Source organism: Mustela nigripes, chromosome 15 (genome assembly GCF_022355385.1).
Source record: "Mustela nigripes isolate SB6536 chromosome 15, MUSNIG.SB6536, whole genome shotgun sequence".
NCBI classification, from domain to species: domain Eukaryota; kingdom Metazoa; phylum Chordata; class Mammalia; order Carnivora; family Mustelidae; genus Mustela; species Mustela nigripes.
Genome location: NC_081571.1, coordinates 12,596,837 through 12,657,784, shown reverse-complemented (window position 1 = coordinate 12,657,784; position 60,948 = coordinate 12,596,837). Strand labels below are relative to the sequence as shown.

The 60,948-nt window shown below is 46.3% G+C and overlaps 1 protein-coding gene across 2 annotated transcripts; it reads right to left on the bottom strand.

Moving 5' to 3' along the window:
* Positions 1–2,718: 2,718 nt before the first annotated feature.
* MEDAG (mesenteric estrogen dependent adipogenesis) lies at positions 2,719–20,141 on the bottom strand. Of its 2 annotated transcripts, none has more exons than XM_059377841.1 (5): positions 19,791–20,141; positions 9,124–9,233; positions 6,237–6,349; positions 5,519–5,804; positions 2,719–3,935 (listed from the first exon to the last, which is right to left on the bottom strand). In XM_059377841.1, the coding sequence occupies exons 1-5, from the start codon at positions 19,919–19,921 to the stop codon at positions 3,811–3,813; spliced, it is 765 nt and encodes a 254-aa protein (XP_059233824.1). In that variant the 5' UTR covers positions 19,922–20,141; the 3' UTR covers positions 2,719–3,810. The 2 variants fall into 2 exon arrangements, with proteins under 2 accessions (XP_059233824.1, XP_059233823.1); XM_059377840.1 differs by having other exon boundaries at positions 18,984–19,875.
* Between the last annotated feature and the right edge of the window lie 40,807 nt (positions 20,142–60,948).

Here is a 60,948-nt window from a genome sequence, read left to right as displayed (position 1 = left end):
CAAAGAGCAAGCCAACAAAGGATGTGTAAAAGATTCAGGGACTGCTTCCAAAAGCCTGGGAGAGGTCACAGATGATCTTCAGGTTTACCCAAGTACTTTGGATATGGATATACTGAGTGAAGTTTCTCCAGTTTAGCACATTTCGGTGAAAGTATTTCTATTACTCAGTAATAGGCAATGCTTTTATTCAAGTGTCTTCATATTTATATATATATATATATACATATATATATATATATATATACATATACATATATATACATACATACATATATATGTATATATATATTGATTTTCTCCTTTGTTTTAGCTGATTCATTAATCTGTAAAATATTTTCTCAATTTCTGTGATGGAGTCTGTATTGTCCACGGTTTTCTAGAGAAACAAACCAATGGTGTGTGTATGTGTGTGTGTGTGTGTGTGTAGAAAAAGAGAGAGAGAGAGAGAGACTTATTGCATTTTAACTAATTGGCTCACACCATTGTGCAGTCTGATAAGCCCAAAAGCTGCGAAGGAGGGCAGCAGGTAGGGGTCCCCAGGCGGAGCGGACATTGCAGTTCAAGTTTGAAGGCCACCTGTGCAGAATCTTCTCTTGCTCAAGGGAGGTCAGTCTTTTGTTCTGTTCAGGCCTTCAGTTGATGGGAGAGGGGCACTGATATTGCAGGGGGCAAGTCTGCTTTACCTAAAGCCTGCCAATTTAAATATTAATCTCATCCAAAAATACTCTCCTAGAAGTATCAAGAATAATGTTTGAGCACCATGGCCCAGCCAGACTGACACATAAAATTAGCCATCACAGGTCCAGATCTTTCTGAAGTCATTGAATTCCTATCTGCCGCTCAGAGGGGCTGTTGTTAAGCAGTCAAGAATGTTGGCTATCCTTTTACTGAAAGATCCAGAAAAGAAAATTCTACAATGTTCTCTATTTTGTTAGGACGATCCAATCTAAATTAGGGGCAGATTCTAAGCCCTGCTTCTAATATTCTACTTGCCAAACTTACTCCCATTTTATCCAAATAAAGCCATAGCAGAAAGTCCAGACTGTTGATTTTGTCAAAATCTTGTCAATCCAATATAAACGGCTCCTCCCTCCTGGGCCAGCTCTGCCCTCCCTGGTTCTTGTGTGTTCCTCTTCTCTGAACTCTTGAGAGGTTAAGTGGGCCAGGCCAGCCACAGGGTAATTACTAATGCTTTACACTGCTGGTCCTTTCAAGTGTATTCAAGTAGTGAATATCAAGTGTGAGCACTCCTTTCAAATCTGTTATACCAGCATTTACCCGTCCAAATGAATGTTCTCTTCTTCAAAGTAATAATTTATTCTAATGACACTGCCATTGCTTAAAGCATTTTTGAAATTCTTTAGAAATTCCCTTCAGAACTGGATGCATTTTCTTTTGAATATCTTAAATAGGGGCATAACTTGGCTCTTTGAAGATAGATTGGGGATTTGAAACAGTAAAAAGACATTCACATTCGAGCTGATAATTAAGGTAGGCAATCAAGTGGGGCAATGTTATCCTTTAGCCAAAAATCAAACTATAACCATGAGGTAATGAGAAAAAACCTCCCTTACTCTGTAGATAGTGTCGGGATTTGCATTCTTGTTGGAATAAATTAATAGCCTCCAAGGTGACTCTTGTACTGAGAGCTTCAACAAATCAAGCCCTTGGATAAGTCCGTCCTCACATATTTGTTTTACAACCAAATTTTACAGCTTTAGTCATTAATTTTACCTCCAAAACTGGATCCCCAAGTGTTTCAGAGGTTCTCTTTTTTGAACTTCTCTCATAGCACTCTTTTTAATTGCTCTTCTCAGCTTGCACACCTGTCTTCCAAGACTGGAAGCTCCGTGAAAGCAAGGTCCGTGCTTTAGACATGTTTACGCACCAGCACCCACCTGCGTGTACTGCTTAGAGTAGAGGCTCAGTCCGACCGTAGAATGAATGAATGGCTTGAATGAATGGATGAATTGCTTAGATCATTGCTGTCCTACAGATTTCCACTGACCTTGAACTGTTGAAATATCCGAGTTAGAGCAGATGAAATATCTGAGTTAGGCAGCATTTATACCCAGATGGAAGCCTCCTTTACGCAGAAAGATCTGTCCCAATATACTTTTCACCAATTTTAAAGAATCCCCAATAGCACTTCCTTGTGACACGCAATAACTTACAAATCAGCACAGGGTATCTTGGCTTAGAAGCGGCTCGCAAAACTTTGCTGAGTGAATATTGAATAAGCGAATGTATTCAATGGAAACTGGTTTTAGTTCGAGGAAAAGAAAAGGTTTTTATTATAAAAGAAAACTTCCAGATCTTTAGTCCATTTTGGAGTGATTACTGATGGTTTTTCTCAGTTAAGCTACTTTAAGAAAATCCCTTTTTCAACTTTTGTGAACAGATTCCCTATTTCCTTTGGGAAGTGTTTAATATTTGATATCCACTTAAGGTTTGTTTGCATTGATATAAAACTTATTTTATTGTGAACATTCTTCATTTTGCACTGAGTTGAATAACAAATGTTTAGCCTCTTCTGTTATTAAGGAACTTTTTTCCCTTTTGTGAAAGATCAGTATCAAAGTCTTTTTCATTCTTCCAAATGCTTCAGAGACCTGTTCTTCAAAAAGCTCTTCTTGAGCAAGGAGCTGTGAATACCACAATTCTTATTGGTATATAAAATATACCACCTGCAAAGCACAGAAAAATCACACATACATACACACTTGGTCACAAATTTAATTGATTCCATGTTGAATGCTAAGAAAAGTTTTAATTGCACAAACAGATTACCCAACATATCAATATACACGAAGGGACAATCAGTAGTGCTATCAAAATGGATAATACAGGAAGTTTAAAAAGGATAGAAAAATTATACTCAGGACCCATAAATCTTCCTCATTATAAGCATATGTAGTGATTCTTTCATGCAGGTTTTTATATGTAAATAGAATTTTTTTTCTTTTTGAAGAACTCCATTGTAGCTATGAGATGAAAAATGTATTGATGTAACAATGTATTATGATAATGTTACAGCTTTCTTGTATTTTGCTTTTAGTGTTAGGATAGCTGAAAGTTTATTTAAAGGACCCAACTGACTTAATGAGCTTCCAATAGAGTACGCTGCCCTGTACATTATCCTTCCCCTGTCACTGTTTGACACAACATCACCTGGCCTCTTTCTACAAGGGCCACTTTGATGAGAGAGACCGGCAAGGGAGCTCAAATTTCAGGCAGTGGGTGGCAAGGTTACTGTCCTTTCAAACTGGCCAATCCTCTGTACCCCTTACCTAGAATGTTCCTCCTAAGGATGAGAAACCTCTTTGTCTTCCAGCAAAAGATGTCCTAGGCTTTTTGCCAGCCACGTTTGCAAGATAATAGCATTGCTAACCACCTGCTTGCTGGGTTTGGGTTCAGACAAGTAGGTCCCAAGCAGAGGGACTGAGTAACGTAGCGCAGCGTGGAGAGTTAACACTCAAAGTCCGCCAGGGGAGCTCCCAGGAAGCCGGGACACTAAGCAAAGCATTCAGGGTGGTGGGACTCTGCTGCTCCCTCTGCCCTTTTGGAGAAGTGTTAAAAGGAGAGGACACCCCTTTGGGCCATGGGGCCAAAGCCCTCCTTTTCTGAAGTCAGCTGCATCGGGCCTGCCAAGGCATCACCCAGGAAATGGAAGGCAGAGGCCTTCTGTGGGAGCAGAGGGGTGGAAAAGCAGGTGGAAGTGTCCGCCTCCCATTGCCTCTCGCCTCTCCTCGGCCTTCTGTCCTTGCACGGGCCTGGCAGGTAGCAGCGACCACAACACGTTCAGTCCAGTCAGATAAACTGGTCGGGTGTCTCTTCCGATTCCAAAACGCTCGGAAATGGCAATTCTGCCAAAAGGGCCTCCATCAGCGATGATCTCGGTGACAGATTGCAGTTGAAAACTTCATCTATTGAACCTGAGAAGAGTAATAAGGCACATGACTATCATCACTGGAAAAACAGCAACATTAAAAAACAGCAGTGCCTTAAAACTCACACAGCATTAATGTCACCATTTCTTTCTTTTTTTTTTTTTTTTTAAGATTTTATTTATTTATTTGACAGACAGAGATCACAAATAGGCAGAGAGGCAGCCAGAGAGAGAAAGGGAAGCGGGCCCCCTGCTGAGCAGAGAGCCCGATGCCGGTCTCCATCCCAGGATGCGGGGCTCCATCCCAAGACCCTGGGATCGTGACCCGAGCCGAAGGCAGAGGCTTAACCCACTGAGCCACCCAGGTGCCCCCAACATCACCATTTCAATGGTTAGTGGAGACTCCTGACTTTCTCGGAAAAATTCAGAAAGATGAACAGTTTTTTCTGGCTGTTTGTCTACCAGCTCGTTATGGTCCACGTGCTTTACCGCAGGCCGAAGTAGACATGCAGAGAGTTTGCTCACTTGTGACAAAAGGCCCACAACTAGGGCCTAGTCACCTTGGACCAAGGTCTGTTTTGACCAAGTGGACAGAGCTGGGCTGATTCACCAGGGCAGAGGGTCAGTAGAGGCCAGGGCAACAGATGCATCTGGGCTGGGCCACCCGCGGTGAACAATGAAGGAGGAAGAGGGGGAGAGAGACAGAGGGGGCATGGAGAAGAGGAGAAAGAGGAAGGAGTAGGAGGGTGAGCATGAGCATGCGCTGAATGGGGGGATGGGGCTCCTTCCAAAACAAGAAATACTTAGAAGTAAGCATTTTTGCTATAAACATTGGAAGAAAGCAACTTTCATTAAATGTAATTAATAAAGACTCTGTTTTTTACATCTGAACATTTTTTAAACTGCAGCCTCATAGAGATGGATATGATTTTGCTTGTCTGTGTCTTTTCTCCTTGCATTTAGCCGCAAGAGTCATGGTTCAAGAACGTTGCTTTCCAGCCCAGACTAGTGGGGGACAGGAGAAAGGACTCAGCAGAAGACACATCCAGACAAGACTTGATGGATGTCTTCTGCCTTAGCCGAAAGCAGACTGAAAAGTCTCACCAGCTCCTAGGGAGGAGGCACTGGATTTTCAAATATAGATTAAGATCTGTTATGTTAAGCATTCTCAAGATTTGTTCTTCTGTGGTCTTATAAATTCTGGAGAACCCTTTCAAATATTTTAAAGATAGATATCTTGATCATATACAGATCTCCCCCAGCTGACACCATGTGTTGCCTTGAATGTGCACATCAGGAAAGCATCATTTTTCCCAATATTTAAATTATTGTTCATATTTAAATGAGCAGTACTATATATTCCAATGAATAGTATATTTTAAAATTACATTCTGGGTATGCTGCACACTCTAACTGCTATTTCAGAAAACTTTAAGGAAGCTAAAAAGAAAAGTCATATTTCTTCTTGGTAGTAAATATTTTTCGCTGCTTACTTTCTGAATGATGTGATATTCTGTTACCCCTTTATCAAGAGGCCCTTCTTTTTCATCTAATTGACTCTCCACTCCCATATTATTCTACCCTTTTATTCAACTACCTTCCTCAGGTACTTGAGAATTTTTAACATACCTCTGGAAGTTACACTGAATTTTCGGTCAGAGAAACTGCTCCTTCGGATTAAAGGCTCGCTCATTTTTTCCAGAAATAATTTAATTGTCTCCTTCTTTTCTGGACTTGTACTTGACAGATTCAGAACTTTTCCTTTCACCTTTACAGTGGAATTGCTGAGCCCAAACCAATAGAAGAAATCAAATAATGCATCAGCTTTGAATTCATATACAAAGCTCAAATTTTCTCCGTTAACCACCTCATTTCCTGGAGGGAAAAAATTTTTTACCGCCTCTTGAAAGTCAAACTGAAAGAGAGAGAAGCATTTAATTAATGTCATGGATATAACTATAATGTTATATTACAGAATTATATAGTACTATAGACTTATACCATTGAATTAACAACGGCCCAAATATCCAAGATGCCACACCCCTTTTTTCTTTTTCTTTTTCATTATGACAGATCTATTTAAACGGCTGACTTTCATTTTTTAAAACAGACCTTGGCATTTTCATCCCAGCTAGCCGAAGCCCATGAACTACGTGGTCAGATTGACATTTATTATTTCTAGATCAGTTGCTAGAAACCAAACTCATTTTATTGGTAGTGATAATGAAACAATAGAAAACCTATGAGTCTGGTGATAATTAGGCTCTAGGGACTAGGCCTTGTATGACCTGCACAGACCCCTTTCTATGTAGTTAGCAGCCCTGGGTTCAGACTGACCAAGGCTTACCTGAAGTCGGTAGCTTTCTCCAATCACTGAGGAGATTACCATGTCCATCCCTTGCTCTATCTGTCTTCTTATTTTGGGGTGCCTTGTGTTCACAAGAAATGCATATGTTCTTTCTAGAAATCAGGAAGCAGAATTCAAATAGAAGTGTGCATGGGTGATATAAACATACTTCTTAGCATTCGATGCAGCAGTGATTTCCACCTTATTGGGAGATTTTATTCATTTGTAATTTCCCTCTAAGCTCCCTCAGACCCTCACTGCCAAAGCCTAACCAAGATTTCTACAAATGTTCCTGAGAATTCTGTAGATGTGAAGGAAGCTTTGGGAAACTGTAACAGCCAGTTAGAAAATCAGCTCCCCTAACTGCACTTTGTCTCCCGAATGATCACAGATGAGAACGGAGTCCCAGGGCGTGTGTCCAGCATGGAGGGCTCAAGTCATAACAGCCTTGCCGGACAGTTAAACAGACTTGGCTCTCACCAGCATTTCCTCATGTGCAAAGCAGAACATCAGCCAAGTGCAAAGAAGGAGGCTGCTCCGTGCCTTCTCCTCCCATCACCCATCTCTCCCCATCCTTCCCCAAAGACCTGGCATGCAAGCTAGTCTAGGGTCTGAAGGATCAAGACAATCTGAGACTTGAGTCCCCTCCACGCCCCACCCCAACACAGTCCCCAGCAGAAGTCCTTTCTATTGTTTAAATAATACCAGGTCACTGCCCTAGCAGACAGCTGTTTTGTTGTTGATGGTTGTGTTTTGATTTTCTTTCTTTTTTTTTAATTCCTTATTTCTAATTCTATATGATTCTATACAATCTAAGCAAAGGGAAGGTTGCTTGCTCATGAGGAAAATTTGAAGTATTACAAACTATCGGTTTCTTAACTTTACCAGTCCCCAGAATCAAGCTTCATGGCCTTTATTAGTCAAGCGTTTTTTTCTAGACAGACATCTAACATAAGTGGTCACTCTCTGTCTAAAGGCCGTGGACCAGCTATTATGTGATTTTGAGAACTGAATATTTTGCCTTGGCTTTGAGAACCAGACCTGTGGTCCACCAATAATGAGTCTTACACTCCTGAGGAATATATTTTGAGCTAACTTTTGCATTATTCATCTTGTTTTTTCTACCTCTATTTCCTTTCTCTCAAATTACCATTTGGGGGGGGGGGGGGCTTTAAATATGTCCTCTCTGAGATCAGAGATAAACAAAGCAAGCAAGCTATTTGATACCTCGAATTAACACAATTTCACAAACCAAACTAAGATCTTTAGGTTCATTAGATACTAAGGGCTACCACACTTCACAACTGTACTGGTTGTCAGGCTGTGCATGGCACAACTCGAGAGGATGCCATCGACGTTCTTTGGACGACTATTTGTCTATTTGTATAGTTGTTACAACAAACATCTGCAAAGAATTATTAAATTGTGTTGAGCCACTGGTGGCTTTTTTCTATTTTGCACAAAAGTGCAGTTTAGAAGCAAGCTTAGACATGTTACCTTAACTTGTAATTTTCATAATTTAAACTTGACCATCTTAAGCTTCTGTATCATAGAAGCTCTTTAGTTCATGGCTTTCCTCACAATTACACAACACTGGGTTTCTGTACCTCCTTCCACAAGGGCTGTAATACAACTCTGTACCTTTTGTAGGCCACTCGCATATCCACAAATACCTCCTGTACCATTCCCTGCACTTTCATTAAAATGCTAAAATGGAGAGGTCTCTTAATCTTTCTTAAGATTCCTCCTGCGAAATCCATGCGGGAGGTGTACTTGATATGTCTGTGAATTACATTCCTGGAGAACTCTCGGGGTTTCCGGTCATCATCAAGCCAAAGAACATCAGGGGCTCAGATGCTCTAACAAGCGCGGCTTGTTACCTTGTGTTCTGTTCCCAGCCCCTCCTGCTGAGAGAGCATTGTGACTGAATCATCAAGTGAGCAGAGAATCTGAATGATTCTGAATGAAATGAACAGAGAATCAGCTCCACGAATCTGAATGAGAATGAATGTTTGAGAAAGTCTATTTGGAATTTGTAGATCCTTTCTTATTACCTTGGACTCCGTTTAAGAATGCTATTTAGGAGAATTAAGAAATTCTGCCTCTATCACAAAGCACGATGCCCGTGACTTTCTCCACATAACACTGAGCAGGAAGAAGGGAAAACAGAGATATTTTTATATTGGAGCTAGAGTTAATAGAGATGTTGGCAGTTCATCTGATTTCTTAGAAGAAACAATAAAGAGATAACCCTGAAATTGAAATTTGAAGGCCATAGCATAAAACATAAAAGCATCTACAATTGCTATTTATTTCTTTACTTTAGTTTCCTTATCTATAAAACGGGTATAAGCACCTCATAGGTAGGATGACTAAGCATCCTAGTTCCCCTGGGTCAGTGCCTGTTTATAGGGGTCAGTCCTATGACCTATGCTGGATCAGTCCCAGCATAATTAAAAGTGCCTACTTTCATGCTCAAAAATGTTCCCATTTGGATGAAAGCCCTACAGGGTTGTGTCAATTAGTGACACAAGAGCATGCCTCACATGCGTAAGCATTTGGTATGTGATGCACAATATTACAGATCATCACTATCATCCCAGCCGTTTTTTCAAACCCTGCAGCCTCGGAACCGACAGCACTTCCTGCCTAGACAGGAAGTTAAGACAAATTCTGAGATAGATGGCTTCTGCCCTCAGGTCACTTAGAGGTTCTGCAGTCTAGTACCGTGCTTGAGATGGTCTAACACTCCAGACTGCTTCTCGCTCCAACCCTTGTCACAGCTGACACTCACCTGCTTGGATCATGCACAACTTCTACATCATTAGCGTGACACAGCCCACAGCCCCAAGAGGCAGAACCCAACCAAAAGTATTTACATACCTACCTTTTGAGGTGTCCTTTTTGGTCAGTACATTAACAAAGAACATCATTGGTTTGCTCAGTATAGTTTCCCTGTAATCTTTATAATCGCAGTAGTTGGTCAGTTCCACATATCTATGAAGAAAGCAGAGATCATTGCAAATGTAATATACCCCCTCTGTCTAGGTCAAGAAGAGGATGTCCTGGACAGGCGCCTGTCACATTCACAGATCTCATGAGGGAAGTCCCCTAAAATGTGTCCTGTGGAGGCAGTCATATTTTGTGCCATATAAATAAAACCCCTCCCTCGTGAGATGAGAGATCAAGACACAACCTGAAGGAGGCTGTGGTCTTTGGGGTGGCCTGGCCCCAGTGCTTGGCTCTCAGGGGAAGTCCTCACCAGACGATGGCCAGTACCATCTATCTTTGGGGCTAGAAGAGTTAATTCAAAGCAATAAGAGCTCTGTGTCTCTCCAGATTGAAGAAGAATTACACTCGAGTGAGATAAACTGGGTCTTCAGTCATCTTGCCAAACTGGGGGGTCTGACATTTTCCTTTTCTTCTCCTGCCCTCTCTTCCCTTCTTTAATCCCAAGACAAGATCCCAGCCCCTCCAGAGATTACACAATCAACCAATATTCCTATGAACTAATTCATACCTCCGTAGTCCTGAGCTTTGCACAATGAAGGAAAAAAAAAAAAAAAAGACCACACTAATGTTGGACTTCAGCCCATGACCCTATTCGATTTAGCCTCCTTGGTTTTCATACATTATTCCAGCCTGGGGAGTACTTCTTCGCATTTTGACTCTCGTCCAGCATGCCAGCTTCCTCTCCCTATTCTACGAATTTTCCAAGTAGCCTTTCTACCTGCCTTGTTGATAAGAAGAAACACATCGGCTTCCCTCAAGAAGATGGCTAATTTCCCATCCACACCCAAGCTCACAGAGCACGTGGACGCGGCAGGTGGAGTGGCCTCCAGCAGGCAGGAGGGTGCGCCTGCCACACACAATCCCTCTTCGACACAGACCTGGTTCCCCATTGACAGGCACAGCTGCGTGCATCTGCACAGAGTGAATGGCTGCCCCGGCTGACAGCGCGGGCTGCCTTTGCCGTGCTGCCGTCTGTTAGCTCCTTGCATCTAGTCAAGGGGGGAGACAGCGCGAGTGTTTCTCTCTGGCTTGTTGTCTGTCCGGTGCCTGACAAGAAAATCACAGCCTTGGAGGGATCTCCGCTGCAGGGAGCTGCGACCGTGCGGTCCTCTAAGCCTCCTGCCCCATCCCACTTCCCACAACCCCCTCAGAGGGGCTGGCCCACGAGACCTGGCAGGGCATGGTTTGCGAGCACGTGGGAGAATACCTACCCCCAAGGCAGAAAAACACAGCTTTGGCTTGTCTGTCTCCCAGCTTGGTTTCTTAGAAATCTATATCATTATCTTTTTTCCTGGGATTGTCAGACCTGATTTCGAGAGCTTTTAAAACCTGACCCCTGATGGAGCCTCTGAAACGCTTCCTGCCTTGTATTTCGCCAGGCTTTTAATGTAGTCTCTGTTTCCCATGCCCGAGGCACTGGGGGTGGCCAGGGGGCTCATCCTGGGGTGGAGAAGAGGCTGTGTTCCCAGGGGAGGGAGGGGTGTGCAGGTGTTAACACTCAGGAGTAGGGTGAGGAGGGCTGGAGTCTGGGGTAAGGGGTGGGGATCAGCAGAAATGACAAGATAACAGACTGTGGAAGATAATGCAGACCAGGGATCTTGTATGGTCCTTCTGTGGTTCCGCTCCTGCCCTCATCCTCACCTGAGGCACCTCACCACAGTACCCAGCGAGAATGGGAGAGATGGGGCACCCGAAAGAGAGAGAGGCCCTAGTGTTTCTTATCAGCAGGGAATGTTCCCATTCTTTTGTCCTAATTGGCCAACAGCCAAAAGGCACTAAAGAAAGGAAGGAAAAGAGAAGCAGGGAGAAAGGGGAATTACCATGTGCGGAGTTCATTTGCTCTCATTCTTTCATTCATTCAACAGCATTCGCCAGGCACCGATAATGTGCTGGGCACCAGACAGGCATCGCACGTGCTTTATCACATCAGAGGGGCTCAGGGCCTGTGAGGTGGGGCTGGGATAGCGGGTGGGAGTACAGGGGTTCCCCGCGTCCTCCCAGCCCTTCTGCCATCATCTCTTCAGCTGCCCAGGACCTGCCACGCGCAGGCAAGCGTGGTCTGGCAGAGGCTGCGGAGTCAGTGAGGTCTGTGGTTGCAGGGGTGTAGGGAGAGGCGCCGAGGAGGAGAGGAGGAAGACCACCCTTGGAACCACAGAAGAAGAAAAGGACAAGTCCGACTGGAGTAAACCTCCACAAGGTCTATGCCTGGTGCTGGGGCAGAGGCAGGCAGCCCCTGTGAGCCATCCAAGGCCGATTTGCATTATCTCCTAAATTGTAGACCACAGAGTTAATTTATAGCCACTTAAACAATTCTTATTTTCCTTGGGGTGACTCCTCTGCTCTCTCAGTATTCGCGGTCTGAGTGTCATTCCCTAGGGCATGTACACGGCACGGACATACAGTGTCTGGAAAATCCGCCATCCCAGTTACTATGCTTATGAGGCAAATGACAGCATAGTACTTGCCTCCGCCCTCGAGAGCAGTCAGCATCCAGTTGGAGGGACCATCGATTTTACACTGACGAACCCACAGCTTACATGAAAAGGATGAAAATCTCAATTTAGAATGACCACTGATTGGGAAAATAGTCAGTTTTCCCTAGAATACTGTGGAAGGTTTTGTGGAATGCTTTGGGGCTCTAAGAGCTGTTGTTTCTCATGATCAGAGAAGAGGGACCAGGCCAGGGGAGGTGTGGGGGAGGGCCCTCCAGATAGCCGCACAGAGTTTCATGCATAACCTATACATGAGTCATCCTTTCTGGAGTCTGAATTTAATAAGATGCCCTGAATAATAAAACTATGCTCAACATAATTTAATCTCCCTTTGATGATTTAGAGGCAGTTTTAGGATCTTAACGGGGCTGTAAACATCACCACAGAGCATGTCAGTTATCACGACGCCACAGATGTGTGAAAATGCTGCTATTTATGTGAGAGCTCTGTAACAGAATTTACAGACAAGACTGTAGCAAGATCCCTACTTAATGAACTCTCTATTTAAACTCAGTCAGAAATAAGAAATACCTTCTTAATTCATCATTTCCAGCCTCCCAGTGACGGTACAATTGTTAAACCCCTTCAAAGTCCAGTGAAATTAACAAATGTAAGCATTCCTTTGGAATTCACTGTTACAAAATTTGGATACATAAGTCTCTAAAATACAAAAAAGACCGAGGACTGGTTGTGAAGTCTCCTAGGTATTTAAATATCTGACATTGGATCACTGGCTTTGTTTTAAGATAAACCTTACCAGACTACTTTAGGGACTAGTTATTTCATCTTTAATCATGTGGATTTCCGAATTACTGATGCAAATACTGCTTCTTGGGTGCTGGATGTTTATTATATTTGCCGAAGTTATTAAGGATGAAAAGCAAAGGGTTTGAGGCAGCTCTTTGAAACTCTCATGTCTTCATTGCTTTTACCATGGCCCCAAAATGCTTCTAGGCTGAAACTTCTTATGTCTGGCTTCAATCCAGAGATTGAAAGGCAGACCAATGGGATGCAATGTTTAGTGATTTGAAATAAGAAGATCTAATTCATGCCCCAACTGACTGTATGAACTCAGCTGCAGAACCACAACTCACTGTGACCTTGAATGTATTCACCCACCTGAACCTGTGTCTTCATCTGTAGAAGGGCTATAACAGGATCTCCTTCTGGAGAGGATTCAAGGCAGCACAAGTAATAAAGACATTTGTACTTGGGTCCATAGTAGCTGCTCAACAAACATGGTTAGTGTCTTTAATCCCAGCCAACTCTGCTGGCCATAGGTGAAGTTCTACAGACTTGTGACACACACACAGGGCTGTGTTCATCTGAGTGACCCAGAGAAAGGACAATAGGAGCATCTGAAAAATACACGAGCAAGAATTTCTCCTTCCTTGCTCCAATTTCTTCCTCCCTTTCTCAGTTCGGAAGGCCAACGCAAAGCTTAACGAAGGCAATGTCTGGAAGATGAGATCAAGAAAGAACGCTGTATTTTTGCTTCTAGCAAATCCAGAGTGTCTAAGAGATCAGATCATTCCCCTCTGAGATGCCTACTTTCTCTGGAGGTTCCTCCAGGTTCCACATCACTTCTGGCACAATCTGCAAAGCTGCTCCAAATTTCCCTCGGCTCTGGCAATTTAGTGTGCAGAGGCCAATGAGAATTCAAACCCGTGGCTTCTGTCTGAGGAGGTGTATGTGTGTGTGCACGTGTGTCTCTGGGTGTGTGTTCACTTAAAAAAATATGGAGAGTGGAACCCAGGAAAGGAGGAACGCATGTGGAATAGTCCTTGTGTAGAAGGCCCAGAAATAGCTTATAGCTTTCCTGATCCTTTGCTGTGACACTAAGCAAAAGCACTCAGCCCTTGGGAGCAAGCAGGATGAACCTGCTGTGTTTCCAGTGTTAACATGACAGCTTTATGTGGGGCCTCAGCCTGAGCTGTCTGACGACTCCTTTTCTCTCACTTCCTTCCCTCCTTCTGCCCCAGCTCTACGTTACAGAAGCAAAATTTTCTGATTTATCACTCTACTGTCTGGTGATTTGAATCAAGGACACACACGCTCACCTACTCATTCATTCATTCATTCATTATTGATGCTCAGTACATGCCCCCCCCCATCCTGGGGCAGAAATGATGTATTCATGCTTCCATTTATTCAAGCAATAAACATGAAGCACGTGTGCTGGGGCACTGGGGACACAAAATAACAAAAGGAAATAGCCTGGCTTCCGAGGAGCATCTAGTCTATTAGGAAGACATAAGAAAATGCACCATTTAAATATAAGATGATAGACTGGTAAAACCTTGTTGCTGAAAGCATGATCACTGGGCCATTAGCAGTGGCATCACGGAGGAGCTGAGGAGACTGCGGAGTCCTGGGCCCCTCCCCCCATCTTATTCAACCTACAAACTGTGTTTTGTTTTGTTTTTTTTTAATTTTTTATTTTTTACAAACTGTGTTTTAATAAGCTCCCCAGGAGAACTGTGTGCTTATTTCAAGTTTGAGAAGCACTGATGGAAGACGTGGTCCCTGCCATTAAGAGGCTTACAAACAAGTTAAAGACTCAAACGTACAAATTTCAGAGAAATGCAGAGCTCTCTGCATTTAGGGATCCCAGCGACACTGACTTATGTTCTGGTTATTTAAATAAGGAAAAGCAAAGCAGGAGGGCTTTGGAGTTGAGAGCCATTTCCTGAGCTGAGAGAGACAAGAGTGATGGTTCTTTCAGGCCAAAGGTCCCACGATCGATCGGGTGGGCCAAAGCAGGAGGAAGGCATCCCCAGCAAGAGTCCCGGATTAGCCAAGCCTCGGGGACTGTGGGGTGGCCTCACTTGGGCCTGCAGATGGCCATCTGTCAAGGATCAGGTGAGCTGAGAGTAAGAAGGGGACCAGCATGTGGCTGGAGGTCCAGAGCGAGACTCCTGAGGAAAGAAGGCAGTTAAGGCTCGTGGCTTTTCAATCATCAGATCTGGGTTTGAGTTCTAGCTCTGTGACCCCAGCAAGTTTTGTTTTTTTTTTTTAGCTTTGCTGAGATTAGTTTCCTCACCTGTAAAATCTGGCTAACAAAAGGCACTCCATCAGGAAGCTAACAGATTGGATAATGTGTGTGAGGCACTTGGCTTATGGGACTGCTTAATAATATTACAGGCTAACAGGTGTCCAGCGATCAGTACATGCCAGTAACTGCTTAAAGGACCTTATGAATTTAAATTCTGAATAACACTATAAGACTGTAGGTACTATTATTTCCATCATACACTGAGGAGATGGAGTCACAGAGATTAAGACATCTCCCAAGTCCCCCAGCTGCTAAGCTGCAGAAACAGGATTCAAACTAAGGCAATCTGGTCCTGACCCCCGTGTTCATCCACACCGATTCTAGACGTCATTTCATACAAATCATAGCTCAACACACGATGATTTCATCACTAGCATTATACATCCTAGTGAGGGGCTGTTGGCCCCGGGCAGGTCGCCAAATCTGAGACTCAGACATGGAGATCAAGGCAAAGGAGCAGACACAAGGACACAACGGAGCCCCCGAGGGCTGCACACAGCAAATGGAGTCTCAGTTGCATCTAGGCCTCACGCTTCCAGTCAGGGTTGCCTCAGAGACGTTAGCCTGGGCCCACAGACACAGCCCGCTACTTCCTAGAGCAGGTAGGGGCAAGACCTTCCCAGGCTCCAGCCCTGACTCCTCCCCACCTGGGCCCATGCATCTCCCCACTGCCCCCAGCAGCCCCTGCCCCAGGTAGCTGACCTCCAGATGGGTGTCCCCATCACCATCTAACAGTTGGTCGCCTATGGGCAGGAGCAGTTCACATCTCTGCTTCCAGTGGCCTCCTCAAGGCCACCAGATTTACTTCCCCTTTTTGCCTGATTATGTAAGAGATGTACTGTCTGCTGTAATCCCAGCTATTTATTTGCCAGATCAGGAGACTCTGGAGAAAGCTGCTGCTGTCTCCGGGAAGCCAGAATCCTTTCAGCTTTTCGGGAACTGGCTGAGAGCAGAGGCTTACAGTGGGCCAAGGCGACATGGAAGGCCTGGTTCTAGGACCCATCAGCCCCTGGATTAGGTAAGTTGTTTGATCTCCCCGAGTTCTAATTTCCTCACCTGGAAAAAAAAAGGGGAGACACCAATGGTGCCAACTATGCAAGCTTTTGCGAGGTAAGAGTTGTGAAATACTTTGTGCTGTTCCTGGTGCCCAAGTGACCATCGGCGGCCTCCATTATTACGACACACTTCTGTTTATCACCCAACCAGCCTCGCTCGTGCTCAGGGACCTCTGAAAAGAAGAATGGCCTTCCTCTTTGCCAAACACATGCCGTTAAATCTCACTAAGACACTGCATCACGTTACAGGAAAAAACAAAACAAAACAAAAAAAAAAGTGTGTTAGTGGTTATTTACGCCTGGTAGCCCAAGGAGGTTTTGTTCGCAACACAGATGGAAATTCTGAGCTTGAAAGAAAAAAAAATAATAATAACAAGGAAGATTTTACCATTCATCCCCCCTAATTTAGAACAGATTTTTCAAGAAGGCTCTCAGGAGCTCTATAGCCCCAGTCCTTAAACCTCCCCCTCCACTCCAGCTTCCCGCAGCTGTCTTTAGTGGGCACAAATTTCAAAAAGGTTCAAGTGTCAGAAGACACACCCAAGTAAGTTGAGCCATCCTCTTGTTGTCATCCTTCTATTGTCTGAATGAGTGAATCAGAGGAATGTTAGGGTCAGTAGCCCTAAACGTTTTCCTGAGGAAAGGACCTCATGAAAGACACAGCGCAGGGTTCCAAGGCCTCAGAAAGGAAATGCAAGCTTACACACACACACACACACACACACACACACACACCCCTCCTGGGAGATGATTTACAGAAATTCTCAGGAACTCTATTAGTCTAAAATGATTAAGAATCATTGCTTGCCTTTCTCATTCCCTGGCCATCTTGGCAGCTCTTCTTGGTTGGAGGCCATCCTACACCTAAGGTAGGAATAGGGCAGCCCCAGAAAAGATGAAAAATTACATTGCTGGAGTCCATCAACTCTAGGTCCTGACTGGACATGAAAAGTGGGACGTACGTGCTGGGGTACAAGCCGACTGTGATGGTTGGCAAGGCAAAACTGATTGAAACTGATCATCCTGAACAACACTGCCCGACCTCGAGGAAGTCGGGAAGAGAGTACTATGTCCTGTCGGCCAAAACTGCCGTTCAGCGTGCAGAACAGATGAGTAAGAAGTAAATCATGCAGTTTTTCTTTAGTAAAACTGGTCAAAGCTTATAGAAGGAAGGAAGGAAGGGAGAAGGGGGGAGGGACGGAGGGAATGAATCACTGCTTTGGAGCAATGTTCTGAGAGAGGAAGCTGTATGCTATCCCCAAAGCCAAAGACAACTGGGTAAATTTGGCAGATCTGAGGAGGCAACTTCGATGTCTGCATTCTGACTGTGTGCCCACTTTCTGCTCTATGAAAACAAAACCTCTCACTGCTGCCCACAACCCAGTCTTCCCTCCCTTTCTAGAAGGCTCTCTCCATCTAGATCAGGTTTGTCTTTCAGGATGCACACCCACCTCTAAAAATCTACTTCCCCTGCCAGAGCGTGTCCCCTGAGGGAAACACAGATAGTTCCTTTGATCACCCAAATTATTCTCAGACACTCCTTGCTCTGTCCCAGGGTCCACAGGCCCTCCCTCAACTGCTTGGACAATGAGAACCTTGTTGTTGCAACCTCTCTGCATTCTGGTCTGGTCATTATTTATTTTGGACTCTAAACTGCCAGGAGACCACTGCTGCTTAATAGCCTTTTGTGTAGGAGGTGTTCAAAGCAAGGGTTTAATAACCAGACTTCAACATCATTTTAAATTTTGCCGCACTGCTTGGTAAGACTGAGGGAACTGGCTCTGTCAAAAGTCTAACCTATGGTTTCAATTAATTTTGGACATTTTAATCTTTCATACTCTGTGCTCAAATACAATGGTTACCTTTTTTTTTTTTTTCATCTTTGCAAGTACGATTTCTAACTCAGTTCCTCCCATCATCCCCTGCTTATGGATTAAAATATTCAATTCACTAAGAAAGGGAGAAATTCTTGCTGCAGAACAGTTTTCAGGCATTCAAAGCCCTTACTATCTTTGCGTGGAAAAGCAACGTTTTCCCCAGCAGCTTTGATGAAGGCATTTTAAATACCTCACTTTGTTTGCTTGCCCTTCTGGTTCCATTCCACCCACCAGGTGCCACAGCGCTGCTGTCATTCCCAGTAGTGAAGGCTTTAGATCTTCATAGCTGGCCAGCTTAGGCATCTCTGATTCAAGATCTAGACCGCGTTGTCTGTTTCCCGAAACTCAGTTCCGCAGCACAAGTGGAAGACACCGCCCCCAGCACCCCCCCCCCTCCCATACACGCGCAAGTACAGGATGACCTCTGGAAGGCATGAGACCACGTAGAATCAAGCATGAAGCTCCCTCCTCTATCCCATGACGATCAAAGCCTGTTTCAGATGGACTGCAGCCTGCTGGCTGCAAGTTTGCTAAGAAATGCTTCAGACACTTTGGCCACAACAGCTAAGCATCCTGGGCACTCGCCATCAAATTAAGTTTGGGCCCAACTCTGGGCCAGGATCCTGGAAGCTACACTCATTGCACCGATTTTCCCAGAATCCGCCTACCCACATCACAGCCTACATGGCCCTGGCTTGGACTTCATACCGGGCTTTGTTCCTTTCTCAGCCATGGTTTATTTCTTTTTGAAAACTAAGGCCAAAGATGGAAGACTTTGAACTTTTGCCGGCTTTTCCAGGGGGTCTCCTCCCTGAATGAAGCCAGGAGAACACAGAATTGAGCAGCCTCTCCCCTCCCCACAAATCCAAAGCCAGGGCATGAGTCTCCTCTGCAAATACCCCCTGAAGGGTGTGTCTCCATCTGAGCTCATCTGACCCAGTTAAGGAGCCAGAAAGGGAGAATCACTCGCCAGTTACGAGCTCCCCACCCAGCCCTACACCACGCGCCTGCCCTGATGCCCTCTTCGGCGGCTTCAAGCGGCAGCTGAGAGATGCCAAGGCAAAGGGCAGAAAAGGCCAGGGCTGGGGGAGCTGTGCACCTCCAGGTGACGTTAGAAATGAGGCAAACCTAGAAGTGTCACAGAAGAGGGGAAGAGGAGTCCGGGAAGGGGTACTCAGAGGGAGTGAGGGGTCCCCAGGCTCCCGGGGACGACAGCAGGGTGGAGGCCTCTGCGGGGACCCGGCGAGGCCACCCACCTCTTGATGTAGCTGCTGAGGCGATAGAACTGCCCGTCGAGGCGCACGCGGCCGTCGCCGAAGACGTTGAAGCCCCCGCGCGCCGCCGCGGGTCCCCCGGGGCCAGGCACCACGAGCTGGTCGCCGCGCAGCTGGAAGGCGCTGGGCTGCAGGCGCAGCAGCTGGGCCAGCGGCAGCAGGGCCAGCTCGCAGTCGCACGTCCATAGGCTGCGCAGCTCCCCCGACGAGATGGAGGTCAGGCTCGGCCTAGTGGCCGGCGCGCGCGCCTCCTCAGCCATGACCCTGCCCGCGGTGCCCACACGCCTCGCGCGCCCGGCTACGGCGTCAGGTGCCCGCCCGCGAGCAGCGCGACGCAGGCCCGGCGTGGAGAAAGCAGGACCCGCGCCGCGCCGCCCTTTTATCCGCCCTGGGTGCGGCCGCCCGCCCCTCCCGGGCCTCGGGCACGACCCCGGACGCTGCGGGCCGAGCTCGCGTCGGGCTGGAACTTGGCACGCTCCCGGCCGGCCGCGCCTGCTTGCCGCCGAGAGTTACTCATCCCCCTCGGGTCCGCTGCTCCACACCCGGGGCCGGGCCCGCCCCCGGCCAGGCCGACAACGCGGGGGCCGGGGTGGGGACGCAGGGCCCGGGGGTGCTGGGCCTGGCCCCGGGGGAGAGGGGACCAAACAGCCGCGCGCTGGGACCCCGCGCCTCCCTCTTCCTGGCTCTCCCGGCTGGGGGCAGGGAGGGGGGCCGGGGTCTGCGGGCGGGGCGGGTGCTGACTTCTGACCTCCGCTCCCAGGCCGGCCCGATGTGGAGTCAGTTACCCACCGCGGCCTCCCAGCTTGTTTTCTTAACTTTTCTTCCTTTTTTCCCCCTCCACACCATACTTTGCATTTTCGTTCCTCTCCCTGGATCCTTTCCATGCGGAAATTCCACCGATCATCATGGACCTTTTGCATAAAGCCTTCATGAATCCGCTGTGGATTTCATCTCCTTGCTTCCGCTTGCTCCTCCTGCACGTGGACCACCCGCCTCAGGGCACAGAGTCCTGGGGACCACGGAAAGGATCTGACATTCCTGACTCTTCCCCTGCCTCCGCCTCCGCAGTAGGCTGAGCTCTGGAGGCCCCAGAGGCCCCGGGGTCGGTTTGTTTGTTGAATCAGTCTATAGATGCTGGAGCGCCAGCTGTGTGCTCATTCCGTGGACATACTGAATGTGCTCGGTCGCCTGAGATATGAAAGGACTATTTCCTTCAATGTAGTTAAACAGCTGTTTCCCAAATAACCTTCTAGGAGCGGACTAGGACGGATAAGCACAGCCCCTGTGCTTGGCTACCTTTACAGTGTGGTTGCTAGAGGGTACACCACATTTCAGCAATTGCCGTGCACTGAGTGAAATCCTGCTTATCCTGCTGAGGATAAGCCTGGATTTAGCGGGGGACAAGTCTGCTCAGTTGTGGGGAGCCAGGGAAGCTCTCTGAAGTACAGTAATTCAGGACACAAAATTGGATCCTAAAACTTAACTAGAACTTCAAGGATACTTTCAATTCGTCTTCATGTGCACCCAGCATGGACCCCTGCATAGGTTTAATCAAGTTGAATGAAGAGCCTTTCTGTTGTATCTTGTTGCAGTCCCAGAATTTAAATGCACTCCGTTCACTCCCTTCTCCAGACATGGGCCCCTTTGCCCCAGGATCAGTCTGCATGTGGAGTCAGTTACCCACTGAACAAATCTTTCACCCAAGATGCATGGACCACGACTGAAGGAGTCTTTTGCGGGGAGGATGCCTGTGAAACAAGTACCCAGGGGGCTTGGCTCACAAAGTGAAGCCCGAGGACCACTGCACAGAGGATAGCGGTGAAGTGGCTGAGGCTCTAGGCAATACCCAGAGGCCGGGGCTGTGTTCACAGGGACAGATGTGGCACCAACTGTAGACCCATCACACTCTTACTGGGGCATTCATTCTTGCCCCCAAAGAGATCAAGAGGAGTGCGATAAAAGGTGTATTGACTAAGTACTATGAAAGCAGGGTCAAGGGAGTGGTTGGTTCTACCTGGGAGGCCCCAGGATGGGTTCTCAGAAGAGTGACAAGTGGGCTGGACTTTGAATATAGGATAGGAACTCCCAGGTGAAGGAGTATCATGGATAAGAAGTTGGGAGAGAAGATCCTGGACTAACTTCTGCAAACAGAGAAAGTATGGTCTATTAGGGCAAGAATGGGAATTCTGTATGCCTCGAACAGACAAGGCCTATTTAGGGTAAGAGGAGTGAGTTTTATGAGATGAGGCCAGAATGGGAAGTTGGAGCCAGATTGTGATAGGCTGTCTGAGTTGTCTAAGAATTTAGATTCTCAAGACAATGCAGAGCCTTCTGATGTTTTGAAGGAAAACCTTGATACAATGATGCCTGACCTTGGATAGATACCTTTGGTTATGATCACATAGAAGATGTTTTAAAACAGGAAGATTGAAGGCAAAGAGACTATGTAGGAGTCTGAGCTAGTTCATGCAGCAGCTGTGGGGATGGAGATGACAGGATGAATTTGGGAGATTTCTGAACTAGAATCCAGCAGGATTTTATGAGCAAATACATGGAAAAGGAAAAGAAGGACAAGGGAGTAGAGAGAGAGATGTAGTCTCTCACTGGGGTACTTACGCTGATGGTAGAGATTTTGAGCCACTTACAGAACATCGAAGTGGATAAGTGAAGGAGGCAGTTAATTAGTTGGGTCTAGAGTTTTTGAGAGAAGAGAGGGTTAATAATTGAAATTTGAAACTGATGAACTCAAAGACAGGGGTTAAAAACCAAAGAAATGGATGGGAGCATCTACTGATAAGTGATAGGGTAGGAATTTGAGCCCAAGCCTTTAGTTTACCTCCACAAATGTTTATTGAGCACCTGCTACATTCTACTGCCATCAGTTTGCTGAAGATTAAGGAGGGGGGGGGATTGATAGTGCAAACCTCATTCAAAATGGGATCGGGAAGATTAGAAGGGAGAGCTCTTATGTAGATACCACTCATATCATTCATTACTTTCTATGACCCATCAGTAAGACACTTTCTATACCCGGGAAGAAGGAAAGAAGATTTTCTCCATGCTGGGAAACAAACCCAGCCAATGAGAAGCTGCCACAACTCAGTCAATGAGAAGACACCACAACCCCAAACTCTCACTCTCCTCCGATGAACATTTTTTTATTTCCTCCAATGACCTGTCATTCAAAAACATCCCTCCTAACTCCCTCCTTTCCTTTAGGAAAGCAAGTCCCTCTCCTTTGTTCTCTGTACTTGCCTGTGGTTTGCCATAGTTTGTCCCGAATTGCAACTCTTCTGCTACTCCAGAATAAACTCATCTGCTGCTTGATAACCTTCCTGGTTTAATTTTTATGGTTTACAAGAGACTGGCCCTATCCCCAAGTAACAGGGAAGAATGCAGGAATCAGCACAGCTGGTCTCCTGGCACCACGTCCAGACTTATTGACGAATTCTAGCTATATTTTACTTATAGCATTCTCTGATCTCTGATCTACTCAATAAGAGCAACAGCTACAAAAGTTGCTTTCCTGGTTGGTAACGTCAACAGAAGGTAGGTCCTCTACAGAGTCCCTCCCAGGCCCACATAGACTGAGCTCAACATTGTTAGTTATCCTTAAACCTACACTGTCTGTGTGGATGATTAGGCTTTGTTAAGGGGTGTAATGTAGCGTAAGAGCTTTATGTCACAGTTATATGCAATTTGTTTAAATGAACACTGCAGTTTCTCCCACCAAAACTGTTTCCTTTATGAAGTAAAATATCAACATTTATTATCTAAATAGAAGGATTAAATGAAATTTTTCTTTGCTTCTCCATAGTTCTCTGATTTACAATTTTTCTAAGTTTTCCAAATGAGTGTGTATTGTTTTATACAGAAAAGTGGTGTCAAGCATAATAAAAACATGCTAAAGATTCTTTCCTAGTGTGTTATATAGAGGTTTCATTTGATGCATTTTCAGTAAAACACCTGCATTTCTTTATGGATAATTTATGTACTACCAAAATGGTAGAGAATGGTATGAAAAAGGGAACGGGGGAAAAATGGCATTCATTGTAATGTCAACCATGGCTAATCAGTGGAGAACTATAGAGACTTTTTCCTGTTTAGTATCTTTTTCATTATCAAAGAACCAACCAAGCAAACATAATCACTGCAAGTGAAGATACTTTCAGTCTTTTTTATACTGTTGGCTTATTTATGGTGTGTTCATATTGTAGAATTGTTATTCTGCTTTTCTCACTTAACACTGTATGTATATCAAGTATCAAAAATTGTCTTTGTAAGTGGTATTTGAAGCCACTATGTTATTTTCCATCAAGAGGATTTATTATTTGTGTGGACATGTCTTTACTCGTGACTACTCAAAATGTTTCCAGTTTTTCCTTGTTGTAAACAATGCTGCAATGAACATCTCTGTACATTTGCTTATTTCTGTATCCAAACTCTCAGAAATGGAATTACTGAGAGAAGTGTTTTAAGGTCATTGAAAGTGCGTGATTATTTTCCAAAAGAATTGTACCAAATTGTCTCTTCACCAGCAGGGAGTTTTCATGGCTTTAAATCTTTGGTACTGGGTGTATGGTACCTCCCTGTATTTACATTTGTATGTCTCAGATTATACGTGAAAAAACAGTTTAGCTGAGGTGCTACTGTTCAAATTTGGAGACTATTAATAGCAGAACAATCACCCATTGATGAGTCTGTGGTTATGTCTGCTGTTAAAGCTAGGCAAAGTAAAGACGGGGACCATTCCCCATGTGCCGCTATTGGGGTGACTGTGTGCTTTGGCAACATTACCAGCTTATAGGCTCAGTTTCTCAGTGGAAGTCCAAAGTTAGAGACCTTGATTCAAATTAACCAAACTCACCAAACTGAAAAGCAAAGTTGCATCACCTCGATCCCCTTTCTTGGATTTCCTGTTGGCGTGCAAATATCTGCAGGTTTCACCCTCTTAATCAAAAACGAAGTTTTCAACAGTTTTCCATCCCACTTTTCTTTTTAGCTACTTTCCCATCTCCCTTCTTATCTTGATAGTCAAACTTCCTGAAAGACCAATCTAAATTCCTTGCCTGTCATTCTCTCTTCAAGACTTTACAACCTGACTTCCGCCCCATCACTCCACTAAAACTGACTCCAGTATGGCCAGTTGTAAGACACTTTCTGTTCCACTCGCACTAGATAACACTTACTCCTGCAATTCCCACTTCCCTTAGTATGTAAAGAAGGTGCACAGTATAGCAGAAAGTGCCAACATTTTCATTTAAAACCTGACTCTGACACTTACTACCCATGTCACCTTGAGCAAATTTCTTAACCTCTCTGACCCTTAACTACTTCATCTCTAAAATTAGTGCAGTGTAGGGTGAGGCAGACTAGCTCCACAGTGGGGAGCTTAGACTTGGGGGTCTTATCACCTGGCTCCGAGTTGCAGTCTACTCTGTGATCTCGAGTACATCACTCCTACGTGCTTCAGAGTCCTCATGTATAAATAGCAGGACTTTGTGAGGACTTAATGAGCTACTGCAAGTACTCCAAGGTGGGCCTGGCACATTGTCTATGCTATTTCAGTTTCTGAGCTATGCCTATATCCAGGAACTTCCATACGAGTAGAAAGAGATGCCCCACAGCATCCAGTGCCCCACTGGGCACATAGACCCTCATTAAATCATCGCCTGCTCTCTGTCTTCCCCACACATCTCAAGCCACTCCTTTTTCTGAGTCCCAGAGTTCTGTGCTTGACTTTTTTCCTTTTCCCTGGATGACTTTGTTTAAATCCTTGGCTTCAATGACCTCAGATTTCTAGCTCTGGGCCAGACCTCTTTTTGGATTCTCAGACCCACGGACCCAACTGCCTGCTAACCGCTCCCTGTGATTTTCCACTGGCATCTTTAACTCACTGCCCTCCTCCCACCTCCAGATGTGCTCCCCCTCCCCTGTTCCTCCTTCCAGGGAGGCATCCCCATCCTTCTGTTCAGAATCTGGACGTCATCCTAGACTCACCCTCTCACTTCCTCCCTCCACCCACCCACGGCCTCCCCCAGTGTCCCTCCATCCCAGCCAGCTGGCATCTCTGTGTGCAGGGGTGCCTTTCACAATCCTCAGGGATCTCACACTCTCTTCCCATCCTCACGTCTCTCGTTCACTTTGCCTTCCATCACTTTTCCCCTGGACTATTCCAGCAGCCACCACCATGCCTGCCTCAAACCCCTTGATCCCTCCTCCTCATAGCTTATGGATGAATTAGATCTCCCCCACCCCCCCAGATCACATGTTGAAGCCTTAGTCCCCAGGACCACAGAATGTGACTATGTTTGGAGATAGGACCTTTAAAGAGGGGAATAAGTTAAAATGAAGCCATTAAGGTGGGCCCTAATCCAATCGGACTGATGTTCCTACAATTAGAGGAAGCAACACCAGACATGCTTGCACAAAAGGACCACCATGTGGGGACATGGCTGGAAGACAGCCATCTATAAGCCAAAGGGACAGACTTCAGGAGAAACCTCAACTGCTCACCCCCGATCCTGGGCCTCCAGCCTCCAGAGACATGAGAAAAGAAATTTCTATCTAAGCCTCCTGTCCTCAGTATTCCATTATGGCAGTCCGGGCAGATGGGACCCCTCTTCAACCTCAGATACTTTGCTGTAAGCTTGTGGAATGTGGATCACAGCTCCCTGAAGGTGTGGGCTGACTTTCCTCAAAGCTGTGCTTAAGCTGTCCCTGGCCCACTGGCCCTCATCGCTTCACAGACCCTCACTCACCTTTGAAGATACAGTTTGAACATCTCCTCCTTGGGGGTAAGTTACATGCCCTTCCTCTTAGTCCGCAGGACAAATGATATATGCCGTGCGTGCCCTAATTACAGGCGCTGTGCTATTGATTTACTTGTTTGTTCTCCCACTAAAACCAAGGGGGGAAAAAACTATATCTTGTGCCTTTTTATTCCTAGCACATTGTGGTTCCACAGAATATATCCAATTTATTTTTATTGAAGAATGAATAAATGAACGAGAGGCAGCATCATGTTGTGGTTGTATATAAAGTTTTTAGAATGGTACCTGACACATAATACATACTATTGAGTGTTTGTTAAATAAATGAACAAAAATATACTGAACATGCTTCAGATCATTTTTTCTGCGATTATAGCTGCTGAAGTCTTATGAAAGCTAAAGTAGGAACATATGGGAAAATAAAAGCCCAGATTTGCAAAGAGATTTACCCATGCAAATCAGTTCAAATTCGTCGTTATTGCACTGATTCCTGACAACTTTAGTCATGGCTGAACTAGAATGGAAAATTTTATTTCTTTCCCTCTGTGCTTACCTCATTGGGCTCTGGCTGTGTTACTCTCTGAGTTCACTGCTTCCTGTCTGCCCAAATAAACACTCCGTATTGGTAGCAGGGTTCACATGGAAGCCTCCCTAGGCCAGTCCAGCTACATTCTTTGGCCCTTTGGTTAAATCTTTTTGATTGCTGGCAGGGCCCTGAGGAGAATGTGGGTTAGGATGTTGGAGCAGCTGGAAGGATCTAGCACATGGAGCGTTTAATGCCAATGACTGGAGAAGAGCAAGTCTACTCAGAACCACGTATGAGAATAAAGGTTCGATGCTATTCTCCCAAAGCTAGTTGGATGTTTGCATGGGCTAGGTGCCTGGGATGTGAAGATGTAGAAGACCTGTTCCCCACCTCCAGGGACCTCAAATCAAGCCAGCTACAAGTGTTCACTGACTGTTGGGAGAGAGGACAGAAGAAGACTCAGAGAAGGAAGAAGGAAGACATGGGGACAGCCAGATACAGGGACAACATCAGGATGGAGGATCTTGAGGTCCGGGAAGAGAAGGATTGATTAGACACAGGAGGCAACCAAGGGCATCTCCAGAATTTTGAACAGGGTTGGATGCAGTGGAAATGCTGACTCTGTAATGGTGGCTGGAGTAAGATTCCACCTTAGATGGAAGGTTGCGCCAGAAGGCCTGAGAGCCCACCCAACTCTGAACACTTCTATTTCAAAATGAGCAGATTGGGAGGGCCAGGAGATGGACCCAGTGAACCCCATAATAACTTCCAAATCCCTGTTGCTCCCTGGAAGAAACAAACGTGCCAAGCTGCTGTTAGGATTTCCCATCCGCCTGCATTCCTTACAGCATCAGCCATGACCTTAGCCATCATGATGATGGCTAGCAGTCAGTGAGGACTTTTCTGTTCTACATGCATTCAGTGGATTATCTCAAGCTAGGGAATATTCATACTCCTTATTCGTATTCCACATTCTTTTTTTTTTTTTTTTAAGATTTTATTTATTTGACAGAATGAAAGGGAGAAAGACCACAGAGGGAGAGCTAGAAGCAGACTCACTGCTGAGTGGAGAGCCTGGGGGTTCATCCCAGGACCCTGAGATCATGACCTGAGCCGAAGGCAGACACTTAACCAACTGAACAACCCAGGCACCCTTCCATATGCATATTTCATGGAAGGAGAAAGAGAGACACACAAAGAATTCCAGTTATTTGCCCAAACTTACACAGGTGGTACAACAGAAAAGTACTTATCATAAACCCCATCCTCCTCTAGAAGGCTGAGTTCACATCCTAGATGGAAAAAGGTTCATGTCTCCCACTGACCTTCAGTCCACAAGCCAACTCCTCCCTGCCGCCTATTTCTGTACAGTTGTGATTAAGAATATTTTTTTAAGTAGTTGGAAAAAATCTCAAGACAAGTGATATTTCATGACATATACAAATTATATGAAGGTCAAAGTTGAGTGTCTATAAGTAAAGTTTTATTGAACACAGACCCGACCCACTCATTTGCTGACATACCCCTGCATGTGCGCTATGGCAGCAGAACGGAACAGTTGCCATCGAGACTGTCTGGCCCTCGAACCTAAAATATTTACTGTCTAGCCCTTTACAGAGAAACAGTGCCAGTCCCTGCTCTACAGTGTGGCTGGCATCTAGAGTCAGGGGTTCCTCTCCAATGTGGCAGCCCCTTCTCTAGGCAACACTGGGCCCCTGGACCTCTCCAGAATTTCCAGGACCCTCTGCCCCAGGTACGAGACTCCACATCACAAGCGAATAAAAGCCACACCCAGGCCCTCAATCCCCCAAGACCGTCTCTCAAAAAAAAAAGTAACCACTTAACGACCATTTTCCACATTCTTTGGCAAGATGGTTGTGGTTCTGTTCATGCATTCATTCATCCAGGCATCCATTCATTCCACGAACATTGGGTGAGCCCCGTGGCCTCAATGCTTTCTATGGTGGGTGAGGGAATGGGACGCAAACCCCTCAGCTCACATCGTTAATAGTTCCCTCCAGTCCTAGACCCTGACCTAGATAGTCAAGCACAGACTTTGAACTTGGGCAGACCAGGGTGAAGATCCTAGTCCTTCCACTTCTGAGTTCTGAGGGCCCAGCAGGGTCTAAACCAACTGAACCCTGCAAGAAGTGGGATGCTCTTACCTCCCTCCCGTTCCTGTTAGGCATGGTCTGTAGAATAGTGTGAGCAAAGCCCTCTGTACAGGGGCGGGGCACCCAATCAAACCCAGAGATTGTTTCCACTCTCAGAATCACCGTCCACACCACTGGTGTTATTGGAGGAATCTGATCAGGCCCACCTTCAAGTTGCCAAAGCTGACGCAGGTTTTTAAAAAGCCACCCCTAGTGTGTTCTCTCTTTTTTAAAGCATTAATACCAGGAAACACTGTACTATTTCTAGGCCCCTTGATATTTGTTACAATCTCAAAAGCCAGAATGATTTGAATCAGAAAAAAAAAAAGAGAGAGAGAGAGAGAGAGAGACTTTTCCTTTCACCAAGATCCTCTGGGATTGTGAGAAAACACAGAGCAGAAATAACAAGGATCTTGGCAATGCTGGGCTGACAGCAGTGGGAAGAGGGGCCCAACTCCTGGTCTGAACGTCAGGACTTTGGAATGCTGGGCTCAGTTCAGTAATCCTTTTAGAAGGAAAAAAAAAAAATGACAGGCACAGAATGTTCAGAAAGAAATAAAAATTTTAAAAAATACAAAAAAAAAAATCACATACCACATTTTGTGCCTTTGTGAGGCTTTACAATCAAGGGTTTAGCAGAGATGGGGCTTTAGGAAGCTGAGCTGGTTTTCCTTAATCCTATTTTGGCCTGTAAATTACCAAAGCAGCAGAACAAGGGGGAGAATGAGTATTTCCTCACCCTTTCTGACAACTTTGCAACTTTGAAAACCTCGTAATTCATTACCACCCAGTGATACGCGTGAAGTGCAGAGAAATGCGAATGTATTGGATTTAATTTTTTTTAATTAATAAACAGAAGCTTTTCCCCATAATCCTCCCACCCGGAGATCAACAATGAAAACTGGTCAATGTGCATCTCTGCCTTCACCGCCGCCCCCTTCTCTCACATGTAAAGGGAGCACACAAAGCACACTTATACCCCTACTGTAGCATGGTCTGGAGCCACAGGACCTGGCTTTGAATCCAGGCGCTGCCTTGCCAACTGTGTGACTTTGGGCAAGGGCTTCCCTTCTTCTGCCTTTGTGTCTTCATTTGTGAAATGAGTTCTTTTTTTTCTTTTCCTTTTTTTTTCTTATTTTTTAAGAAGATTTTATGTATGTATTTGACAGAGAGAGAGCGCGCGCGCGCGAGAGAGTACAAGCAGGGGAAGCAACAGGCAGAGGGAAAGGGAGAAGCAGATTCCCCCCTGATCAGGGAGCCTGGTGCGGGACTCGATCCCAGGATCTTGGGATCATGGCCTGAAATGCAGATGCTTAACTGACTGAGCCACCCCGGTGTCCCTTCTTTCCTTTCCTTTTAAAGAGTTACTTATTTATTTGGGAGACAGAGACAGGGCTCAAGCAGGCATGTGCAAGAGTAGAAGGAGAAGCAGAGAGGGACTCTCCAGCAGATTCCCCACTGTGTGCAGAGCCTGGATGCGGGGCTTGATTTCAGAACCTATGAGATCATGACCTGAACCAAAATCACGAGTCAGATACTTAATCGACTGAGTCACTCACACACCCCAGCATATGTGTGTTTTTAAGTACTCAGACCTAACGATATTTTCCATTTTAACTTTTGTCCTGAAAGTCATAAAGTCCTTAAATGATAACAATATTCCTTTTCATTTTCTTCCAAACTATTTGTAATTTCATTTTTTACATCAGATTTATATCAAACTTACTCTGCAATTTGTATCCAATATGTGTGGTTTCACCTCTAGACTCAATGATTCTATAAGCTGATCATTATCTACGTTGGTTAATTTCTTTGAACATCAATATTTTCCCTCCAAAAATGAAAATAAGGAAATTCCTCTGCTTGTTATGTTGTAAAGAAACATATGCTGAAAAGTATTAAATGATATAGAGGTATACCTAATTATTACCAAACTCAGGACGTGGAAGGAGTGAGACACAGAAGGGCAAGGTTGGAGAATTCTCCTACAACCTCGAAGACAGGTGAGATGTCCCACTGTCAGCTTCCCTGATTCTGAGTGGCCAATAAGTTCACTCAAGTTTCCGCAGCTGGGGACAGGAAAACATTTGGCATTGTTCAAACATGTCAATGACACTTTATATATTCCTTTACAATATCACCGAATTGAATTCATGTGCTGTCAAAAGAAAAAAATCTAAATTCAAATTCTAGAACTGAAAAAGTTAGAAGTGGGTAATTATCACACATTTCAGAGGAAAAGAACTCATATTTCCTAAATGGTTTTGATTGTCCGTAAACCTCTTGCCAAATGTATTAGTATCACACAAGACTGCTACTTCTATGGGCAGTATTTGCAAATTTTCATTTTTTATTTTCTCTAATCAGAACAGGGAGGATCAGAACAGGTCAGACGTGGTCAGCCAGGCCGCCCCGCTGCACTTAGGGTTCCGGGCACACCTTCAGTGTGCTCGGAATCTGTCACCCCAGGGGGTGATGGCAAGAACCAACAGCCGCCCACCATTTTGCTTCCTCCTTTGGTCCTTAAGGGGGATAAATCATGCCTTTGACAGCTGCCATGGACTCAACTTCAAAGAAGAGAGACATTACTTAAGGGGAAACAGCACCCAGTTTATGAGTGAACAGTTAAGAAACCGCTTTTAGAGTTTCTGAAAGGATGCCGAGAACCTTCTGAATAATCCACAGTCATCCATCTCTTTTATTGTTCGTTTGCTCAAGGTCCTGCAGGACATTATCAGAAACATGAGACATCTCAAATGGTATTCAAGGATGTGAACTAAAGCCTCCCTCATTCTTTCAGATGAATGTTAGTAAATTTAGCAATGAAAGCTACAAGAGGGCAATGTTCCACCCTCATTATGCAGCCGTGATTGAATTTTGAGTAAGAAATGTTGATTCTCTGGTAAGTACCATGTGTTCTTTCATTTCGTGCTTTTTTTCTTTTCTGTGTTATTGGACACTTTTGAAGATACGTCTTTTTTTTTTTTCCTTTCAAGAAAAGCAAGAAATAAGTGTGACAACACTTTTTTAATGAGTCCAAGTTTGTCCTACTTATATAAAAAGTACAAAATAACAGCTGCTATCCTATGTGACTGGTAGATGCCAGGCGCGCTCTACATGTCTCTAATTGCTCTAACCCCCTGTTAAGGTCAATATTATCACTGCCTTCCCAGTGAAGAAAGGCAACGCAGAAGAATTAAGTAACTTGCTCAAACTGTCAAAGGTGGGATTGGAACCTTGTCCCATCTCAGTCCAGAGCCTTTGCTCTCGCCACTACCCAGGGCTGACCTTCCAAAGCCTGGCCTTCAAAAAACATCCAAGAGGCATTTCTCTCCTTTTCTCTGCTCTCATGCAGGACACGAAGAGGAAACAGACCCTTGCTGAGTTTTAAAATCCTGAAAACATTTTCAGCCATTGATTCTCTGAGTTTAGGTTTCTTTGAGGTTTCTGTGAGATAGAAGGAGTTGTACTCCTTGGTCGCGTCTTCATTCTGCTCCACATTCTGTCTCTGGGGAATTACAATCCAGACTCTTTCCCTGACTACTTGGTTAATGCCTCAGGTGATCTTCCTTCTGCTTTCTTGCTACTCTAAACTCCGACAGGGTCTCAAACCCCTATATCGCCTTTCCCTGCGAAGTATGGATTTTTCATCTACTCTGATACAAACTAAAATAGTAAAATTCAATCTTAATGGTCCCCCAGAGATTTGAATGAGTGGACATCGGAACATGCTGCTAGACAGAGACTTAACATTGAGAAGACAATAATTCAATATTCGTGAGTTATTCAGCTACACCGAGCACTTAAAACTGTTCACATGGCTTTCTACCCAAGAAGTCCATTCTCAAGGTGAATGAGGCAGAAACCGCACCACAACAGAAAAGAGAAAATTTTAAAATTTAAAGATTCTCGGGGCGCCTGGGTGGCTTAGTGGGTTAGGCTGCTGCCTTCGGCTCGGGTCATGATCTCAGGGTCCTGGGATCGAGTCCCGCATCGGGCTCTCTGCTCGGCGGGGAGCCTGCTTCCCTCTCTCTATCTGCCTGCCTCTCCATCTACTTGTGATTTCTCTCTGTCAAATAAATAAATAATAATAATAAAAAATTTAAAGATTCTCCCTCACAATATATATGCTCTCTTAACAGTTGAAAATTTTTAAAAAGCATGACAATATTAAAGACATCAACAATTTTCTTCTTTTTCTCTTTTCCTAGAGGGGCTAGCACAAATACAAATTAAATACAATACGTAATAAGTATTTGGTAAATATTTGTTGGAAAATGAATGAATAATTAAAACAAATAATTAAAACGAAGGCTATTACTTTTTTACTATTTGGTTCTAGCCTTCAATTTATTATTCATTCAACAAACATTACATCCAATTGACAAGTACAGAAAAGACACTGAGAATACAACTTCAAAATGTGTTCATAATTCCTATCCTCCTGTGACTTTCTACTTAACCATCTGTGTAACCTAGGGCAATGCATTCACAGTCTCTTTCTTCAAGTAAAATGAGAGGAATAGAGCCTTTCTGAATATCCCTGTGGAGATGTGAAAATGAAGTAACAATATGATTTGTAAACTGTTAAGTTGTGTACTAATACATCATCTATAAACTATATTAGCAAGTGACAGAAAGCCTCACTCAATATGGTTTAAGCCATTAAGTGAATTTGCTAGCTCAAGTAACTGAAAATGGTGAAGATAAGTAATGAGCTTCAGGCAAGGCTTGACCTAGTAGCTCAACAATGTCACCAAGAATCTCATTTATTTCCAGCTCTTCACTTGTCCTTTTTGGTGTCAAATTCTCAGACTTACTCCCTTAAGGTCCTCTATGGCTTCCAACAGCTCTCATAGTTGGTATTTCCTCATTCTAGTCCAGAAGGGGAGAGAGAGCACCCTTTTCAAGGGAAATCTGAAGATTGATTCTGATTGGGCCTCCTAAGGTCACATGACCACTCTGCAACCAATGTCTACCTCCAGAAAAATGGAAGCTGCTTATTAGCTCAACTTATTCTACAGGCCCTGCTGGTGGAGATGGGGGTGAAATGAGGTCCATTCAACCTCATGGATCCCCAGAAGAAAGTGGTTGGCTGCTGGGTAGAGAATGAGGATGGAGGAGAATAGATGATAAATATGTCGCCAACAAACTATCCAGTGAGCTGAATTTGAAATAAGATTCAAACAGTTATCCTGCCAGAAATCCATTTTATTGTCCCAGGTGAACTGAAAAAATCTCAGTCTTTAGAAAAATCAGAGACATGAGTGGACATACTATGATGTACATAAAGGTTATTTTCATACACATGCTCTGGAAAGTAAGGTAATAAGAAGAATCATTTCCAGAATCCACTATTTTGCCTCAAATCATGACCATATAGTTTAAGGGAATTTTTAACATTTATTAACATTATCAGAAAAAAGTAAGGGTCTGCCTGTCTGATAATAGATACTTCCAAGAATTTTTTTTTTAATTTTCTTGTTTAAACTTCTTATTCAAGTCACTGATTAATCAGATATAGGTGTTTCTCATTTCCTTAGAGAGATAAAATACCTTTCACCTCTGAATAATGTTTCTGGGTAATAATGTATCTGGTTTTGGCACCCCTTGTTCAGCCTTATACAGACACATACCCAAACGAAAAGAAAGTCTAAATTTGCAAAACTTGTGAAGAGATATAAATCTTCATGGAAGATACTGCAAAGGCCCTGAGAATGCCTCCACAGAGTAACACACAAGAAGATGAATGAGGCTTTACACTCAACCATTGCCCACCGTGTGGGCAGCAGACAAACAGTGTCCCTCACCTCCGGTGTCTCTTGCATCTGGGCCATACCCACAGCCAGGAAAGACCCACATCAAGTAACTATTAAAGCATCTCTTCATAGGTGGAACTTAGAGCCATTATAGTCACTACATGCTTGAAATATTTTAGTTTGAAGTAGGAGACCCCCCTACCTTACTAGGTCATCAGAGAGAACTTGGGGCTTACTAAACAGAGCCGAGAATGGCCTAAGAACTTCCTGAGTGCAGAACATATCAGTTCTCTGCAAATGAACAGAGATCACTTCTCTGGGGACCAAAAATAGAAATTTCAAAGAAGGTCCAAAAGGGGTTCCAAGTATCTCAATGGGGAAAAAATGATCTGTTACTACTAGAGGGAACAGGCTATTGGGATCACGGTGCCAACTGTCAAGGCAGCTACCGCTGATGCTAAGCCATGATATAAATGTTGGTAGTGGTTTTCACACCATGCTCCCCAAAGTCCTGGATGTTCCCTGCACCCTCCTTGTAGGCCATTGTGAGAGAGACGGTAAACTGACTTCTGGAGTTTCCCCTCACCACAGTGCCTTGTGTTTATCTTTTAGATCTCAAACTTCTGTCAAGATGTTATCGGAAGCCTTATTTTTTCAAGATGGCGGCCAAAGCAATTACAATAGCCTCTCCTCCAGCATCAGGTTTTCAGAGATGATAGAACATGTATATAATGTAACAATCCTCAGAAAACTATAAGGGGAATTTTTGGTTAACCAGAAATTGTGAAAATCCCTAAAAGACAGAAAGGATCAAATGGAAGGGAGACCGAACAGTCTAAGATGTGTGGGAAGGGTCCTGCCACAGAGTTTCAGGCAGTACCAAGTTTCTGTCATGTCTGGGGGGTGGATGCAAGCAGTCTGGGTAGCTTAGACACTAGCTTAGACACTAGCTTACCCCTCGCTTAGACACTAGGGCATCCTGCTTATATGGGAAAGGAGGACCAGAACCACCCTGGCTGGACTCTTTTCTCCCCACCATTACTGTGAAAGAATAGGGTCCAGTAGGAGGCAGTCACTTCCAGCTCTCCTGTCAGCAGTCTGGGTAGACAGTGTTCAGATGTATCCTTACTGATCAATAAAACCCAGTAGGTGGGCCACATATTCAAATGGATGCAGGGGAATGAGGGAAGAAAACTCCCCAGAAAGCCACACATAGGGATATAGAAATGGAATGTAAGAAAAGAAGAGGAAGAAATACACACTCTAAATTCAGGAGATTTTCAACTCATCTTTTAAGAGTTCCAGAAGGAAAAAAATTGGAAGAAGGGAGCAGAAGTAACATTTAAAGAAATGAGAGAGAAGAATTTCCTAAAACTGAAGTCCTCAAATTGAATGTATCTGGAAGGACAAAAACAAGATACATTTAAAAACGGAATGAAACAAATCCACCCCTATTGACACTGAAGTAAAACGTCAGAATATTAGGAATACAGAAAAATTCCTAGCATCTTCTGGAGAAGAAGCAGTTCATCTATTGCAGACTGTGAAACAGTCTGCTGACATCACACTTCATCTTCAACACCCAGAGCAAGAATACAGTGGGGTAGTAGCTTTCTGAAATGCTGAGGAAAAGTGACTTTGAAGAAAAAGGGATGCGGACAAGCTTCTGCTCTGTCACCTCTGGGTCAATGTCCCTGCTGCCAACTCTGTCCATAAGGTGTGTCTTCACTCATCCTCCAAGGACAGTGGGGGGTGACACAGTGAATTGGAAGTAACTGAATTGGGAGTTGAATCAGGGAGTGAATTGGGAACCATCCCTGACGGCATTATCTGTCCTCTCTGCCATCCACCATGGGGCAGGAGAGATCACCCATCAGATAGGCAGACGGTCATGGGGAAGGGGCCAGACACCCCCTCCTTTGACCCCTTCAAACGAAGCACCTACTGGGAGGGGGTCCCTAATTGGCCCTCACAAACTGCAGCCATGATAAACTCTCCTCCCTAGAGAGCACCTCATTGTCTCCTTTACCCCTAGCTCTGGACTCAACATTTCCCCTGAAGCCCTCTTTTTTCCTCTCTGTTAACTTTTTAGCAACTTTTACAAAATTGCAGTGAAATATACATAACATAAAATTTTCATTTTAACCATTTAAATTTTTTTTTTAGTTTGAGAAAATACACATCACACAAAATTGACCATCTCTACCATGTTTAAGTGTGCAGTCCAGTGGCATTCAGTACGTTCCTACTGTTGGGCAAACATCACCACCATCCATCTTCAGAACTTTCCCACCATCCCAAACTGAAACTCCATTTCCACTAAACACTTCCCCAAACCCCACCAAGTCCCTAGCAACCACTGTTCTGCTTTATGTCCCTATGAATCTGACTGCTCTAGACCCCTCATATGAGTAGAATCCTACAGTATTTGACTTTTTGCATCTGGCGTATTTTACTGGCCTGTGTTTATAAGGTTGATGTATGTTATAGCATATTGCCAGAATTTCCTTCCTTTTTAAGCTTGGATAATATTCCATTGTATGGATAGACCACATTTTATTTATCCATTCATCATTGGGTTTGGGTCATTTGGGTTGGTCCCATCCTTTGAGCTACTGTGAGTCATTCTGCTAAGAACATTAATATCTGAATATTTTTTGGAGTTCTGGGTTTCAATCTTTTTCTGTATATACCCAGAAGTGGAATTGCTGGATTGTGTGGTAATTCTGTTTGACTTTTTGAGGAACTGCCATACCCTTGCCCATAGCATTTGGACTGTTTGACAGCCCCAGAAACAGCACACATGTGTTCCAATTCCTCCATTTCCTCCCCAGCACTTGCTTTCTGGTCTGTTGGGGGCAGAGGTATTTTTTACAATAACCACAGGATTGGGTATGAAGTGGTATCTCTCTGTGATTTGCATTTCCCTAATGAGCACCTTTCATATGCTTGTTAGTCATCCATATATCTTTTTTGGAGAAATGTCTATTCAAGTCTTTTGCCTATTTTTTATCAAGTTTTTTTTTTTTTTTTTCTGTTGCTGTTGAGTTGTAAGAGTTCTTTATATATCCTAGCTATTAATCCTTTGGTGGATATATTATTTGCAAATATTTTCTCTGAGTCTGTGAGTTGCCTTTTCACTCTTTTGATTTTGTCCTTTGATGCACAGGAAACACTCTCTTGTCTGCCTTCCCTACCTGCCAGACATCCCCCAAGGGGTTTAGCTAGAGTATCTTGCCACCTCCCATGGAGGACTCCACTGACTGGTGTTTCAGCTCCATTCACTGATTTCAGCCCCCCAGAGGGGCTGCCCCAGGCCAACTTCCAACACACTTAAAACATCACAATAGCCTACCACCAGGATTTGTTAACAGCTTTTTTAAAATATGGAAATGGTTGTGAATTTATTTTAGGGACACTTTTTTTTTCTTTTTTTAAGAAAAAATAACCTGTATTTTTGAAAATGGAACAACTCTTCTGCCCCAGCCTGAGGGAAAGTGCTCTGCTGAAGAGTGAATGGCAGCAACAGAACAAGATAAAAAGGCAAGTGTCTGAAGCCTGTGAGGGAGACAGTGGGGATGGTGTGAGGTAACCCAGGTCAGGAGACACACCTGTGGGCTCCACTGAAGTCCCCCCCACTCCACCCCCGCCCCCGGCTCTGTCCCCACCCCCAACCCTGGGAAGCCTCTAGTGCTGGCCCAAGGTAGTCTTTGGCCTCCTTTGGGGGAGGCCCCCTGAGGCACAGGAGGGCAGAGGAGTAAGGAAACAGACCATTGTGAGGACCCAGCTTAACTGTCAGGATTTGGGGCTGCACCTTCCTCTCCCTGTACCTCACCTTCCTACAAGGAAAATCAAATCAATAATCGTTATAAATCTCACTCCTTTGTTATATGATACAATTTACACAGTGCTTCGCACACATTATCCAATTTAAGAAAATACTACAGAACGAAGCACTTTGAAAATAATAAAATGCTTAACATATGTGAGAAATTCTTTTCTTTCTTTGAAAACTGCTCTGGGTGGTTCCGCTATTGTTTAGTTAAGAGAATTATACAATTTTGAGACATGGTTCCTTATCTTGTGTAGACGGAAAGGCAATTAAACAATTATTCATGTCAGAATGTGAGGTAAGGAGAAGGCTGCTTCAAAGGGTCCACTTGACAAAGTGAAAAGCAGTTGAGTAGAAACAGAGAGCAGTATATAATTTCCTTCTGGAATATCCACTCCATATGGCCCAGAGCAAGAATTTCAAACTCATCTGTGGGGAGAAAGAGACAGAAATAAAAACATCAACTTTTTTGCTCTGATTTCTCTCAGCCATTTTCTGAATAGCCTATGGAAACCATCCATTCCTGTAAACAGAAACCCACTAAGAGACTGCAAGGATGCTTTTTTCTCTCTGTGGAGGGATTGTTCAGTCATGAATCAGTGTCTTTTTCCAAAGGAAGGTGCCAGCAACAAAAGTTGATCATAGAAAGAACATTAAACTTTAGTATTCTCTTCATTGGCCTCTCCCACTTCCAACTGCCAAGAACAGAGACAACAGAGGACATGGTGACCTGAAAGTATCCCCGCTCCCCGCCACAGCCCTCTGGCCAGGTGACCAGAATCCCAGCGCCCCCGCAGAGGAATATAAAGTTTATGGCAAACGTGTTTGCACAGACACCAAAGCCACCCCTCACAAGCACTATGGCCTGCTCATCCCAAACCCCCATATCTCCCTCAGCCTTTGACTTTTCTCCCATTGGCGCTCTTGTACTCCAGTGCCCAGGGAGTAGAAAACCTGCCCCAGGCTTGCCCTGTTGAGATGAGTGGTCCATCATCTGCTTCCACATATGTTCTTCCGCCAGCCTGGACCTTCAGAGAGCAGCCAAACATACACAGTCCTGTGACCAAGAGGAATTTCAAAATAACTCCCATCTTTGATTAATTTTCTTAAAAACCAGGGGGGACGCCTAGACATCACGCACAGCATATCCTCCCCTGTATACATATGTGCAACCCGCCCCACCATTTCTCACTCCACTACACCCGAAGCTGGCCCAACACCCACCCCCCTGCCTCTCTTCTCTCCTCTCCCTGCACCTGATTCTCTCCTGTTTCTACTCCTGTAGCTTGACCAAGTGTCTACCCCCTTGAGGTTTCTTTGGAAGAGGGCATGGGCAGCAACCGGGCTCGGCTCTGACAGGAGGGTCTGGTGGACTGAGTAGGTGAGTGGGGGCTGGGCACACCGTCCCTGCACAAATGACCCTACTGGCCTTGAGTGTCTTAGTTCCTTGGTCTCCTCTAAGCCACCCATGCTGGAGTGATAACAACTTCAAAGCCTGAGCTCCTGCCTGGACATCTGGGGGCAAATGGCAGCACGAAGTAAAGCTTGCTTTGAAAGATCTGGAGAACACTACAGAAACTTCTCCTTACCCCTTCCCCACCCCCACGGCAGCCCCTCCCCATGCAGCCATTTGGAATCTACTTTTCCCAGCACGAAAATGGAATGTGAACCGGCTTCTGCCAGTGAGGAGTTTATTCTAAGCCCACCCCAAGGTCATGCTTCCCATGGAGCAGAGCCCCACTGGGTGGAAAGCTCTCGGGATGGGACTAAGACTCACCATTGTGTGCACTTGTGAAATCTTTCTCCTTACCTCTGGGAGGTAAAGGGACCAGAACTGAAGAGAGGTGAGGGCAAAGCTGGGACCCCCCCCCCCAACTAAATGTCACCTTGGCTGCAAGGACAGCTGTTACCATTTGAAAGGATGTATCCAGTGAGCATTTGGTGTGCCTAGTAAACCTTGCTGTAATACACAGCTTTTAGCATGAGTCATCTCCCTGCTGGGAAAGAAGTTAGAAGTTCAGAAATAAGGATATTGCAGAATGGGACCGTGTGTTTCACGAAACCGCAGGGGAAAGGGTGGAGAAGCAGCCAGTGCCGGCCTAAAGGTCACAAAGCATTATTTCTGCCTGCTTACTATCCAGAGTCCAAGCGAGGTAAACTGAGAAGGTTAAGATCTAAGTGAAAATTAACAGAGGGTAGCTGTGCCATTCCGACGCTGAGAACACGTGTGCTGTAGGAGAATGCAAACCACCTTTGCTCTCTTTCCATGGGCAGAACTGAAGAAGGAATAGGCATTCGTAAGGGCAGATATAAAGAAAAAAAGATACTGGTACAATATGACAAGCAAAGTTTGTGGAATTCCTTTCCTTGTGGATTCTTGGACCAAGCACAGACGTGTGAGTTAGGTGCTGATGTCCCCTGGAAATGAACAAACTTCTGTTCCCAGGACTGTGAAGGGTGCTGTGCATCAGCCTTAGTACTCACCACGGCTGGGTGAGTCATTCTAGCAATGCAGGATGCCACCGTCAGGTTCATGCCAACCCACTGGCTCCCAGCCCCCACCTGAAGGCCGTCATGGGTGCTCTGACCTCCTTTCTCCTGGCAGAGTCATTGGGAGGTCGTGTCCTCTTCTTGATTATTAATAAAGATTTCTTGTCTCTCTCCAGCCTTTGACTCCATGGCCCTAATTTGCCACCCTTTCCTTGCAGATAGTCACGCTTGTATCTGTATCAACCCAATCATTCTGCCAGCTGTTGAGTTGGCTTTCCTGCACGGGGTGCTCCCAGAGAGGGGGAAAGGGGGTCTCCCCACCAGTGCTTCCATTAAAAGAGGGGCCCCTGCCTTCTCAGTTGGTTGCTGAATTTCCGCCAGTGGAGCTAACCAGAAGCTTCCCGGCAGCTGAAGGAAATTCAAGGGCACCTTCCCCAGGATGCCCAACACAGCTCTCTCAACAGCACTCAACTCCTCCTCCAGGACAGAGGCTATGAACAGGAAACCTGTACCAGGACTTTTTACACACGAGGCTCTATGTTCAGTACTCTACATGTATGAACTTACTGATCTTTGCTTCAGCCCCAAGAGGTGGGCGCTATTACCATTCCTGCTCCACAGAGGAGGACGGAGACGCGCAGAGACCCTCTGACCTCACCCTAAGAAGGCAGGGGCGGCCTGTCTGCTCTTGACGCTCAAGAGAAATTTTCACCATGACGCCATAAGCAGTGCTCATGGTCACCATTCTGCCTGTCAAGTGTCCCTTGGGTCATGAAGGCTGCAGGTTTCCTGGGGATATTGTTTGTGTGCCTGATCTGGAGGTGCGCGTTAGGCCTCACTGCATTACGGCACTCACTGCTTTTTTCCTTTGGTCCTTTCTTTTTCCTTTCCCTTTTCCTTTGGTCACAATGCAAGTCAAAAATGCAAATAAAAGTTCAAGAATGAGAAATGCAGCCTGGAGAACAATAAAAGCCAGGATATCGAGAGTTTCATATTACTGCGCTCTGTTCTGTGAAGACTCAGTCCTCCTAACTCCACTAGCAAGGAGGGACTATTATTGTTAGGAGTGAGTTGGACAGTTAGATAGTGAGGGCCGGGGTCCCCTATAAGAAAATATGGAGTCAGGACAGCTAAGATTAAACAGCACTACCATCCTGCTTTGCAGCTTCGAGAGGAGCGCACTGACAGCGCAAAGTTGCAGACTTTGCCGAAGTGACTTCTGCAAAATAAGACAATTAACCACAAGGCATTGGTCCCCATCACGGGCAAAAGGCAGTTAAGACTGAAGACCCCAGATGTCACCAAAAAAAAGACCATCAGCATGCAAACGTTAACCTAATAGGTAGACAGATACGTGACCAAACAAAGCCCTGATTGGCATGGCACAACACATCCTGATTGCTTCAGATAGTTCCGCAAAAGAGCTCATAAAAACCCCTACACATAGACACTCCCAGGGCAATCTTCTCAGGCTCTCTCCCTCTCTGGGAGCTTTATACTTTCACTCAATAAACTTTGTTTTGCTGCCCACTACTCTTCATCTGGTCTATGTCTTCATTCTTCAAAGCAGCATGACCAAGAATTACAGGCACTAAAGTCAGAGAAGTCCTGCAACATTATTTTCCCTATTTTATAGGCACAGAGAAGTTAGGTAACTTGCACAAGATTGCACAGCTCTTAAATGGAGAGACCAGCATTGAAATCCAGCTATAGTGTGAACCCGTTCCTTGCAAATCCCAAATATAGCAAGGCTCTCGATCTTCTTGTTTCTGATCACACTTCAGAGAAAAATACACCAAAAACATCAGAATTAAAATAAAATGTGAGAAGTAGCTAAAACAAGGGCTCAATCCCAAGGAGTAATGTGGAGGCCAGGCTCTGTGCTTGGTCCCTTCTCTCAGTTCAGCAAGAACATGACACTATACATAAAAGTATAACCAAATACAGAGAGGCGCTTTGAGAAGGACCCACATACAGCCCTGTGGAAGCTTAGGTGACAAAAAGACTCCCCACGCACTCCTTCACAGAAGAGGCACCACTGAAATAGGTCTTGAACAATCACTAGGATCTCCATGGGTGTAAATGGGAAAGAGACAGGAGCATTGGAAGCAGAGAAAGAACTGTGGCAGAAGTGTTCCAGGGTCCCGAAATGGTGAGTTACTGGAATTCCTCCAAGAAGGAAGGAAGGCATGATTCCAGCAAGAAAAGATGCCAAGATTTACAAGAACCATCAGCAGGTGAAGTTAGCCACATTTCCAGCATACACAGGGCCTCCCCAAAGCCCTTGGTAATGGCCCAGGGGGCAGAAGAGCGCCATCTGTCTGGGGAAATCCTAGGTGCCTGTTCGCCATAATGTTCAGGTTTACACCTGTTATCCTGGCATCCCGTCCTGCGAGCACCCCGTCCACCCTCCTGAAGGTCCTTGCATGGGCAGGAGATTATGTGGCTACCCTGTACCTGACAAACTGAAAGAGTCAATGGGTAGGGCCCAACACTTAGGTATATGGAAGGTGCTTAAGAAGTTATGTCTTTAAGCGGCACCTGGGTGGCTCAGTGTCTCTGCCTTTGGCTCAGGTCACGATCCCCGGGTCCTGGGATTGAACCCTGCATCGGACTCTCTGCTCAGCAGGGAGCCTGCTTCTTCCTCTCTCTCTGCCTGCCTCTCTGCCTACTTGTGATCTCTCTCTGTCAAATAAATAAATACTAATTTAAAAGAAGAAAAAGAAGAAGAAGAAGAAGAAGAAGAAGAAGAAGAAGAAGAAGAGGAGGAGGAAGAAGAAGAAGAAAGAAGTAGTTATGTCTTTAAAAGCCTGTATCATGAAGCTCTCTAAGCGTTATAAGGAAGACAGGGTCATTGACATGTGTACTTGTAAGCGATCACACCCCAGTTAACTTCTAATGGACAGAATCAGTTGTTCTTCCCCACCCCGGCCCGCCACCTTATTTTGTCCGGGCGCAATTCTACACGGAATAACCCCAGCCAGTATCTATCATGAAGATATACCAGAGGAGCCGGCGTTTTGATGAATATCCTATCCCGCCACTGCCGGTTAGAGCGAGGAGAATGCGTACCGCAGGCTTAAAACACACTCTGACACACACTGATAATGCTAATTTTTATCCAGGCACACTTTTGAGTTTAAAATAACCGAATTCAAAGAAGTTAATTAAAACCAGATAGAGTTGTCAGGGAGTTTAAAAATCAAACGCAAAGGACTTTGAAACAATGAGGCTGACTGACTCTGTGGTAGAGGAGTGAGCTAAGTCTTTACAGAGGAGCCCGCCTATTTGTATTGGGGCTAAAATACTTTCAGGAAAGAAAGAAAATTGCAAAGTGTTTGCAGAACAGAGAGCACGATGTGGAGGAGGTGCTCCAGCCATCCTTTCAACTTGGAGGTGGAATCTGTCTGCAGGGTGCCCCCAGGGGTGAGTGCAGACTCCTTTAGTGAAGTCTTCTTATTTAGTTGATGGATGCCCTGTTGTTGCTGGATTTTATTACTACGTGAAGTTGAAAGGCCTGATGTGAAAGCATCTTAAACTTCAGGTCTGGCCATGCACGCTCCCATTTAAACTTGCCCGTGTTGGTCAGTCACTCTGCCATGCTTTCTGCTTGGGTGCTTGGGTGTTTTCTGCCATTCCCCGATGTGCCAGGTAATGCTCGGAGCACTGAGAGCGGGGACGGGCTTTCTCTCTGTCTGTCTTCTGATTCTTCTGTTGTTTGTTCATTAGCAAATGAGCAGATAATGATAAAAATTATTAATAAATATCGCCACCACCACCACCACCACCACCAAAGCATTCTATTTAAAACAATGGGGAGTGAAAATAAAGCCACTTGAACTAATTTACACGATGAATAGGGAATAAGGAATTTGGACCTTCCCTAATTTTGGATTCCAGATTCCAAACATTTCATAATAAAATATGACTAACTGCATGAAATTGCAAGGTATGTACCGTGTGAATTATATACACAGGGAGAGGTTGTTTTAAAAAGTTCCTGCTGGCAAAGCCAGACTTCTCATTGCCACTTTTAACCTTGTCAAATAAAATCATTCCAGATAGGGAGGCTGGAGAGACTTCATGGTACATTTTAATATGAAAGCTTAAAATTTGCACTCCAGAGTAGGGGAAAATCTGATTATATTCATTTACTCTCTATTAAGGGCATCACACCCGGCTATATTTTTAAAGAAAGAAAAAACATGTCATTTCCTTGGTACTTTGGAAGTTGATATCAGATGTCAGTAAAATGCCATATGACAGAAATAAGATCACCTATTAAAATATAGGTCTATAAAAATCACACTCTTATTAATGCACTTTTTTAGCCTAATAAATATTATGAAATGTACACATAAAAGGTTAATCTCATAAATAAAATCCAAGTTATTTTCGGATGCTGAGAGTCTGAGAAGACCTTAATTTGGGGAAGAAAAAAAAAAAGCCTTAAAACGTATTTGCTTTATTCCTAGATAACTCCTTCGTACTTGAAATATGGTAAGTTGAAAAAATGGCACAAAATACTGTAACAGAAATCCCTGAGGGAAAGCAAGAAACTATTTATTCTAATTAGCCCGGGAGCTATTTCATAGTCAGGGAAAGCTGAAGACATTGAGTTTATTGCAAACAGCACCTTTATTGGGGATGGAGCCTATAAAGCGCCTGGGGGCAAGGTTCAGCCTCAATTCCTCCAACAGGAGTACAGGAACAGGAACGCTGCCTGAACTCTGTCTGTGTGTCAGGTACTAGTAGCTCCTGAGAGGTAAAAGCAATACTGTAGTGGGCTGAGAGGCGGTCCCCCGGAAGATACATTCACAGCCCAATTCCTGGAAACCGCAAATGTGATCTTACTTGGCAAAAGGGTCTTTGCAGACAAGATTCAGGGAAGAATCTTTTAGATGAGCTCATTCTGGATTAGCTGTGTGGTCCCTAAATTCAATGGCGAGTGTCATCATAAGAGATGCACAGGGAGGAGGATCGAAAAGGTCGATGCAGAGATGGGAGCCGCATGTCAAGGGAACCCCCCAGAAGCTGGAAGAAGCGAGGAAGTCTTCTCCCCTAAAGCCTTCAGAGGGACTCATGATCCTGCTAATGTCTTCACTTTGCACCCCTGGCCTCCAGAACTATGAGAGAATAAACCTCCATTGTTTCTAAGCCCCCGAGTCTGTGTTGACTCGGAGACAAATTCAGACACCACCCCAACATCCAAGAGCATCAAGGCAATATCCAGGGCAGGGTAAAGTTTACTTTTCGATAAAATTTGCTTTCTAAGTAGCTTCTGCACAACAAAGAAAACAATGGGCAGAACGCAATTTTGAAAACTTAACGGTATCAGTGATTTTTTTGAAAATGCAAGCTAGATGGGGACTCGCACCTGTAACTGGTGGGTCCTCCAACCTCAAAGGCTGGAACTCTGGGTCACTCCCAGTTTGGTGACAGATTTGGATGGTAAATACTCTCTCACCCGTGCTTATTCGTATACAGCCTGGGTGGAAGAAGAGAGGTGACCACGACTGTGCACGCTGGGCTATACCCACAGCAGGGCCACTGGGACTGGGTGTGTCCTGCACCACGGCAAGCTGCACTGGACCCCGAGGGGGTAAAGAAAGCAGGTTAAAAAAGTTCCCGTGAGAAAATTCCCTCCTAGTAGGTTCTTAGAGGCCCCGGCATTGGCTTCCAAGGTGCATAAGCTTCAGAGCTTGTCTCTGAAGAGCTAGCCTGACTGTCTGCACTTCTCTGTGAGGTTTTAGGAATTTTATCACCTTTTCCAAAGGCTCTATAACACCCCTCATCCGCGGCCCCAGAAGTTAGGACTTGTATCCTAAGTGATACAGGAAACCAAGGCAGAGGAGAAATTATTAAATTTCCTTACTACTTACAGCCCTTTGACAAGTCCTTGAGAAGGGCAGAGTGATCTTCCTCTAGGAACGGAACTGCCAGGGTGTGGACACCTTGCTAAGGGCAAAGTAGGCTTAGACTGATGTCTGCCCCCCTCAACCCTGGATCCTGTAAGCCTACTTTAACAAACAGAAATTCTTTTAGGAATTTCCTTTATCTCTAAGCTCCCCAATATACATGTCAGCAATCATCCCCCAAGCATATGGCCCACTGATACACATCTGAGGGGTCTCATGACTCGGGTTTTATTAGACCGTAGTAAATGACCCTTTCCTAACAATAACTAGTCCCCTCAAGGTCCTGGAAACCTTATTTCCAGAATTCCTTAGAGACTCAACGCTCTCCCTAACGCTCTTACCTAACTAGGTAAAAATAATTACCACCCCTCACCACCTCACTGCACCTCTTCCTGCCCAAGGGTCCCGTCCCAATGCTTTAACAAAACCACCTTTTTGCACCAAAGACATCTCAAGAATTACTTCTCGGCCTTTGGCTTTGAACCCTACCATTTTTCCTACATCCCTAAGAACCCAGAGGAAGACTCAGTGAGTCTGGCACATTAGGAAAGACTCCAATGTCAGAGGAGGGTGGGTTTTCCAGGTACAAAGATGCAGCTTTTACCCGGGGGGTAAGGCTAGGTCTGAGGTGATGAGAGAAGACAGAAGCAATAATTGAAAGGTTGCTCCACGTGGCCCCAAACAGCCTGGCTTTGGGGGTCCCAGGAGGGACTAACACAGCAGAGAAAGGCATTCTCCATCCCTCCTGGCCAAGGGTTGGCACACTGAGCCTTCAGGAGCTACCGGCAGAGAATGGCTGCACCCCATGGAACAAAGCACCCACGGGATGCCCCCCAGAGACCCCAGAAATCCACAGGTAAGGCTTCAGGAAGCTAAACATCCCGCTGCAGCCTAGGGGTATAATGAAGTCAAGCAGAATTCAGGTTGCAATGTTGTCGGGTTTTTTTTAAAGATTTTATTTTATTTATTTATTTGACAGAGAGAGACACAACGAGAGAGGGAACACAAGCAGGGGGAGTGGGAGAGGGAGAAGCAGGCTTCCCGCTGAGCAGGGAGCCCGACTCTGAGCTCTTTCCCAGGTCCCCGGACCACGACCAGAGCCAAAGGCAGACGCCTAAGGACCGAGCCACCCAGGCGCCTCTCAGTTTGTAATGTTTTATAAACTCATTTCCTCCCACAGACATGGGAGCATGGGTGTGACACATCACAATGACCCAGGATTTGTACCCCCAAAAGATGTGTTTATGTCGATCAATGCTCATTGCGTTGGTGACAAATTTTAACGTTTAGTCTCATTTGGGAAAAAATTCCCTAGATTCCTACTCAGATTCTTGTGACCAACACAGTAATGGTAATGTTCATTCCCTAATGTGCCCAGAGGACTAGACTGTTCCCTGAACGTTACAGAACGAAGACACGCTCTGTGCATGTGGAGGGCACTGGGAGTTGGAAGAACATGCACATCTCCACGGTTCGTGATTACATGGTATTTTCAGAGTTTTTTTTTTTTTTCCTTTAATAAAAAAATTAATCTTTTTAATAACATTAATACTCACTTCTATTTTCTGGAAACATGCATGAAAAATGTATTCAATTCAATTGCAAAAGGAAAAAAAATCAACCTACTGTGAATACTGTATTTTCAGAGTTTTGATAGACTTCTGCTATGTAGGATGGTAGGCTCGCAAGGCCCTCCACCCTCTGAGGCCTCTGTTGCCAGAGTCTCTATTCCAAATGACAACTCAGAGCCTTCTCCTTGAGGTAAATAAGAAAATAGGATCTTTCCTCAAAACACTTGCAAAACAAACAAACAAGCAAAAAGCAAACAAACAAAACCCCCAATCAAAGCCAAAAACCCCAAATGCAGAGTTCTGGTTTTGTTTTGTTTTTTAGGGTCTCACCAGAGCTAGGTAAAAGCTGGAATATCTATTTACACAGACGGGTTTTTTTTATATATAAAATGGAAAAGGGGCTTAGGGAGTCTCCATTTTGTGATTTGCTTTAAAAAAAAAAAGCTAAAGGCTCAGCCCTAGTCTCTATTGAAAAAGGAAAAAAAAAAAAAAAAAGCAGAAAAGAGGAACTTGTTGCAAAGTGGAGTGAATGCTGGCTTCCCTCCGGCCCACTCAAGCCCGTCACCATGGAGACTCCTGAAGGTTCCAGGAATGACTCACGCGATTTGCTGGCGAAGCCTTTGAAATGGAAGCAGCACCACAGCACAAAGACAAAGTTAGACTGCAGCCCTTGAAGAATGAGCCTTTGACTCCTGACTGAGGGCCCAGGATGTGGAATCTGGGCTGTGGAAACTCAGACAGAATGGCCCTACCTTCTTCCAGGTCCTCATTAGGGAACTTGCTCCCAAGAGTAAAGGTCAGAAAACACGTTTGCCTTGGACCGGGCTCTCTCCCGACTATTGGAGAAATACTGATGTCAACCCCACCTGGGAGTGCAAAGGCTTGAACAGGGAGGTTGCCCCGGAGGCTGGGAGTGGGGAGCCTGGACGTTGGGGGGAGCCCCAGAGGCAGGGGGAAAGCAGTTTCCAGAAGCACAGGTCTGGGGAAAGTGCCCGGGCACCCTGGGTCAGGTGGCGCCTGAACTTACTGCCCTGTCTGCCCCTCTGGCCGTGAGACACCCTCACTCCCACTGGGCTCCTGCAGAACTCCGGAATGGGAGGCAGCTCCCTGTAGGAGGGCGCTGGGCCCCACCTCTACCTCAGCAAGGATGTCAAGACAGCCACAGGAGAGAGCTCCAAGGAAGGGCTCCTTCTCTGCTGAGTTCCTCTGAAAGCAGCCCAGGGGACTGGTGTGGGCTGCCCAGGGCTGGGACGGGTGCCTCCCCTGTGAATCCACACAGGAGAAATGTGGGCCCGACCAGCATCTTCCCAGGGAAACTCCCCCCGCCACATATCCCGGGTGCTTCTTTCTTAAGGGCCTCGTGGGGATAGCAGGGTCGTGGGGATAGCAGGGTCCTCTAGCACCGGGGCACCGGGTCCGCACCCTGAGTCAGGGTGTCACTGGCAGCCCCTGGTCGGAAGTGCTGGGGGGCCTCTCTGGCAGGGGGCTCAATGGAAGCAACGGGGCTCCCACTGTGTCAAGCTGGGCTTTTCCCCCGGGTTCCAGGGGTGCAGCCACGCCCACCAGCCACAGTGGAAAACTTAAGGAGGAAAAGAAATTTCTGGGGCCAGGCCTTGTCTCAGTCTGAACAAAAGCACTGAGTCTGTGACCCGAAGGGACCACACCAGGCTTGCCTCCACAACACATCCGTAAGACAGACGTTCACCAGAATTCGTGTCCAAAAGGCAGGGACGCGACCCTCCTTTTCTTCCCTCAAATGAGCAGAACCAAGGGGGAAGCTGTGGATTCTTTCCTCCTCACCCCTAAATCTACATTCTGGTGACTACAGACCTGCTTAAGCAGGAAAACAAATAAGAAATAAAGGTCTGAGCAGAAGCCCCAGACGTCTCCTCTCAACTATTTATTCTGATTTCTCGACAAGTGAGTTAATTGGATGGGCCCCCGTGACAGACATTCCATACTAAAATTCATAGCTTTCTGCCAAAACAACATATTGTGTGCTGCTATATTTTCCACGTTGGAACTTGGAACTGACGTGGGTCCTGAGCCGTTTTATGCAGGGAAAGGGAGACCGAAGGCGTAGAAACACAGACGGTGGCTCCAGAGGTTCTAGGCCAGCCCCGGGGAAGGGGAGCCGCTCCTGCTACTCTGCGGGTTTCTCCTTATGTGTGCTCTGCAGGGTTGAAGTTCAAAGGGAGCCACGGAGTGAGGAACAGATGCATCCCCGGCTGGGAACTCCGGGCAGCCTGGGAAGGAGGGAGCCGTCTGGCCGAGGCCTCCATGGCCTTGGCCGTCTCTGGCGCGGTCAGGACCCTGCCACAGGACCCTGTCCCTTATCCCCAGCCCTGCGCTCAGGGCGCACAAACAGGCACCTGGATTTGGGGGACTGTGTGATGCATGCTGACTGCTTCCCCAGGGGGGCAGGGCTGGTCCTGGCTGCCCAGAAGGAAGGGCACGGGCTGGAGTAGGCTGAGAGCTCCACGCACATGCTGGCCAGGCTTCAGTGACCCATGAGCACCACCCAGTGCTGTCTTGTGGGTTCCCCTCCCTTTCAGGCCCCCGTGATACAGGGACATTTCCCCTCCAAAACATCTCCATCTTCGTTTTCCAGGATTTTCGGTCTCAGCATCCCTCCTTCCACCTGCCGGGGTTCCTTAGCACCCACCGTCCTTCTGAGTCCTGGGCCCTTTTTCTGGTCCCCTCACATTCAAGGAGCACCATAGAGTGATGTCAAGGCCACAATCCTTAGGGCATCCCCCACCCCATCTTCTCCACTCTCTGGAGCAGGTGCTCTCCGCACGACACAGGCAGAAACAGGCAGAAACAGGCCACAGCCTCCCCAGGAGACTGCAGTCTGGAGCTTTGCTTCACACTACAGGCCCCAGAACATTCAGCCGCGAGCGAGCAGATGCCAGCCTGGAGCACGCGCGTCAGAGACAAAAGGCAGCGCCCCCCCCCCCCCCCCCCCCCATGCCACAGAGCTGCATACCCCCCCACCAGCTCACCACCAGTGGGTGCCCCTGAGCCACGCAGAATCCCCAGACCCCTGCTATCACTCCTCCCCGTGCCCAAAGGGGCTCACCGACGTGACTTCATACAGTGCTCTTCTCCGCAGCCCCAAGGAGCCCCTAGGAGAATCCTCCTCATTCTGGAATGAACTTTGTTGTACAGGGCCCTCCCTCCAGCTCTGCAGACTCACCCTCTCACTCTCCTCCTTGGCTCACCTCACCCCTGAACCTCCAGTTTGGAATCTCAGTCCTTCTGTGGTCTCTTCTCCCTGAAGCTAACCTCTCTCTGGGCAACTTCATCCGCTTTCAACTGCCTCGGTTGCTCCCACGTGGGGACCGCAGCGAAGAAGACAAACCCACCCGCCAATGTCAGCTGGACCTCTCCTCCCCAGAGTTCTGAGGTCACTGGATTCTGTATGTAATGAATTCAACAGAGCACCTGTCTCTCTACCCTGTTCCTTCTCTGGGGTCCTCTGTCTGCCCCACCATGCGCCCAGTCACCCAGACACTTGGAGCCACACCGCCCCCTGCCTCCCATTATCACCACTGGTATAAGTCATGGCATGAAAGCTCTAAGTGAGACCCTTAAGACTCCCTTCCAGATCTGGAGAACCAAGGAACTCCTCATTCCCTTGCTAGGAGCGTCTATGAAACCTCGCTCACACTCTTGCGGGAAATCCTTTCACATGGCTCAGAGACCTGGTGTAGCTGGAATGAGTTTGGAAGAATCCAGAATGAAGGTAACTCCACCACCGTATACCAGAGGTTGGCTTTGGCCTTACACTTATTTGGTTTGGCACTCCTGGTGTTTCATGAACATCCTGGTTTCTGGCTTCTCTTGAAAGATCACTTGGTATGACAACTCTGGGCTTTCTGTCCCGTTTGGCAACAACCCCCTGGTGGGGGGGAGTGGGGTCAGCCTGCCTCCTTGGACAGAGCCTGCACACTCCAGCTGGTCAGCCGCTCCAGCCAGATTCGCTACTGATGTTACCTTCCTGGCCTCCTCAGCATGGTGAGTTAGTAACCTCAGATGACACTGGCAAGGTCACTCTTTCAAACGTGTGCTTTTCCACGTAGCCAACATCTGAGCCATGCCAAACGTTGTTAGACAGCATTAGAGCACAGACTACAAGCTGAATTGCTTCTGCATTGGAGGGCCGGATTCCCACACTCGCATTTTATTTCTCCGTGCAAATAGAGCCAAATCAAGTCAGCGTCCCGGTTACCTTCTGAGAAAATCGGAAGTATTGACCCGGTATGGAAACACAAACTTCTTTCTCAGAATGGCCAACTTGGTTGCATGGAATCACATGTTGATTTCTGCCTAATGAAAAATCTGGAGCAGGCTGGAGCCTGACAGATAGAGCCCAATCGGCTGTTTACTCTGGTGCTAATCACGATCATGTTTACAGGAAAATGCCCTCATCTGCTTCCAGCAGCTCTAGCCACTCAGCCATGTGAGAGCTGTCTTCAAAGTCAATTGCCTGTCATTTTGCTGATTTATGTTGAGCAACTGCAAGGAGCCCTCGAGGTGTTTGTAGCTAGCTTGATGATTCCTGGCTTATACAGTGGCAGTGGGCAGAGTATTTCAGTTCAAATTCCCATCAAGACAGAATTTAAATCCCCAGTTCTGCTGCTCATATTTGCAATGTGAGCACTTTAGATAAGCAGAAACTATCCTACCCTAAATGCTGGGGGACGTACAACCTGGGTTTCTTCAAATGGAGCCTGAACCCAAATCTTTCAGACGTTGGCGAGGAAAGTGATTCTAACGGTCTTTAAAATCGTGATCACATATGCTGTTTCTCAAGAAATATTGGTGATGGACAGGCTGGGAACTATCAGGTTAAGACTGGAAGAGCATTCCCTTATAGCCTGCCCAGATTCTTAACATTTTAGCCAGTAGAATCTAATTTCTGTAGAATAACTCGCCTCTTTTAAAAATGAAAATATTACTGGAAAGGGTGACTTATTCAATTACTAACCCATTAGCTTCTGGTTTAACTTTGATTTTAATGGGGCACAACCTCCCTTCTGCACTGATTCCCTCTCAACCCCTCCCCCACCCCCATACAAGAAAGTGCTAGAAGGTTCCAGATCCCAGGGAGCTGGCCCTTCTCTGCTGATGCTGGAAGGTGAGGCTGCAGGTTCTTTCTGAGAATCACACACATCCTGCGGGGATATAGCCCCAGCATCGAACCTCCAAGAGGTGAAAATGGATGCATATTTTATGTCCTCCCTTACAACATTTGGAAAGCGAACACGGATGATTTAAGGACTGCCCATGGCTTACATTGCCTGCATTTCTGCACTGCCTGCTCATTCAGCATCTCAGATAATAAAGCACACAATTTTAGGGCTGAAAGGAGACCCAGAAGTCTAGTTCAGCCACTGTGGGCCCAGTGGCATCCCCTCAATCAGTAGGACCCAAGGATCCTTAAAGAACCCAGACATGTGGGAGACTGAGTCATCCAAATTGAGGCCAACTCCAAAAAGAGCACCATTGACTCATCTTCCCGTCATCCTTCTCCTGCTCGCTCTTACAGAAAGTGTGTTATTTCTTCCATTTAGAAAAAGACGTCTCAGACATACTATGCCATTACCTACTTTATCCTTCTCTTTACAATCTGGCCTCCTTTCTCCGCGTTTCTGTCACGTGACATACTTAGCCAGTTCCAAACCGGTTACCTGTCTTCGTGCCATGCAGGGTGCTTTTCTGCAGCTGGCCTGGCGGTCCTTGGACAGCTTTCACACCCCTGTCCCTCTTCAGACTTCAGCTTCTAAAACTGGGCTCCTGGTTCCCTTGCCGGCGTGCTGTAATGCCCGGGATGTGCCACTGGGTGGCAGTGTTTCAGAGCATTCCCCAGCCCGGCGACGTGGCCTTGGGCAGGGTTGGGCTGGTGGTTTGTCTTTTCCAGCAAAAACAGGGCTGTGGGAACAGGCAGAGCAAAGGGAGACTCGCGCGGTGCTGGGGAAATCGAGTATTAGATATTATGGTAACAAGGGACAGAGGTCTGCATATTGTGTGTGCGCTCAGAGCTTGCTGTAGTCACAAAGCTGACATCTGCCATCATTCTAACAAAGGAATCTCAAATCCTAAGGCTGTTTGGGAGGTGTCCTTGGAGAGAATGGCCATAACCCTCTGCCCTCCTCGTTTTGATTTTTTAACCGACCATTGGGTCCCGATTCATCCATAAAAACAACAACCAAAGGGAAAAAAAGGCAATCCTCGTGAGCATTATGTGTTTGCTGGACGGGGTAGTAATGGCCTAATCCTTCTAATGGCTTTGGTCACTGCAGGATATTAGCTATTAGAAGGGTCTGTTTACAGGGGGGCAGTGGGGGAAGGTAGGGCCATCTGCTGATTACAGCGTGCATGAGGAATGGAGAGAACATTTAAAGAGACAGTGTCTGTCTACTTGGACACAAATAATTGGCCTGTCATTTAAAAGGCTTATTTAGGGCTTGGATTTTAGTTATCTGGATTATTTGCACGGCCTGAACTCTTAACGCGATGTTTCAAACTAGAGACGGCCCCAGAAACTATTTGTTTCCACCCTCCTGCTTTCTGAAAAGAACGTCTCTGGGGAGTAAAAGGAATGTGGCCTGAACGCTTCAGCATTTACATCATGGGCTGAATTCTGTGAAAGGCAAACCAAATGTTTTTATTATAAACAAGTCAGCCTGAGACCAAACTGTGAAGCCCTGGTCTGATTTCCAAGCCTCCCACCCCAGGTCGGACCCGGTGTCTGCACGGGAAATAGTCCTCGACGTCCCACCAGTGGCCGGACCCCTTCTCCAGCTCCTCTGGCCTTGCTGGCAGGTTGTACACCTTCCCTTCCCGGCCTGACCGGCAACTCAAGTGACGTTTCTCCGAGCATCAGGGGAGTCGCATGTCCCGCACTGTTCCAAAGTTCTCGTTAAGCCACTCGGCTTTCAGGAAAGACCTGCATGAATCCCTGTTTTCGCGGACCGCAAGAAATCAGAAGAGGGTTTCTGCTTTGCCGCAAAACGGTGAAAGGTGAAAATAGCGTTCAGTGTGTATTTGCAGTGAGCCATACAGAGATCCCACAGACCCCAAGAGGTGAGAGCCCCGCAGCCGGGCTCCTTCCCCGGGGACGCCGTGCTGGCATCTGGGCATCAAGCCTCTGCACCTTAGAACTGTGTGTCTGAGCATCTGGGCTCTAACTCGACTTACTTTGTGCCTTTCCTAGCAAGATACGTCCTGAGATATCAGAAAAGCCTAAGAGAGGTTATTTTGGCAGGACGGAGAGTATTCCAATTCCCCCCCCCCCCATACAAATTAATGGTGGATGCTTCTTTCTTTTTCGGCTTACAAAAGATTTCATAGGACAGCTCTACTTCCAGATAGTGGAGGGGTGGGGGGGGTCCTGGTTCAGGAAATGAATGCAGGTGCCCATTCAGAGAACTGGAGGCAGGCAGACCTCACATCCCAGGAGGGAGGGGATAAGCCTAGACAGAGAGGTGGGCAGATCCCCGCTTCCCCTCCTGGCCAGACTGTGGTTCCATAAGACAACAATTGTCGAGTCAGCCGATTTTGTACCCCAGCTCAGTGGAGAGGAAGATGTTGAGGACATACTTGGTATCAATTCATTCTATCATCACAGGAAACCAAACATTTCGTTCCTGAACCAAGAGAATTTAAAGGCTTAGGGAGAGAGAGCTTCTGAATATTGAGAGGTGAATGCTGAGCAATGGACAGGGACAGACGCTGTCTGTCTGGCAGGCAGGAGATGATGTTGCTGTCCAGAGAAAGGCCCAGCTGCTATGATGCTGGCCTCAGGTAAGCCTCAAAAGACAGGTAAGACTCTAGCTGGACCCTGCAGGAAGGTAGATCATCCAGCAGTGCTACCAGAGAGGGATGAGGGAAGGCATTCATTCTTGCAGGTGGAACTTGGAAGAGCAAGGTTCAGAACACAGGCACATTTCTGGATAAAAAGACATCCCTGAGGTTGAAGATGAAGGGTCTGGGGAGCACAGTAGGGAAAAGGCGGGAGAAGTCGGTACAGGTCCTATCTGCAATCCCTGTAGTTGGCTTTTTCAGATTGAAAGGAACAGAGCCACTCAAATTACCTTAACTGAAGACAGGAGAGGTGAGGAAGAGCACACGGCCCTACTTCAGAGAAAAAGCAGGGACAGACACCCCACCAAGCTCCCTAGACACAAGAATGTAGTGTGGGAACGGAATGTTTGAAAACATGGCATATTAATAGAAAACTTGAGGTTTGTAAGGCCAAGGAGTCAGATGATTGCTTGCTTAGATGATTGCTACTGAAAAGACCGTTGGGGGACGCCTGGGTGGCTCAGTTGGTTAAGCAGCTGCCTTCGGCTCAGGTCATGATCCCAGCATCCTGGGATCGAGTCCCACATCAGGCTCCTTGCTCTGCAGGGAGCCTGCTTCTCCCTCTGACTCTGCCTTCCACTCTGTCTGCCTGTGCTCGCTCTCGCTCGCTCTCTCTGACAAATAAATAAAATCTTAAAAAAAAAAAAAAAAAAAAATGAAAAGACCGTTGGTTACTCAGAATCCCCAAGAGAAGGGAGCAGAGCAGAACGTACTACAGGAAGACACCCAGGGAAGCACAGGACCAGTCAGGGGGGCAGAAGGAGGGACGGAGACCTGGGAGCAAGAGCCCTTATTACAGTGTATATGAGAAGGAACAGGTGAGGCAGGGTGAGGGAATTCAGGGTGAGTTTCTTTGGATAATTTCAGCAGGCTCTGGGGCACAGGGCTGCCCCCAGTTTTCCAGTAGCTGACCCTGGGGCGATCGGTGCAGGTGGACGAGTGGACAGGGGCCCAGGGTGTGAGAGCAGAGAGAGGAGGTGGTGGGGGGATGGGGTGTGGGCTCTGGACTGGTGGGTTTGTATCTGAAAAGCACTCTCCCTGACCTTGGCTCTCCCTGGGAAGGGCAGTCCCTCCAGGGCGGCAAGACCCCAGATGTCAAAGCATCAGAATACAGGAAATAAAAGGTTGTTAAGACACCAAGAGATCATTCAGGGCACAGTGTGGCTCTAGCAGTGTTGTCATCTTGTCCCTATGGCTGCCACTCTAGTCAGATTGGGTGACTCACGCCCGCCCCTTGCTGACTCTCCTCTACTGTCCTGTCTGCAGTTGGACTCCCAGGAGAGGACCAGATTGGCCAAGTGGCCTCCATCCAGCACCAGCTGTTCCAGATGGGCAGATCTTTACGCCGGGCCACCCACGCGGGCTGTCCGTACATCAAGTACCCACTCATGGGCTACCCAATTTACTAGTGGATCTCATGGCTTGGCAAGCTGCGTCTTGAGCCCACTGGCTGGGGACACCTGCAGGAGGGAGGGACCGCGACATCCCGAGGATTCCCGGAAGGAGGAAACACAATCAGCCAGCGCCTAACTTGGCTTTTCCCTGTGCAGAAAGCTTCCAACAAGCCAGAAATGAATCTGAGTTACAACTGCTGATGCCCCCAAGGATTTCAAATGGAATGGGACAAAGGAAAGCAGGATTTGTATTTAAAAAAAAAAAAAAAGAAAAGACGAATCTGGCAAAAACATAATGAGAACGGACTGGAGAGGGAAGGACCTGGAAACTGGAAGAATCGTGAGGATCTTATAATGGGTCCTCATGCCTCCAGGCACCGGGAAGTGGGTGGTGATGACGGGGACAGGGACAACGGGGCAGCTCCCAGAGACAGGTGGAAGGAGGCATTGATGGAACTTAGAGTGGAGTAGCCAAGGACGGACAGGGAGAAGGACCACCCAAGGGCAACATAGGGGCTCTGAACCTTGTGGTGGAGAAAACAAACCTCACTAAGAGAAACAGTAAGTAGAAAGGGAACAGATATGAGGGGAGCGCCTGCAGATATATGAACTTATACCCGGTGATACACACCAAGACCCCCCCCCCCAACTCTTGCTACGCAGGAAACAGTGTGGTCCTAGCACTGAGTCACCTTGTTGTGTAGACAGCTTCGTAATGTTCTGTTCTACTCAGGAGTCTGGGAACTCCAAACACACAACTCCCGCTTTCTAGATTTTGCCCAGTTTTCTTAGGGTCCTCCAAGGCCAGGTCTGGGTCCCCAGTAATGAGGCGCCAACCACGCTTCTTTGATGTCCTCCACTCACCCCTGTCCAAGTGATTTTTTAAATGATGTTTAAATCATTAAAAGCGTAGCTCTCATACAAATACATACCGAGCACATGCTGAAGAGATCTTTTACACACTAATGAGGAAACCAGCAGGATGGTAAAACTGGTTCAAAGAGCATTTGTGGAACAGACATGTATATGTTCTCTCAGGAAAAAGAATGTCGAAATAAGTTGGCTAAGTTAGACACAAAGCAAGTTAACGGCCTATAAGGCGATACAGCTGTAACCTGTTAGGCTGCCTTCTCAACCGGACAGAACTGTTTGCATCTGTACCACACAAAAAGTCGTTTGCCCCTTGGCAATTGTCTACAGGGTAACTTCTGACTTCACGCAGCTTCAGCCTTGGTCAGCAGTTCATAGTAGGTCAAACTTGGTATTTCCTCTAGAGACGTGGATGGTTCTTCACGGGCCTTTTCACGTTCCAGTTTGGCCTGACTGGTCCTACCGTCATCCTCTTGCTTTATTTCCAAGTTTCGAATAATTCTTGACGCTCACCTTCCATTTTTAAGACGGAATATCTTAGCTCAAGCATCATTTCCTCCCATATGCCTTCCTTGACTTGCCTGATAAGGTCAGACCCCCCTTCATTTGCTTCCAGAGCTCAGAGTAGTTCACCGTCACAGCAGTTAGGGGAAAGAAAAAATTATTCTGACCCTTGTTACAATGGTAATAAGACTTACTTGGGACTATTGCAATAGGTGTCAAGACAATCACGATAAGGAATAAAATCTTTAAAAAAAGAAAAAGGAGGGAGGCACCTGGGTGGCTCAGTGGGTTAAAGCCTCTGCCTTCAGCTCAGGTCATGATCCCAGCGTCCTGGGATTGAGCCTACGTTGTGTTCTCTGCTCAATGGGGAGCCTGCTTCCCTTCCTCTCTCTGCCTGCTTGTGATCTCTGTCTGTCAAATAAATAAATAAAATCTTAAAAAAAAAAAAAAAAAAGACAATCACAATAGGGAAGAGGGTTGGGGCCCAACGCCCCAAACCAGGACAAGTGGGCGTTCACAGCCAATGAGCTGAGTGAGGGGGCAGGGGATGGAAAGTTACTAAGAGGACACATGGTGGGGGGAGGGGGATTCTTGCTAAACCGACTTAGGAGATTCAAGCTGAAGGCAAACCAGGGAGAGCAGATATCGGGGTAGGGTGGGGTAGTCTCCCTGAACTAATTCAGCAGGATTCTTGCTAAGACTGGACAATGCAGGACCAGCCAGGACAGAGTGGGGGCCAGGTCGAAGCCTTGTCACGGAGAGGGCTCAGAGAGCCTGGCTAAAATTGGGTCAAGGAGAGAGTTTTACCACTCCTCTCACTTTTATGTGCAGCCACATCATTCACATCTGCCTCCTCTTCTAGACCATAAGCTCCCTGAGGACAAGGCCATCGCCAGCTTCTGCTTACCATCCCGCCCCAGCACCTCCACTGGACTTGAAGCATAGAAGGGGCTCAATAACTATTTCCTGAATGAATGAATGAATGAATGAGTGAATGAATGCCCAGGAGATTCAGCAGGAGGAATGCCCTGGAAGGCAGGGAACAGTTGTCCACAGACTGCTGCTAATGCCCTTCCTGGCGGTCATGGTTTCCCTTCTTTGTTTCTATTTGCTTAGTTGCACCTTTTCTCATTTGACTGCCTGGCTGGGAATTCAGCTCTAGGGGGACTCGGAGCAAAGTCAAAGTCTTTGCTCCCGCAGCTTGCTGATGCTGACTCAACCAGCGCTGCCTGCTGAGGCCTAAACACACTGATCAAAGACTGGGAAGCAGCTAACCTTAGTCTGTGGTGCAGATGGTTTGTACAGCCTGCCCTCAGCCTCTCGTTCCTTCCCCATTTTCCAGGAGCTTTGGGATCCCCTGCCAGCCTTACACTGGGGGCAGGGGGGATTTCTGAGGCCCCAGTGGCTACCCCACTGCTCCATTATTTAGTTTGATTAGAAAAGGGAGGGTGAAGGAAGGTTTGCTGAGCACCAAGGATTGGGAAAGGGATTTTTTTTTTTTTCAGGAAAAAGCTTTTTTAAGAGCAAAACACTGGGAGTAGGATTTGGGTATCGTGTCTTGCTCCCCTTCCCCCCCGACCTCCCAAGTAATATGTCAGTACGGTTTTTGAGGCCCTCCCATTTCCACTTTACCTGTTTCTAGTCAATTCCAAGCCCATGCCGCCTATCTGATCTCCCCGGCCCTCCTCTCTTCCTCGTGTTTGTTCCTTCCCATATGGCAACTCCTGAAAGCTGCAGGGCTCAGATCTCTTCTCCAGTCTGAGCATTTGATCGCTGATACCTCATTTCTAACTGGCCTGGAAGCTCATGAGTGTCTGTGTGCAACCCAGCTCTCTTCCCAGAACACCCGGCTGGCATCTTGTGGAAGGCAGCCTCTAGAGTGACCCTGGTGATCCCCGCTGCCTGGTACTCACAACTCCTGTTGAGTGGAGGCTGAATCTGGTGACTTCTAGCAAATAGGAGACCCCCAAATTGATGGGATGTTCTTGATCCCATCAACAAGATGAGGCTTCCATCCTGCTGACCTTTTCTTCCTCTCTCACCTGCCCACCGTGACAGAGGCCAGCTGTGGTGCTGTGAGCTACGTTATGGAGGACCACGTGGCCAGGAACTGGGAGCGGCTTCCAGCCAGCAGTGAGTGAGGATCTGAAGCCCTCAGTCCAGTAGCTGCCAAGAACAGGATCCTCCCAACAGCTACCTGAGTGAGTTTGGGATCGCGTCCTCCCCAGTAGAAACTTCAGATGAAAACACAGCTTCTGCGGCACCTGAGTGGCTCAGTGGGTTAA

Coding starts and splice junctions, on each gene's coding strand:
- MEDAG (XM_059377840.1), bottom strand. CDS start 19,261: ATGGCTGAGGAGGCGCGCGCGCCGGCCACTAGGCCGAGCCTGACCTCC. Junction 6,350..9,123: donor CAAAAAGGACACCTCAAAAG/GTAGGTATGTAA, acceptor CCTGATTTCTAG/AAAGAACATATGCATTTCTT. Junction 5,805..6,236: donor GAGAAAGCTACCGACTTCAG/GTAAGCCTTGGT, acceptor TCTCTCTTTCAG/TTTGACTTTCAAGAGGCGGT.